The sequence below is a fragment of the Trachurus trachurus genome (genome assembly GCF_905171665.1).
Source record: "Trachurus trachurus genome assembly, chromosome: 22".
In the NCBI taxonomy this organism is placed as follows: Eukaryota; Metazoa; Chordata; class Actinopteri; order Carangiformes; family Carangidae; genus Trachurus; species Trachurus trachurus.
In genome coordinates, this window is record NC_139907.1 from 13,895,356 (window position 1) to 13,965,181 (window position 69,826).

The window sequence follows — 69,826 nt, forward strand, 5'->3', positions numbered from 1 at the left end:
TGTTAAATAAAGATAGAAAAAAAATATAATTAACAGCCCAAAACATTTAAAAATGTTTGAAATTTTTTTAAATATAAATGTTGCTGCACTGTTGCAAAGTGCAAAACAAATTATAAACTAATACAGATTGCAGTGAACTCTTAATACTGAAGCAGTACAGGCTCCTTAAGATGCGTGAGATAAAAATTAAATTAAAACTAGCTCCTTGATTTGCACATCTACATTGTGACCATTTGATTAATAATTCATCTCGGCTTCACTCTACCAGGTGTTAAATGGCACAAAACCAAATGCTACCTCAAGTGTGCAATGGCTGATTAAAATAAGTCCACAATTCTCCAAATCATTTCATGTTCAGTTGTTGAATTTAAATCCGTTTTTAAGAAAAATGTCAATCATTTGTTGGATTCTGCTTTTCATTTATACACTGCCTAATTTATATGATTACCAATTAATTACTTCTGAATTTGGACAGTACAAGCTATTTGAAGATGATACCGCAGGCGCAAAGGATCACCGGGATTAATCAATAAATAAATAAAAAAAATCACTGCAGCTCTAATTACCTTCTTTTTATGAGCTTATTACTTACTATTTTTGTGTTTGCTTAGGTGCGGCGGTGCGTGAGTGACCAGAAATACATCATTATTACTTAACTGTCTAACGAACATGAGGGAGAAAGTAAAACTGACACAGCCTCTGTCTAATTAGTGTATTTATGTAGCTGACACTTCAAGTCGAATGTCTTCAATCACTTTTGGATGGAGAATCCAATTCATGTACAGTATGTTCTCTGCCCACACTAGCTATTAGCTACCTCCGCTTGCCTAATTACTGTCATTCATCCTTTATCAATGAGAAGTGGTGGGAAGCAGCTGCTGCTGGGTGGCTGTGTTCTTATATGCATGCAAATATACATGTACATGTGCACACACATATATACACACACACACACACACACACACACACACACACACACACACACACACACACACACACACACACACACACACACACACACACACACACACACACACACACACACACACAAATAAACATGCAGACACTTCACAGAAAATGTCTCATACTTAAAAAAAACATGATGTGGAATTTTTTTCCCCCAATAATTTTGCATATTCTACCTTTCAAATTGGTCCTGTTCATCTGTGTTTGGTATTGCCACACATATGCCCACTTATGTGTTTTAAGCGTGTATGTGTGTGTGTGTTTCTTGTGGGGGAAGGGTTATGTGCAAGAATCTATTTGAGGCTGTCTCTTTGACACAGAGGTGATGGCATATTTTATTAGCTCCTGCTCAGGGACCGACAAGAATCTCACCCGAGAGCTCAGCTGTGACATTGTGGATCCTGAACTTCTTTGTTCCTTCTCATCCCTTCTCATCTGTCTTCCAATCCCGTTTCAGCTCCTTCAAATCATCCTGCTTCCATCGCTCCCCGCCCCAACACATCCTGCACCTTCCACCTTAATCCCTCTGTCATTCTTACTTCACATCTCTGCTGCCTCAATCATCCAATCCCTCACTCTGCTTGGGCCGTCTCGTTGCATCACCAACAACAGGTGCCTGTTATCGGGAAAATAATCCAGCTGTGCTGTGCCTTCTCCTGCTAACCGGCCTTCTCTCATGACAACTGGCTAATTAGGTGTCAGCACGGAAAATGAAAGGTAAACGGAGAGTAGATAAAACCATAAAGCTGTCAACTCTCTCACTTTTGGCAAGCGAGTAGGAGGAAGAGAAGAAAGGGAGATGAGGTAGATTAGCTATAGAGGTCAGTGAAAGAGTGAAGAGCACTGGAAGGATGATGAACGGATGCGGGATTGGGAGGACTGAAAGCTAGATAAATGTGGGAGAAAACGAGAGGATGAGAGAAGAATAGATATGCGCTGAGAGGCGTGGGAGGAAAGAAGGTGAGAAAGTGATGCGAGTAGCAAAGGCCACAGCTGCCGTTCCCTGTGGTCGCTATTAAAATGCTCCAGTCAGACCCCTTGTATGTACACACATGCATGAGAAAACACACACATACACACACAAAGGGCAGTTACACTTCCTGATCGATTGAGCCGTGCCCTGCTCTGACGTCTCAGCAGGCCTCAAGATGAATGAGCTGACCTACGAGGGGAAAGAGAAAGAATAGAGAAGAGGGAAAAGCAAACCTTTGGCTTTTAAATCTCACAGGTTTGTGTCACCTTGGTTACAGGATGGGATGGTACAGTGTGTTTGTCAAACCTTGGTGGCTGCTTTTTGTCACGTATCTGAGCGAGGGATGGATGTTGTCATACTTTCCTTTCACACACTCTATTGACACAGGTATTCACTCCACTGTCCTCTCGGAGGCTCTTCTAACACTATAACAGTATCATAGCGGTCCTGCCTGCGCTACTTTAAGGACAGTCATTTTTTACTTCTGCCAAGGACCTATGTCTTTCTGTTTGGTTGAGTGTAAGATTTCTCAAGAAAAAAAACAAGCAGGACTTTTTTTGGACTTACCTTACAAGACAACTTTTTTTCCCCGTTTAATTCCTCTTGGTATATTTTTTCCTCTTGGTATATTTTTGAGCACTTGAGTCATTAACAGTACTGAGATCTATGATTTATTTTAATTAAGTGCAGATCCAGACAATAACCTGGATCCTATGGATGTGTAGGATTGTTTGGCCATGGTGGAGGAATGCACTCTACTCACATTGGTGGTATGTCACCTTTTGAACATAAAATCAATTGACTCTTAAACTTTTCTTGTCACTGTGCTTTTTTTTGTCTGCAGGATGCAAATGTTGCACTTTTTTAAAAAGTTTGGACTGAAGAGTGTAAACCCTTCCCCAACTGTTTTTGTATAGTGGCGGTCTTGTTTTAGTGGACAAACCCTCATATGAAAACGTTGCCGTCATCTCCAACAAACAAACATGCAGGAGACTTGACTGCCATTGCCTGCCACAGCATTTATTTTGTGTGTGTGTGTCATTTGATGGCTTCTTGCTCTTTGTGATGGATGCATACGTGTGTTTCTGTGTGTGTATCTGGCGACTGTGTAAATGTGTGTCTTCACCTGAGGCATAGCCACAGATACATTTGAGCTGCTTCTGTTCAGACCAGCACGTGAGAACCATCCATCACCTCTCACCTGATGCTCAACCATCAGCTGGCCCCTCGCTGCCACTCAGACAAGGCAAGGCTCGCACAGAAGCCAAGAGAATGACTTGTGTTCACTGAAAAGGGCACATCGACTAATAATTGGAACTGTTCCCATTCAGAGCTTGAGGCTAATTAGCTGTGTATCACCAAAAGTGTGACCTCCATATTAATAGAGGATATTTCATTAACAGCTTTTCAGTCTACAGCAGGTAGATGACAACATACAACTCCCCCTCCATTGTCTTTTTCTTAGGTACAGTCAGGAAATGTTAACATAATGTAATCACTCTTACAAATATTCAATGACAATATTAATTATTTGTTAAGACAATTAGGAACAAGAGGATCCCATCAATCAATCTCATTAGCTTCTTTGTCAACTAGCCCATCTCTCCTCTCTGCATGGCATACAATATTTATTGCCATGATGCTCACTTAGCGTCACTGCTTATTTAAGTCATTGCACAGCTATGAAAATGCCTGCACAGATGACTTCCTATTACATTTCATATAGAACATATAAATGAGAATATTAGTCAGGGAGGTGATGACTGCGCTGTTTCATGAGAATGACTGTAATTTTCTATGCACAGCAATAATGCAATTCCTTGCTTAAGAGAACAGCAGGTACTGTGGCTGACAGTAATTCTCTAGCTGTAACTATCTCAATCCATCTCATATACACACACATACACATGCACACAAAGCACCTGTCTGCACACAGGGCCCTAAACCATCTTTGAAGCAGACCTGGGTCCAGAAAGTAATTGTGCTGCTTCTGAAATTAGGGTGTGCGCTTGGTCGTAACAGCAGCACACACTGCCGGGGGAGGGAAAATGGCTGTGAAGATAATATTCAGCATCCAACTAATCCAAGCTGCATGGTAAATGACAATTCATGCAAGAAACTACTGACAGGTGGATTCAGTCCAGCAAAACATTAGCATTTAAATATTCCCTTTTAGACTCTGAGACAAATAAAAAATGCCCTGTTTTGAATAATAATTTGTTTTTTCTACAAACAAAAATTCAACATTATACTTTTCACACATAAAAAAAAATCATTACCAGATTCTAAAAGTTGAACAATTGTTCTCAAGATGTTTACTTCATTGAACAGTCCGTTGTGTGTTTATGTGCTCTGGCTTTCCCTTTTTTCCCCCAGGTTGCACAAGTTGTACATCTACTGTATTGTGCCATAAGCCAGCTTGTGCTTTTTTTTAGTTATAAACAAAATGTACACATATGATTTATAGCAAGCATAACAAAAAGCTTCATTTCCACTATTCTCTCTTGTTGAATCAGGGGCTACAAGAGGCCTGTGGTTACTAGGCCAACCACTGAATAAGTAGTCTGAGTTGTTATGACACACTAACATGGGTCATTTGAGTTCAGATGTAAGTATGAGGAGCAGGGGGCTGGTTCAGCCGGTACTACATGGGCCTATTTTAGACAGATGCTCTCCTGTGCTATCTAAATGATCAACATTATCTAACATTATAGAGGACAAGGTGCTGTCTGCTAACGACACTGTTCAGCTTTTGGAGTCGTTTTTCCAGGCGGATGATTTCCTTTTAAACTTCACGCTGTACTGTATGTCGTGTGATGCACTGCATGCTAAGTATGTGACTTAGTGCAGCGGTGATGTGGTAACAGTGAGCACAGATGTTGTGAAGAGTTTTACAATAAAATCAACATATTAGTCTGAGGGTGCTAAGCATCCTCAAGCACCCCTGTACAAGTGAACCTGTTTTGATGCTCCAGATTTTAGACATGCTCAAAAAGGACAGGACAAAAAGACAAAATGCATCTGCACATATTTGCTTACACATTTTGCAAACTCATCTGTACACACACTTCCATGTACAGTCACCTCAAGGGAAAATCACTCAAACCACTGAAGAGCAACAGGAGGTGATTACTGTGGTCTAGCCGTACTCTCCTTGTACTCCAGTAATGGAGCCGGCCACAGTGATGCCTGTTGAGTTGATGTTTTAAGAGCTTTAATGGACTGGCAAGCCCCAGATGACAGCTGGGTCTCTGCTGCTCTACTCTAAAGATGTACTCAGTCTGCATACATAGATACTCTGTGACATTATTTAAGCCAATTAGGTAAATCTAGTATATATAAAAAAAAGGTACGTACCATATCAACCTATGGAAATGTGAGTTTTTGCATATTTATAGCCCTGCAAATTAGTGTGTCAGCAGATTAGTCACAAAGATGTAAGAGGGACAGTTTCACAGGGGCTTCTACCAAAGCTTACAGCACTAGTCTGGAGTGTTGATCCCTGCATGAGGAACACACAAACATGCATTTTAGAGTGTTTTAATGGACCCATTATTATGTTGCTGAAAGCTACAGTCACATTATTGCCAGAGTTGGAGACAGTTTAAATGCGACTTTACAAAGAAATGTTCTGAAAGAGCCATGGCTGGTGATTCAGTAGTCTATCTCTACAGTTTATGCTGTGTAGCTCTCCCAAAAGGATGCATTAGCTCAGATTCCTTTGTGTCTCCTCTAACTTCACAATCCACCTCCCTCAGTTCGTTTGACTTCTGAAAGTCTATTCTTTTCTTGTCTCCCTCATGTCCTGCTTCCCTTCTCCTTTACCATTCCCCTCTGTGCCCAAGCTGTGTGTAGTCTAATGTAGCAGATTCAGTATTGATGAGGTGGGTCGATCAGGAGAGCACCACCCTCCCCGTTATGTTACTGTAGGTCTTGAATAATCTATCTCTCATCCAGTATTCTGATACAAGCAATAAATGGCTGCGGTTTAAGATTCCTCCCACTTTACGACTGTTTTCTCCTGAGCAAAGAAGTCGAACTGTTGAGACTTTATTTATTTAATATTTGATCAACCGTTCTATTGCATTATGGGGCATGCAGCTGAAGTCAGGTAGTATTCTCACATTAGATTACACTGCTGGGAAATAAACCCGAATTACAGGTGCAGACATGTATTCACCTCCAAATAACTGTCTATATTGCATGTCCGTAGGCCTTTATGTATCTACCGTACTGTATGTGAATGAAGTATACGTTTGATGTAAAAAGCTGATGAAACAAAATATGGAAAGCAATCTTTATCTTTCTTTTGAGTCCTCTGACACTGTTACACAACCTTTGTATCTGGTGTCCATTGATATCATTTTGTGTCCATGCCTCTGCTGTTAAGAGTTTGGGGTTTAATCTCATCTTGCGGCCTCTGGAGACTTTACCACTGAAGTGTAGCACCTTGAGTATCAGCTCATCCTCGCAGAGGATTATGTGACTTTTGGTCTAACGTGGTGCAATATCGATATCATGGTTTGCTCTACATCTGCCTCGTCTGGAATTTAACTAGATATAAGACACACTGATGATTGTCTTTTCCCTCAGGGGCCCTAAACTGAGTTATATTTTTAATATTCCATTGAATTTATAAGCACTGTGACTTACAGTGTCTAAATTAAATGAAGTGGTCTGCCCTGGCACAACTGACACAGTGAAACTGATCTGGTAGAGGAGTAATTGCGGGAAATGAAAGTTGTGCTGTGTGTACTGTGTGTTGTTCATATAACACAAATGTAATTATTCAGACTCTGTACTGTACAAACACAGTCTGTGGCCTTTAAGGCAGCAATAGTCTGGTTGAACAACATTCAAACCAGAATTGACAATTACCCACAATGCCATCTTAGCTGCTCCCAAGGGATTTTGACAAAACTCGCGTTGACTTTTTAAAACACAGACACACAATTATTATATTGATTACAGTATCATAATGGCAGCCTGGTTGTTTGCTCATGCTTGTTAATCTGGCCACTAACGGTTTGTTTATGTTCCTTTTAATCCTTTGACAACAAGCCGGTGATGATGGTAATCAGCCTTAATTGTGAATTTGATGTGATTTTGAGTTTTTTCTCAGTTAGTGCAGAAAAGCTCAAAGCTCAAAGCCATACTCGAAAAACTCTGATTCTGATCTGTTATTGATTGGCTTGGAGCACTGCATGATTGTGTTGTGAGATATTTTCTGCAACGCGGTGATACACATAAGCATAAACACATACGCACAGCCACACCAAAGACAATGTTGTCAGATTAAATCATTCCCTTCCCTGCTAGGAAATGGAAAGGTAAACAGGGCTTATATAAATGTCCCAATGCACTCCAGTACTTGTTAGCACTTGTAAATAAGACAACAAAGAGATAAGCTCAAATAAATGCATGCTCTCAGCCCTCTTTTTGTCTCCATAAAACTATAGCCAGGCATGGAAAACATGCAGAGGACAGAGGCACAAAAAGCCAACGTGCTGCTTGCCAAATGCACACACACTCTTTACTGCATGCAGCCTGGCTAGAGGTCTCAGAGACAGGAGGAGTGTGATGATGGATGTGTTGTATCTACTTCCTCCAGACAGCTGGTCTGCAGCGTGGACAGAGGAACAGGGAAGGCCATCGGTCAACACACAATTTAGCCCCTATTTGTGTGTGTGCATGTGTGTGTGTGTGTGTACGCGCGTCAGTGCATATCCTGGCTGCTGTCCTGTCCCTGTCTCTTACCATGGTTCCTCTGTTGGAGGACTTCGAGCCTCATTCTCCCTTCCCATCTGCCCCAGCACTGCCTTTTCGTCCCTCGGCTTGCAGCACTGACAGGCGGAGTTGCCACAGTGATGGATGACTGTGCGCTTAGTTTCAGTGTCAGAGTCCTGCACCTCTGCTACCTGCCGTGTGGGTCCCTGTCAAAGACTTCCTGTCAGGTCAGCTATGCCCCTGTCCCCCTCCTCTTTTTTATCCCGCTCTTCATCTTCATCCTGCAGTTCTCCCATCTCTCCTTTATTTAGCATGCAACGGGGACCTATTTCAAAAGTTGGAGCGGAGTGTAAAATTTTTCCAGAAATAGGTTGTCAACCTGATAACTTCTGAAGAGCACCAGAACAAAGAGACGGATTATGCCACATATATGCTCTCTCACGTCACACAGAGCAACACTCTCATTCAAAACTAATCTCCAACAATCAGTTAGATTGCTTCAGTTTATTAAGGCTGTGTTTACATACAAAGCATGTTAATGAAGGCATTTTACTTAATGAGCTGCATGATGGGAAGTCACTGCTTCGTTCGGTGCCAGTCAGTTGTGCACAGCAGTGTGTGAATTTTTCAATTGTGTGCGTGATGGCCTGAATGCCCATTCATTTGTTGGCGTGTGGTCGTGTGCTCATTATACAGCTAGCTTCCTAAAGAGTGACCCCTGTTTTACGCCACGCATTTTAAATACCAGTCCTTTTGAAATGAGGTCCATAAGCAAGGCACTCATGAGCTTTGTCTGTGAATGTAATTAGCCAATTAGTCTGTTCTTTATTAGAGACCAGCAGCAGCCATGCGTCTCTGCTACCAGGGACTAGTTAGTGTGGTCTAATGAGCCTTTAGCTTCCAACCAGAAACCCTGTCAAGCATTATTAATAAAGAGGCTATTTGTGCAGGCCTTCCAGTTTAAACACCGTTAATACCAGAGAGCCACGCTTATTAAGATGTATTTTTGCAAAATCCATGAAAAAGGTTGTACTGTAGAACCAGATTTAAAGGTACTTTGTGTAAGAATGTGAAGCAATTGCAGGAGGAGGAGGTGCAGTCCAATAACCGGAGGGTTGGCGGTTCGAATCCCACTCTATCCCATCGCTGTCATTGTGTCCTTGCAAGACACCTTACCCACCTTGTCTTGTGTGTATTAATGTTTAGTGGTCGGAGGGGCCGTTTGGCACATTGGCAGCCACGCTTCTGTCATTCTGCCCCAGGGCAGCTGTGGCTACTGACATATTACCACACTGGTGTGAATGTGGTATGACTGAATAATGGTTTCTGTAAAAGTGCTATACAAATCCAAGCCATTATTATTATTATTATTATTATTATTTTTGGTATTATTATTATTTATTAATGAATGACTTGGGTTGGCTTTTTCAGGGACGGATAGGATGAGAGTCTTGTCTCAACTTTTCTCTTCCACTCAGCACAAACAATGTACACCACCATTTTAAAATGGGGACCGCTCACGTCAACAAACAACAAAAGAACAATTTTATTGAGGGAAGCTTGTTCAGTCAAATGTGAATGTGACTGACACGGGGGAGAAACTAGGGTCAGTATTGACTGATAATAATATCATACTTTATAGATCCTATCAAGACAACAAAAAAAGTCAACATCAGTCAAATCATAGTCTCACATAACCAGACCTATAATCAAATATATGAACTATAAACTATAAAGTTATAGTCAAACTGTAAACAATAGTTGTAACTTTAGCCACCTCATTTATCACCATGATGCCATTCAATCATGTTTAGTCTTATGTTGTCAGATTTGCCATTGAGACCGGTGGGCCAATAGACCATGAATAATCTATATTTTACAGTGCCTGTCAATCTTTTTAACAACTCTCTCAGTGTGCTTGTCATTCAGCAGTTAAGTTGAGGGCATCACACCACTGTCCCAATTAATCCCAAAAGTCAAACCATCATCTCTCTTTTCTGATCAATGCAGTGGACTCAAGTTATATTCTGCTGCTTTCTTTAAGGCCACTGGTGTCATTAATAACAAGGGTTTTGTTACCAACAAAGGGGGGAAACTGATTTCCATTGCAACTATCTCCACTATATAATGAGCAAAGATATGTTTTCTGCAACAACGCCTATGATTGTCCGCAGGCTGTTTTACAATTACATACATATTATATCACATTTTTCCCCACCGCTGTATTACACTATTAAACTGTCAGTGGGAACAAGAAAGAGTAAAGACATGTTGAATTACTTATCCTTTATATGGAAAATATATTATATAATAATATATAATATATTCAAGATTGAATTCTATGTGCAGTAGTATTGCACTGTAATCATAACAGACTTGATATGCTAACAAAAGCAATTTGTGACAGGTTAGTTTCAGAGTAATTGGTGTATGATTTCTGGGAGCCTTGAATTGATCAAAGAGGCACTGGGTGAATAAAGACACAGAAACTGCCTTCACCATGCTTGAAGATGTGCTTTGAAAAGGTTTTCAAAACGAGACCAAGCATGCATGAGTGTTACCATGTACTGGATTGGATGTTTACATGTGTTAGTAATCCAGCAAATATCAAGATATCTCTAGATATCTTATTCATCGTCAAATTAGGTAACACATGCTCACAGGCTTATCCATGTGCAAACAGGATAAGCAGGGGTTTAATACACCAGTTGAAAGACAGAATAACTGGGCATAGTGATACAACAATAACAAGGTAACTCATTTTAAGTATGATAAAGGGGCTTAGGTTAAAGGTTTCACATTTGAACACTGCAAAATGAACAGCTGAGATTTGGGAGTGTATGCTCTTCACAATAATATAGGATTATAAACTGTTGTAGTATGGATTTCTTACCACTAGTATAACAACACCGTGGTGTGTAGTGGATTAGGGATCCCTCTTGCTGAGTGAAGAGGAAATTTGTGCCGTCTTTGATTTGATGTTGGTTATATAGTATTTCCATTGAAATAAGTTGTGTTTTTGTTACTTTACACTGCCTGACTTTGATGTCTTCTCTCCACTGTGGTTAAGATGTTTCCCTGTCAGTCCAGTAAATAACTTTATCACTGCTGAATGCCTGAAATTGGTGCTTCGCTTGGACACCCATCCAAGAAGATGATTCACCCTGTATCAGGCCAACAGCCAATTCTTAACACGAATAAGAAAAAAAAGGGAAAAAGAAAAAAACACAAATAATAGTCAATGTCAGGAAGATTCACATTCTACACTTCCAGTATTTATACCCAGGAATGGATGGTTTGACAATATGTGCAGTGAGATGAGGGATGGATCAGAGGATTTGCTATAACATTGATATTGTGGTTGCCAGTGTATCTCTTTAATGTATGTGGTTATATTAGGCCTTTGGGGCCAGTGCTGTGAATCAATGAACAGGACTGCTTTGTGGCAATACTTGATATTTATGAGTTTTGGATCAATATACAAAAGTAATGTGATTTTCCAGGTGTTTAATTTCCTGGATTTTATCCAAAGAGTTTCTCAATTGATTTTGTCTTAAAAATTTACCATCTCATGACCTGTAGTGATATAAGATAACATGCTTTGACTTGAGTTGAGTGTTTCATCTTTATCACCTGACCTTCTATTTGGTGTCATTTGTTTTTAAAAGATATCTATCAAATATTATAACGGAGGAGTAAGCGGAGTAGGTATAGAAGAGACTGCAGTATGCTCAAACCTGAAATGCAGCTTCCACTGGATGCTGCAACCACTTGAGCTGTACCTGCATCATGGTACTACTACTGTATGGAAATCCTGCATAACAGCAGTCAAGACCCCAGCTTATCTCAGACACACAACTGTGTAAACCACCTGGGACTCTTTACAGTCTGAAATGTGACTGCTGCCTCTCATTCTCTCTCTCTCTCTCTCTCTCTAGCCTCCCCCCACAACACAGCGATGAGTGATGCTGTCTCTGCCTCGTCTTTGACTGGCAGAATAAACGCAGTTACCACAACAGCAATGCTGGGAGACAAACTACAAGCAACAACAGAGGTAGACAGACACACCACAACTGTGACAGTGTACGGCGGGAGAGATAAAGCTGTGACAGTGTTTGCAGAGATAGGTGTGTGAGCCCAGTGATGATAACAGAGTTAGGAGGCAGATACACAAGCACGATACTACGAGAGAGGATTCACATGAATATGAAAGTACGGGAGCAGGTCTGGGCGGGGAACGCTTTGAAAGGGGATAGCGACAGTGTGAAAGGTTGACTTGGAATATAATCATAACTAGAGCTTGTGTATTAGTGTGCTTCTGTTCCGAGGCTGTTATTAGCGGGAGAAAGTGGAATAGTAAAAGAGATCTATAGAGGCACAGGCAGACAACATTCAAATGGTGTTTAGAGCACAGAGAGATATGCTATTAGAAGACCCAGCCACTCAGGAAAACAAAATTAGCATTAAAGAAACCTTTTAAGTCCCACCTTGCTCTTTGCTGCCTGTAATTAACACAAGAAAGAGAGATTGAGACAAAAAGGTAGAGGAGGAAATGAGTAAACTGAGGTAGAGGGGGGTTGAGGGAGGAGGGGTGGCGAGCAGGAGTGAAAAGCAAACAGGAGCGAAAGATGGAGATAAAACACTGGAGGCAAAGCACGGCGCGAGCAGAAGGAAATTTGCACATGAACAGTAAAGCATGCCAGAAAACGGAGCAAAGATGGAACGACTAAAAGAAACAAACAAAAATGTCAGGATCGAAAGGGAAGCGGTGTGAAGCAGCATAAACAGAAAGATAAAGAAAGACTGACAGGCCAAAAGGGAGACTGCAGAAATGCATATAGCGTCACACTGATATTGTCATTCTGTGCAGCAGCCCAGCACCAATGCGCTGATTATGAGAGCATCATTTGAGACTGACAACCTTGTTGCGATAGTACAGCATGCCAAACACATTCCCAGCCCCCACCTTCCCCTCTCTGTGTTCTCCTCCTGAGCTCACACAATAGCCGTCTGATGAAGACTGAATGATTGGAGGAGGAAGGGAGTGAAACGTGAAAGAATAACAGAAAACACACACACACACACATACAGACTTGGAAAGGCTCATGATGGGGAGAGTGCAAGAAAAGGCAAAAAACAAAAAAACAAAAAGAAAAAAAAACTGAGACAGAGGAAATAGTGGAGAGGAGGTGTGGAGAACATGGACTCAATGCAGCTGCAATTAAGGGAGCGATTTGGTGCCAGGGAATATGCTAATTCCTCCTTTGTGTGAGCAGTTGATTGGCCATTGCGCCGCACACCAGGCAGCGAGGGAAGGGGAAGCAGTGGGCTTGGACGCCTCTGTCTGGCACGGCGTCCATCACAGGCCTAATTTAGCTACGCCATCACAGTTGGCAGCATCAGAGTAAAAAAGATACACTTGTGTCAGATGTCTCTCCCTGCGTCATTATGTACGTACATCTAAGGGATGTTGGGGAAAGAGGTGCTAGCTCAATTAGCAAGCTCAGGAGATGGAGAGTGGAACAAAGGTACTCATTAATAGTCACGTATGACCTTTATATATGAGCTGAGCCTCAATCCACCAAAGACCAGTAATAATTTTGGACCTGAGGGATGCTGGGAGTACTGAAGGAGCTCAGGCTACATAGGAGGAAACTGACGCTACTGTATTATATCCACTGTGGATTTTTTAGTTTTAGTAAGACTGAATCAACCTGTATAATAAGTTGCATTTACAACCAGAGATCCTCACTATGCATTTGTCCATATGAAGAAGGAATAAATCAGATGGAGTTACAGCAAGATTGATACATTTTAAAGGTAACTGCTGCTGCTTTTATCACTGCAATAGAGCAGCTTACTGCTGTGTTGCATTTTACAAACATCACATGCACTCAATGTGGAATTTGAAATAAGCATGACCAGGCTTATATGCCTCGTGAGTCATGGTCCATAATGTTGCTGAGACATGTGTTGTCATTCAACATATTGCCTTTGCAGCGTCACATACAATTAGACACTTTTTTTTCTTTTTTGAGGCAAAGCATGACAGCATAGCGAAGGCAGCCTGTCAGCTCAGTGTAGCTGGTGATTATCACACACGTTGCCATGATATTGCACAGCATGCACTTGAACATTGGAGGGATAGGGAAAGTGAGTTGCTATCACTTTATGCTGATCAAGCAGTCCTAATGTAGCTCTTTATCCTCGTCTCCCCGCTGTCAGATATAACAACATATTTAAACAGTTGAAATGCCTTTAAAAAAAAGTGCATTTTTAAAGAGAGTTGCTTAGTTGCAATCCATAACTAATCAATTATGCAAGGAGCACAAGAAAAAACACATTATAGAGTTGCAGATAATTGCTAAAACACAATCTTGCCACAACATAGGATGGATGAGGTCTGGAGGAGTGATCAGAGGCACTCTCCATAATTTGGTAAACAGTAGGCCGTACAGTATACTCACTGAGCACTTTATTAGGAACCCCATACTAATACTGTTTAGGGCCTCCCTTTTGCTCTCAAGCATACATACTCTTAGTCCTCATATGATGTTGGAAACATTCATTTGAAAGTCTTGTCCTTGTTGACATGGCAGCAACACATAATTTCTGCAGAGGTGTCAGCTGCATATCCATGCTGCCAATCTCCTGCCTTAATAGATACATAGATAAATAGATAGACAGACAGATAGTTCAGCAACTTTATTTTGAGAGGCGGCAGCTTTCCAGCCCACAGTGCCAAGAAAACATTCTCCAGACCATTACACCACCACCACCAGACCGGACTGTTGACGTGAGGCAGGTTGGGTCCATGGATTTATGCTGTTTATGCCAAATTCGTAACCTTACCATCTGTGTACCACAGTAGAAACTGAAGTTCATCAGAACAGTGTGTATATTCATGTCTGTTTCACCTTAGCTTTACCCTCAACACATTACTTATTGTAATTATTCTCTTGCTTTGTCTAATCATTTGGTTTAAAGGGATTTGAATTAATTTCCTTTCTGAAGCGCTTTGCATTCTCTAGGACTAAATAATCAGCATGCAATGAACATTTACACAAGTCCTTATATCAATAAGGGACCGGACTAAATATTCTTATCAGAGGCACTAATTCAACAACACCAGAAACTACAGCCTCAAACCGTGACTGTAACTGAATCAGCTGCTTTCTGAAACTGTTGAAACTAAAACTAAAAATAAAACTGAGAGACAAAGCAATAGGGAGTACCTCTCACCCTGAAGAAGACAATGTACTGTAAGTGTCGAAACGCGTTGGTCTATCCCTGTTTAAATAAAGGATTTTTATATTATTCAGAGTGCCTCGGACTGCCCTTTTGGCTTCAGCCAGCTCCCTGTTTTTTCGAAAAATAAAACTGTTGTGTTAATTTGTGCATCAGTCAGTTATGCTTTTAATTAAGTAGAACTTAATTCACTGACTTTCACAAGTCAGTGAATTCCTTTACATTCAGACGTTAAGGTGTTGCTACTGCCATAATCCAGGATCCATTTTAATCACAACATAAGCTCATATATATATATTTGAGAGTCTCGAGTCTCTCTCTCTCTCTCTCTCTCTCTCCCTCTCTCTCTCTCTCTCTCTCTCTCTCTCTCTCTCTCTCTCTCTCTCCCTCTCTCTCTCTCTCTCTCTCTCTCTCTCTCTCTCTCTCTCTCTCTCTCTCTCTCTCTCTCTCTCTCTCTCTCTCACACACACACACACACCCAAACACACACCACTCTCTCTGCTCTTTCTATTTCTCCCTCTTTCTCTGTCGGGTGGAGCCACCACCATCTGGTCCCCAGAAGAAGGAGGCACAGCAGTGCTCTCACGATGTACACCCACTCACTGGACCACCACACACACACACACACACACGCACACACACACACACACACGAACAAACATACACATCTTTACTCCAAGGCAAAAGCCAAGTTCCTGCAGTAACACCTACGTGAACACATACACACGCCAACACACATGCTGGCACCAATAGGAGCATTCACAAGCACACATACAGGGACATGCTGACTTTACCACCCACACTTTCTACAAGGTGCGGTCCATCTGCTCACTCCTCTCTCCATGGATTTAGATGGCAGAGTCCAATATGTGATACAATTCACCAGCTTGCTTTAAATGACAGTCCCAGTTGTTACAGGTGCCCTTAGTGCCCATAGAAACCAAGAGATGGCAAGATTACTGGCCAATTGTAATCTATATAAGCTACATCTTGTCATGTCTGTGGGTGAGTATTTCTCCAGCAAAATGTCTTGCAGTCCATATCTGTGCATACATATTCAGTGTAAGGGATTGCTATTAAAAAAAATCTAGACTCTGAGCTCATGTTAGAAACTGATCGATACCTTAGACTTTTATTAAATATTTATATTATCAGCATATCGGCCTCCCGTCAAATTGGTTCTACAAATCAAAAAGAAAATACAAACTACGCATGCACACTAGAGGGGGTAAATACAGATATTCACTGGAAATAGGCAGGCGGTGTTTAAGGTCCAAAAAATGCCCTGAGGCGTGTTAGAAAACATACGACATACAAAGATCCATGAATAAAATATATTGCTCCACTCTAAACAGGACCTGGGGCATAGATGGTAACATCTAGACCACTGTAAACATCAGTGAGACATGTATACCAATAAAGAAAACTTGGATGAAGGATTGTCACATGCATGAACATGCAAGATTGTGTGTGCACAGGCAAGAAAAATAAATTCCCAAAGCAATTTAATTGCAACACTCAAACCAAAGTGAAGCTGAATGCCAACCGAAAGCAGACTACAGAGGAGATCAGCCTACGGTTCAGAGCCCTGAGCGCTCAGGTTGCTTGCTGCAGCTTAAAACATCACTGATGGCTGTTTCACCCTCTGACTCACTAAATTAACTCCAAATCCATTTACCAGCGTTGCAGCTTAAGCCCTCCAGTTTGGTCTTGGTCTTCAGCGGTTTCTTCTAATTGAGTTTCTAGTAATTACCACAAGGCTAATGCATTGTAAGTGCCTTCTAAATCAGGGGTAAAGATTTTGTTTCAGACTACAAGTGCACACATCGTATGCATCGGGATGTAAGAGAAGCTTTGGGATGTATGTGTTAAAAAAAAAACATGGATCCATAGTGGCTCAAGCCCCAAAGTGAGGATGAGAGTTTGTCATATGTCCTTGAACCCTCCCAGCAACACCCCCTTTCCCCTTAATCCGTGACTTTGATTCAGAGTGCCAAGCAGAGGTAACCTTGCTGACATGCTGCACAGGGCCCTTTGATCTGTGCTGGCAAATTTGACAACAACGAGTGGGCTAACGCTGGTTGGCTAAATACACTTGAAGCAGAACAAATTAGCTGGTTACCTTGTGTTGCCCATTTCTTGATAGCATTTTAACCAAAGTCACATTTAGTAACACCATCACTAACGCTGAGTATTTTTTACCCAATATAGTATACCCGATAAAAAATACTTCTCATCAAAATATATTAAAATACAACAATACATGGCAAATTGAAATAAACAGTGTCTCACAAAATGAAAAAAAAAAAAAAACGGTATCATGGGGGTCCCTATAAAAACAAGTCGTTAACAAAACATTCCTAAAAGAAATGGAGCCGGGAACTTGTTCTTTGGTCCACCCATTCCTGGGACATTTGAGCCTTGTCTGGTGAAGGCACAGCCTATCTGCATCACTAACACAACAACAATAACAACAACAACATAATACATAAACACTAATGTTCGGTGAAATCCACCCGAACACTTGCCTGTTGAAAAAAACAGGGATGGGAGAAGGGAAACATACTAAATGACGTCAGTGTGCAGACTGAAGCCAAGGACGCATGCAACTCAGACAGCAGCAACACAATGAAAATCATGTGACAATAATTGCATGGGCCAAAATCGCCCGACGTTAGTGTTCTAGGGTTAAGTAAGAGAAATAAAAAAGGGGAGACTTTGTAAAAAAAAAAAAAAAAAAAAAAACGATGAGACTGTGTGTGGAGCTCTACAGGGTTTTCATTATCTTGATACTTTTTTAACTTTGTTCTAGTGAGAGGGAGCATGCAGGAGATGCTAGTAAACACAGCTCTCCCTTTACCATCATGAAGTTGCTTGGGACCTTCCCTCTCTCTGAAGACTGCTTTAATTAGGCTTTAATTGCCTTATTAGCGCTGGCTATCGATGGAGGAGGTAAGGCAGAGAGAGAAAATGGTCAGGGAAAGAAGAGAGCTGAAGAGGAGGAGGGATAACAGGGCAAATAAACAAAGTTAGGTAAAAAAGCAAAGGACTACTACTATCCACACACACAAACACACATGCAAACACACACGAATGCATGCATGCAGAAAACACGCGCACACACACACACACACACAAGGAGTGCGTAGCTGCAGGTGAAAGTGAGACCATCTCCCACAGAGAGAGAGTTGTCAGGCGATGTAAAACACGAATGATAAGACGCCGCACAGATACACGAGTACTCCTTCAAGAACAAGAACAGGCTCGGTGGTGCGCCCAGGCAATTGACCCATTCACCCTGACCTCGGTGCGGCGGGGGAGACGGACCAGGCAGAGAGAGCTGGGAGGGAAAGGAGGGGCAACAAGCAGTGATGAATGAGAGGGATATAGAAGAGAAGGAGATGAGCAGGTGCAGAGGGAGTTGCAGAGGCAGGACAGAGAAGAGGAGGCTAAAGAGTCAGAAGGCCCAAGTAAATATTCTTCAGAGGACGTTCGCCTCACACTCTGGGTCTCTGCAGCATCCCTCCGTGCTGGGGGCCAGACTAGTCACTCAAAAGAAAAGTAAAAAAAATAAAAAAAAATTAGCATATGATATTCATATGATTATCATTGTGATTTTTTATGTAATTATATGTCTGCTTTGTTGATGTAAACATTTTAAAACTAATTAGCAAGGAGGCATTCAAGTCTGGGATTTACAATTTCTCTGTCTGCATCACATACCTGCGTCTCATACCCTACCTTTTAAAATTCATAGCCTGGACCTGGGTTGCTAGCTAATTTCATTTTCAATTTGTATTTTGTTGACAGTGATCTTGTGAACATCATAGCTGGCATTTGTTATTTTCATTAGCCTGTGGCTAGTAATATCCATCTCAACTTTCATTCCTCTGAGACACAGAACAAAGAACTTTAAAGGTGTGAAAATTAGTCGAACACACAACACAACACAACATAACACAGAAATAAAACTAACATCTGCTATACAGGCCCCAGCAAGAATAATGACTGACATTTTTTTATCACTCCTGTAGGCTTTGCCAATCCATCTGTTGCTATATCAAACTCTACCTAGTGAAGTGATACTATAAAAGGATGCCAGTGGGAGTGAAGCTTTCACATACAGTAGGAGCATCTGCAGAGGCAATACAGCAAGTTACCTTTCCACTGTAATATCTCCTCTTCATCTGCCACCCACTGCACACACTCACATGGACACAGGACACACTTCATAGCTGCAGGCTGGGAAAGAGAGCTGTTGTTTGTGTTAGTGTTGATTTGCTTGCGTCTTCGCCGTAAGTATTCTCCCATGTACATGCCAATGTAATTGCACCCCTTTGCACTGTAAGTGTGCAAAACACATGTGCTTGTACCTGCATGTGTATGTGTGAGTGTGCGGGTGAATCAATCCATCAGGGAAACGGAGGAGTGTTTCTTCCTCTCCTGCACGTCGTTCCCCAGCCTCATTAGAACCCATTCAGTCAATCAAGCATGAATCCCTAACACAATAACATGCAAAGTGCTTTGTCTGGGTGTAATTGGCCTTGCCAGAGCTGTTTTTCTCAAACGGTTAGCTTCACTCGCCTCTCTCAGGCCGCAGCCAGGAGCCCTGTCCAAGAAATGCAGCTGGCTAGAGGAGGATGGAAGGATGAAAAGAATGGGAAAAGGAAAAAGGGGAAAGATAAGGAAGGAAAGATTAAGTAGAGCAAGACAGAGGCCAAAATGGACTATTAGCCTCCTCTGTGGGTTCATTTTAGAAATATAAAGTATTTATAAAATCATTTAGGCTATTTTTCACAAGGTTATGCTCTTATCTTTTTGCGCGCAATAGGCCAATGAGTGTGGATCAGTGTGTTTGTGTGTCCACATGCATGTTGGTGTGTGTGTCCATGCATCAGCACTGTGTGCGGTCATCCAGAACTCCTGTCTGTCACAATCACACATGTTCTCCATTACCATGACAAACCAGTTGACATCCCATTTCCCCGCACACACACGCACAAATACGCACACACACTCTTACTCAGGCACATAAACACTCAGTAAATGCAAGGGGGCTACACATATGCGCACAGACAGAACGGCATGATGGGAGATGGATAACACACAGGCACAGAAACATGGCCCCGTGTGTATCCCCATAGGAGGGACTGTTTGTTCGCTATGATGGGTGACACGGCTGGCTGACATTCTCCATCTCTCCATACCAACCCAGCAGCCAATCTACTGAAATTGTGCGGTGACATTGTTGATTAAGCAGACATTCAGTGTACGGGATGTGCGTTGTTACTGTGTGATGGGTTCACTGGTGCAGGGACAAGCAGTCTCAGTGCGAGTTGTGTGGTTACGTTTGGACGTTGTGTGTGTGTGTTACATGTTGATTTCAAGGACATGTGACCTCATTTGTCAAAGGAATAGAGTTGACTTTGAACCAGAGCTTTGCATGATTTAAGCCAGGCCACAGAGCCTCAAACCGCTGAGATAATCATCAGCAGTCAAGTGCTGCCATCTAGTGTTGTTAAAAAACAACTTCAGCTCACACAAAGTCCAGTCAGAAATGATAAACTGCTTAAAATGTTGGGGTAACTTTTACTGGGAAAACTATATTTCAGATGTAGATTTGGTGAAAAGCTGCAGCTTACAATAAACTTAAATTATTGAGGCAGTTTTTAATTGACACAGCAGGTTCACTTGTGCTTTTTATTTCTCTGACAAAATCCAGATTCATGAATTCATCCTCCTCCCGTGCTTCCTGTGTCTCCCTCCGACTCTTCCCTGGATCTCTCGGCCTCCCTCAGATCAATAGCTTTGTTTGTTCTAGCAACACCTCCCAGTGTTTTCACTTGTCCCTCTCTGCTGGAAGTGAATTGGACGATCTATCCTGAGCTGTGGTTATGCTGTGAATCAAAAAAGCCAAATTAAATTGCCTAATTGGTTTCCTTGGGAAGGGTAAAACAGATTTAAATTGATTACCAGTAATGGCCTTTTGTGGAACCACATTGGCTTCTGCTGTTTGAGGAGGATTTAGCAAAACCAATTAATTTGCCTCACCTCTGTTGCACCCTCCCTCTGCCTCCCTTTGTCTCTGTCTGGGAGCTTTTTCATCATTTGGTTTTTCCACTTTCTGAAGCCCTCCATCACACTCTCAAAAATAAAAGGATGATGATAAAAACGTCACTGGATAACAATCATTCAGGCCTAATTGGCTGAATACTGTCACACTGTGTTGCTGATAAAATGGCAGAGATGTTTTTTTTTCTTTCAGGTCTACTATTAGGAGACTCACCTGACAAAAGATAATTTAAATCTCCCTTTCAATTATGTTGGCCGTGCCTGTTTGCCTCTGCACAGCAGCTCACTCTGCTGCTGCAGCTGAGGGCGGAAAAACTAAGATGTCAAGGTCACATTTTGTCACACAAGCTGATTAAATCCTTAATACCACCCCCCACCCCCCCTTTCTGTATCCCTGGCTCGGTGTTTCTCCACCTCCCATCAAATATTATCACAACCAGACCTAATGTGACATTTAGAATGGGCAAATTACAAGCACTTAATGTGATTTCATTAATTACATTGGGGGGCAACTATTGTGAATGATTAAAACAGATGTCACCCACCTCATGGAGGACGGAGAACAATTATTTTCTCACCGGTGACTTTTATTACCAAAGTTTTTTTTCCCCCACCACATTATGAAATAAACCAGATAATGAACGCAGCATTGTCTATTGCTGTGTTTTGTGACTAAGCAAAGTTAGTGATGTGCTGAACTTTTGTTTTCCTCTTCATTGTGTGCAAGAAAATTAAATATATATGGCAGAATAGCTCATGACAAATTAACAAAAATGTAAATGTTTTTTTTTCTTACTTTGTGGTGTACAGATGAATGAGGCAACCGTCCTTTCCCCTCAAGGTTCAATGTAAGATGTAAGAGTAATGACTTAAGTACTGCTGTTTAGCTGGATTACACGCAAAGGCCTTATAAGCATTGCAAATTACAGTTGAAAGAAGGCTGGATTCTATTATGGGATTACTTTACACACATTTAATGTTGGTATGTGTAAATCTGTATTAACCAGAGTTAGTTGTTGCTCTGGAAACAATGCGAGGGCACCTTGATGAGTGACGTAAATCTGTGTCCTCAGCGGTGTTTCTGAAAACAAAGTCACACTGATGTAATATTTTAACAAGACAATATAAAATAATAACCATCTTCTTTAACAAAGTACACATCAGGGCCAAACAGGGAGACAAGGAGGCAGGTTTTACATTTGAAAAAGGCGTTTTTTTGTTTATCCAAAAGATGAGAAATAACAAAGCAGAGCTTGAATATAAACAAAACTAAACTGGAGGTCAACAAAACAGAAGTGACGGCAAAGCACAGTAAACTGAGCTGCAACAGAAATAAACTGACCTTGAAGGCACAAAACGGGTGAGGAAAACACATCAACTAAAATAAATACAAATCGAGACAAAGTGATAGGAAAAGTCAAATTAAAGTAAAGATGTGAGCGTGGCACATCAGATAAACAGCGCCGTCTCATTCACAGAGCATTATGTTTCCTTGTCATTGCTTGTGACTCATTGCCACACTCCTGGAACATATTGTAGATGGTAAAGCTTTTTATTATTCTATGAGTGGTTTTGCAAGATGAGGGTAGAAAATACATTTCTGACATTTCTCCCTCTCTGTTGTGCCATAATCACAGTTTATGTGGGAAACCGATTGTCAAGGATTGGGGCAGATCAAATGTCAGGATGGGATGATGTGATGAGAGGATGATCTTGAAAGCACAAGACAGTCTGTAAAATATGTTGCCGGTAATGGAGGTCAAAATACCTACCGCTGAGATATTTCTCTAAAATCCATATTGGCTTTTTTACCACATCAGACAAGAGTTTCACCACAAAAGTGTGTAATTTCAGACTCTCCCTGGCTCTGTCATTGCGTTTCACTGAGTATTCACATTTTCCAGCCAGATCTCCTTTCACTTTTACATCTTCTTTGTCTGTGTGGGCCTACCTGCGTATGAAGAATGAGTCTGAGATAACCTTTTACAAACCACAGAATGCTAAAGCAAGTAAAACTGTATCTGGGAAGATGAGACAGATTCTATCCATTTGAATAAAAGCTACAAAGACAGCAGAAAAACCAAAGAAGAGATAATGTTTCACCGAGAGAAATTTTCCACTTCTGAAACTCACTGCCCAACTCTTTCATCTGTGGCCGGAGGTTTATGCAGCCACCAGTACCAGTGGCAGCCTCGGAGTCTAAACATCAGACATTTTCAACGATAAACATTGTTGTTTTTAGTGAATAATTTATCTTAATCAAAACGTGTTTATGCATAGAGGTCAGATTCAACATTGATTTGTTTTTAAAAAAGTTCCTACAAAATTGATGCGCAGCACACACATCTGAAAAACTATTGATGAACTGTAATTGTGAGGTCAAAAACCATTTTTATATAATTTTACACAGAGCATAATATATTATCAGACCCACAGAGGTTGACTGAGAGCAAAGAGTTTAGTCAATTAAAAATTTGCTTTGTGTGGACTGGGATTATTAAAGAGGTTGAAATTTGTACATAAAAGATGTACGTTTTGTAAATGAATCAGCGGTGGAAGGCAATCAAATGACCTTTGACCTTTTACCAACCTTTTCCTTAAAATGCTATAATATGCTTGCACCAGCTCCGAGAGTGATCCTGTATATTTGCATGTAACTGTAGCAACACACGCAACGTATTAATACATCTACATTATATTGGTCTGAAAGCAACAAAGTGTACATGAATATTAATACATATAATTCACTGGGAAATGTAGCCTTACTAATTGAATAAAGCATGTAGGACCAAAAATTAGGTTGAGAAAAGTTAAAATGTTCAGACTCACTAAAACCTTGAACCAACAAGTGGAAGTAGCATATTAAGAGACATAAACACACTGCACAGCCTAAATTATTCCTATGTATTAACAGAGCCACAATAAGATAAATGTGGATGACAAAAACCAACAAAATCTCAAACAAATGAATTTTTCTGAATGACGTTTATTTCTCCATGTAAAACATTTTCTTTACATTTATATACAATCATCAAAAATATTTTTATATCTAAAGTGCACAAGGGTAAAGAGAGACTCAGATTAGGCCCCATGCACCCACTCCCACTGAACAATAATAGAACATTTTGTTCCATAACTCAGTTTCTTTATGAAATCAAAGTAAATTATAAATCATGTTCTCCTCCTCACTGAGGAAAGTCCTGGACCTGGGAATCAAACAAGCATGAACAACAACCAGTTAGTGGACAGCAAACACACAGACATGCATGCAGTGCAAACACACTTGCAGTAGTTTGCTCTCACCTCACTCAGACCAGGGGGTAGCTGGCTGCAGTGGCAATGCCACACTGGTTGTGTTTGTCCCTGGCCATCCTGATGTATCCTTTGTCTCCCCATGTTAGACCCCAGCTGCAGAGACACAGACATTAATAGCTAAATTCTGCTGCAGTGTTTAAAACACAGTCACCACAGAAGCTACAGCAGCATTTAGAGGAAATATCTGTCAAATAAATGCAGTTCTGTTATTGTAATGACTGATAATGACATGACTTAAGAAGCTGACAACATCCTGACTGAGTTTCACTTCATCTTGACAGCTATAAATAAGATGCTCTAACTCACTGGCTAGCTCACTATCTCAGCTGTGACACTCCTTACTGACTGTTAGCAGGAGACGGGCAACATCATTTAAACTCTATGGCTCTTCACCTGTTCTTGACCAGCCAGTAGTCCTTGCCATTGTCAGTGCCGTATCCCACAGCCAGCACACCATGGTCCAACTCAGAGCTGCTGCAATCAGGCTCATCATACACTCCTACAAATACACACACAGATGAGACAGGCCCATGGATAGGACGACATCAATTTTTAGTATTTCTAATTTGTTCTCGTGTTGGATTAGGGTATGATGATGATGGCAGAAGCACTGTAGTCTTTAAGCCCGTTTACCTGATTCGTAGAGCTGGAAAGACGAATGAGAAGCATCAATGCCCACAGACACAGGTCCGATGGTGGCCACAGCCTCCTTCAGGGCACCTTCATCACCTTGTTTCACATCGACGTAGCCTGTGCATTTGGCCCCAACATTCTCAGGTTTGTAGCGGCACTGTCCATCCTGTACAGAAAGAATATATTGTCATTTGCTAAATGATTAACCAAGTCATATACTCCTAACAGATCTCTGCTACCTAACTCTGACTGAGGCATAAGTTCATAATATGATTCTGTAACCTTTACACTGAAAGTCTGCTTGGGAACAGCTGTATAATACATTTTGTCCACAAGATGGCAGCATCGTACAGCTCTCAGATATACGACTAGGTTTTTACACTTCACACTACTTGCTCCAACTACTTTATAGCATGATATGACAAATGCGGTTGCTTCATTAAAAAGATTATGACTAAGATCCACGCTGAGTCATGTGTAAAAACGTCTTTTTACCTCAGCCTCGTAAGGGTAGGAGGCCTCTGTGTCAATTCCTCCGTTGGCTTGGATGTACTTGAAGGCGTCGTCCATCAAGCCTCCCATGCAGCCCATGTTACCATAGTCACCAGAGCAGTCAACCAGCTGCTGCTCACTCAGGGACACCAGTTTTCCTGTCTTCCTGAAGTTCTGACCCTCCAGAGAGCCAGTCTGGAAGAGAGAGAAGTCAATTTGTTACCAGGAAACACTAGATTAAGGTGTATAAAGTCTGCTTTACTGACACAGTGGGTGATGTTTTACATACTGTGCTGAAGGCCCAGCAAGAACCACACTGCTTCTGATCCTTGATATCAGTGACATATCCCTTGTCCCTCCAGTCAACGGTGTCTGGCAGATCATTGCCTGCGGGCAGCCGGAGGAAGGCAGACCCCTGGCGAGGCACAGATGCGTTGAAGGAGCGCAGGCAGCCCTGAGCAATCAGCCGCTTGTACTCCTCATTGTCCTGGTGAGGAGGGAGAGAATTTAGAGTTTGTTAACCACAGTGCCAATCACTCTGGTTGCGTTTAGTCATTGCATTATTTCAACAAGTGGTTAAAGTTAATTGTTGGCACAAACAGACACTTTTTTTTCCTGGTACCTACCAAATCAGCAAAGTAGGTCATGCCAAGGCGGTAGGACTTGATGCCCTCATCGGCCATGATATTGTGCACAAGCACCAGTCTGCGGTTGTTGAGCCATATTTCCTTGCGTTGAGCCTCCTCTGATGGAGAGTGGTAGGACCTTCCTGTCAGTCGGGAAATAAAGAATCAGAGAATATTGATCAGTGAAAGATTATGAATCAGAAAAATACTAGTGAAGAGATTTGCTTTTATTAGTTGTGTGGTTACATGTAAATTGAGGCACACTAGACAAGATCTTTATACACAACCACAAAGCATCGAGATAAGGACTCCAAGGCCACAAGAAAACAGTCAGACATCAATCTCCACTGTCTCACCAAACTTAAGTTTCCAGGCGTGGAACTCCAGGTCCTCCAGGGAAACGCTGGCACAGCTGGCCACGGCCAGAACAGCAGCAGCAACCAACAACAGCTTCATCCTGACAGACACACAAACAGCAAAGGCAAAGAGATCCGTCGTGACTCTCTGGAAACCGTGCACACTGTGACTGAAATCTTTCACTTCAGCTTTGTTTCAGAAACATTTTCTGCCCCGACATCAACTGTCACATGTTCACTACCACAGCATCAGCTTTGTTTCCCCGCTTTCTTTGAATCTCTGTCTCATCCCTCCCACAAACTCTTTCATCTTGACGAGTCTCCTTTTCTACTGTGCATATATGCACCTGCAAAACAGGAAGTGTGTCTGCACATCTGTTTCTCTGTGTAGTGTGTGTGTGTGTGTGTGTGTGTGTGTGTGTGTGTGTGTGTGTGTGTGTGTGTGTGTGTGTGTGTGTCTCTTTTTTGCAGCTGCTTACCTGAGCCTGTATCGATGTGAAAGACAAGCTGAAGGTGATGAAGGGCTGTACCAGAGAGCCATTCTTATATAGATATCTGCGGTTATGACCTGCAGTATGTCCAGTCATGTGTCTGTCAGCAGCTCATAAAGTCACAGAGAGACACAGCGAAAGTCAATCATTGAAATGAGAATTATGAGAAGTTCTCATGACACCATTCTTTTGGGAAACCTATTTTTTCCAGTGTCAGCAAAACGAGCAACAAAAGCATCCTGAATTACTGTTTGTAAACCGCTGAATTTATGAGGACACAGTTACTCAGCAGTTTGTTGCTCACACGGCCACTTAAAGAAGGAACACAGACTGTGTGTTTCTGAGCGTGATGCCTTCATGTGAAGAAACAAAACAAAAACCGCTGTTGGGATTTTGTATTTCTTCCACTAATGTAGTTCCAGTCACACAGTGAGGGTGATTCCTCTGGAAAAACAACACCATAACATGCATCTGCAAAACTTCACCCACCTGTTGCAGTTGAAACCTTACTGTCTAAATCATGGCAAACTGGAAAATATGTAAAAAGGTGAATAGGGTGTTTTTATTTCTCGGAAATGGCGGCAGTGCTCATTCTAACACCTACTCATTGAAAGTTTGTCCGAGCAGTTCACCTTAATGATCAAGTACAAGAAGTTTTTCCCTCATAAGAAGACATCTTCACATCGGACTAAATTATAATTGACTTTGTTTAATTGGAAAAGGGAACAAACAGGTTCCCACACAGAGGTTGAGCATTGGCAAATCTTTGCAATGCTCCGACATTCAAGTTCACATTTCTGATACATCAAACCATTTCTTATATTTTATATCAGCTCATTTGTGATTCACTGTTTCCATTGACTGTTATTTAAGACTTCCTTTCAGTCTCCGTGCACACATCCTGTTTCCAACTTGCCTGTAAAAGTCTGTTGGTTTGTTCTGCACACATTTCTCAGACATGTTTGTCAGGTATGCAAATGTTATTTAGCATTAAAACAAAGGAGAGGGAGACTATACAGTATATGAACAAGCAGAATCCAGAACTGGGAAATACTCATCAGGGAGGGAAGAATTGATTTTTCAGAAATACTTTAATTAACGTTGCATCTGAAAATAATTCTTCAAACTCTTTTTACATAATATTTGTCAGAGAAAGGCATTCCACTCATTTCCATAGCGTCCCGTTGTAACTGCTGTTTGTCTGTCTCTCTGCTTAAAGTGTCCTTATCCTGTTATGTCTCTGTCTGTCTGCCTGTCACAAGGCTGTCGTGTCATTTCGACACTTCAAACCATAAAGACATGAGTTAAAACTGAGAGCTAAGCTTAATCTTTACAGATGTCATTGAACTCTTCCCAGCCTGCTTCATGTACCTGCCTCTTTGTTAGTGTCCTGCCTGCCACTGAAAAACAAAAGCAGGTCATACATGTGATTAAAAAGTAAGTCCATCAGAAATATGGTCTTGCTGATATTATTATATGTTACAAATTGGATTGTTGTGAGACATAATCAGCATTTTTCAGTTGTAACTGGTGGGACTAATTAATTTACTGTACAGTGGTTCCCTCTCTGGGAGTCAGGCCCCTCTGAGTTCTGCTGCACAAATTTGTGTCAAGAGTGGTTCTCTCTGTACTGAGTAATAACTTCATATGAGGTATAATAGTAGCATAAAGTGTGATATGTTATATGTGCGTGCATGAGATAGTATGGTAGCAGTAATGTACCTTTAAACCTGTGTTGTACAATTCAATTTACCTTCCACATCTGCAGTTGGCCACATGATGCTCTCTTAGTAGCTGATTCTGAATGTGTGTGTGTGTGTGTGTGTGTGTGTGTGTGTGTGTGTGAGGACTCATACAGAACGAGAAGACATGACAAACCTAAAATCATGTGCATGCAACTTTATGCACACATAAAGTTGTTTAATAAACCATTTACAGCAACAATCAGGTGACTGGATAGAGTCACAAGTCAGAACAATGCAAGCGTAGGAAAACTTCCTAAGTTCATAGATCAAGGTTTGCATGTAGCTACATATGTTTGTGCAGATGTCTTTGAGAAAAAACATGAGGTAAATCATGTTTGTAAATATGGAGCATAAGTGCATGTGTATGAGCTGGGAAGTCATTTGATTATGCAAACGTAAAACAGAAACTAAAAAAAAAAACCCTATGTGATTTCCATTACCACTTCCATATTGCTAACCACATGTTTTGGTTGCGTGTCAGGATGTTTTATTTGTCTCTTTCAACTTGCACATGACAGTTATAGCTTTGGAAATTAAATTACACATTAACTATTTGAAATGTAAGACAAAAGAACAAAGTTGTGTAAGACATCTGAAATTAAATGGCGTAAACAAGCCTTTGTTTACTTTATTTAGTCAGTAAATAGGTTGTAAATATGTTAGAATGATTTTTTATTTATTTAGAGAAGCTGTATGAACAGTTTGTGGTTTAAACACTGTTCAAGTCACAGGACCTTGTAATGATCAGACAAATGCTTCTGAATCTGCATACTGTGTCATGTGACTTTGACTGGCAGTCACATGACACACTGTCTATTTGAGGATTTATGTTGGTCAGCTGGGGAGTTTGTCTCATACTGTAAGTGTTGATTCAGTGCACTCTACAAAAGAAAGCTGCAAGAATCATCTGTTCTCAGTAAATGCCTGGTAATATTGTGGACTGATGATTCTCACTTCCCTGTATTGACATCTTTCCCAAAGATAGTACTGGGACTCAGGGAGGGTTTTCCAAAACAGCTTTTGGTCTCATGTTCCCCTCACTGCACTTATGAATAAAACATTTTTATAAAGCCTTTTTTGGCAAAGCCCCCAACTTCCACAAAGTGACATGCACATCTCCAAAACGTCACTTACGAGACTCATTCAGTACATGCGAATTGTTTGTACTACTGTATGGCTTATTGTTGCTTTGTGTGACCCACTATTGTAACTATTATTATACCCATATCATAATGTATATATGTTTGGATATGTACCTCATGTAGTAAGTCATAATATAATCAGATTTAATTTCAAAATAGGTATATGTCATTCAAGTGCTACTATAAAAGCACCATATAAATATATGTTGATTTTTTGCTGAGTGACAATAAAGTAATTTTGGGAAAACCTATTTTAACGGGACTTTGCAGTGTTATAAAGACACCAGGAGAGGGCAGCAATTCCATGCTTATGCAGTTCACTGGTAACCACAGCTCCCATACATTTCATAATGTCAGTAATTAAATAATAATCTTCTGTACTTGTTCAGCTGCTTCATCTGCTAATTAATTCAACAAGCAGAATCAGCCAATTATATGTCGCGCCAGCATCCACAGTGACTACATTTGCATAGCAGCAGGTTTTCTGAACACAAACTGTTACAGTATTATGGTTATCATGACTAATATTAATCGCTATGTAGAGTCTTTTGACAACTAAGTAACATAATGTGACAATATCTGTGGTGCATACTAACTATGTAAATCATGGAAGATCTCATGTGCAAAGGAAACCCTAAGGCCCAGTGACAATACGAGTGTGAAAAGGCCGTAAGATGCTTGGCATGAGAAACTGAGAGGAACGCTATCCCTGGTAAACTCTTCTAATTTCATTACTCTACATGTTTCCTCAGCTTAGAGCCAATCACATAGTTGGCTGCTCTCTAGCAGGGGTCACACATAACAGCCACTAAATTGTGACAGTGGCCCAGACTGGCATACCTTAACACATAATCTGATTATCAGATCAATAACACAGCAACATTTGGTGCATAGCTGGAATGGCTCGCTTCTTCTCTTGTTACACATTGCTGGCATTCACCACTCGTTCCCACTTTATAGGTGACAAGGTGTGAATGCAAGCAGGAATTCAAATGGAAGGCCTTTTAAATAAGTGCAGTCACACACAGCGTATCCTTGATCACATCTGGCCGTGCTACTGTCTCTGGGATTCATACAGCCACCAAAATATCAGCAGGCGCTGTATCAGGGTGGAAACTCAGAGACCGATTCTGCTAGGCATTCTGCTTAATATTAAGGCACCGTTATTAAAGCTAAAATCAATATTCATCCTCTCTCTGTGCACTGTTTCTAGGTAAACACTTAACAGATGTGACAGTGTACCATAAAAATATTTATTGACATCACAATCTTCTTGGACACAAAAATGAGAAATGACACACACAAAAAAAGAAACATCCCCAAAAAAAACATTTAGAAAGTCCACATTCAAAATATCTAAGAATGACAGAGAATTAAAGAAGTAAAATGGAACAACATCATCAAATTGAATGAACACAATCTGTGAGTCTGTTCAGTGCAAACAAGTTCTCGTTTAACTGAACCAATCTTTGATATGTTCTTGAGAGATGATTTTTATTCCCCACAAAAGGCTCCTTCATAAACAGATGAGAAACTGCATCAACAACACATGGTATGGTCATCTCCATCACTTCTGCCTTTAGAAAACACAATTAACTGAACCACAATAATGATTTCAGAACACTGGCCTAACCAAACATTTTAGAAATGCACATAAACACCAATAAATAGAAACACTTTATTTCAGAGAGCAAAATTATATAATAACAATCCAAAAAAAAAAGGCATCATGATGACAGTCACAAAGCATAAACCGCCATAATTGCTGCTCCTGTTTATCGCTGCATGTTGCATTTGTGAAATGCAGATAAGTGGATGATGACAACCACTGTACCAACAAAGAGCATGAGACAGAGATAACCAGGGACTTTGGAGGGAATCCCTGCTCGCCGCTATTTATCCCTCTGTCCCTCCATTCATCCCGCTTTCTCTCTGTCCTTTGCAAAAGTCTGTTGTGATCCTGTCTTTCTCAGTCCAAACAGGTCACACTGTGGCTCACACCTTGCCAAGGTCTGTGCTGCACCGGCAGCGGCAGGAGAGAGAGAGCGAGCGAGCGAGCGAGCAGAGGAGAGATGAGAAAGAGAGAACAACGGCACCGACGATGAGCGGTGGCACTCTCTCTTTCCCTCTCTTTCTCTCTCTTTCTCTCCCTCTCTTTCTGCTTTATCTCCATGGTGCACACACGTCAACCTGGAGCAAGGCTGTATACTGGCAGGGTAGGCCAGGAGCAGAGAGAAGGGGGGTGGATAGGAGGAGGGGAGGCGAGAGGAGGGGGGGATAAAGGGACACGCTGCTTCAATAGCGGAGCAGGTCCAGGGACTAATTGGATCTGGTAATGGCTGGTCAATGTGACTGAAGGGCTCGTTAGAACCAGTACAGCTCCTTGCCTTTCTTGTGCTGCTGGAGGCCTGAGAAAAAAGGACAAAGAAACAATGAGGAGGACTATGGCAAACAACAGAACACAGGTTGTCATGGAGCTTAGTTTTGCCAAACATCCTGTTTTAGAGGGGGGAGAAGAGGCTTTCTGTGATGATTATGATGTATTGTGTGTGTGTGCGTGTGTGTCTGTAACCGGGTACGTAGGACTGTCTGCGTATGCATCTATGAACACGCAAGTGTAGCCTGTCACGGGTTAAACGTTGATGCAGATGTGTTTGCAAGAGTGTGTGTGTGTGAATTTGAGAGCAGGTTATGTTTTCCTCAATATCTGATGAAATAATTATATATATAATATATTCACAATCAAGAGTGTGTGGGTTAAATGTTAAAGTTAAAGTTAATCGACAGAAAAAACTAGTAAATCTATACAGGAGGATTTCAGTTGAACTTTTCCTGTACAAGTGCAATATAGAAAATGAGAGAATGTGTTCTCTGTCATCCAGGTCATGGTTGTCATTTAGTGCTTAAATTGGAGGGAACTGACTTTCTTTTTGAAAAGAAAAGAAGTCAGTTGCCTTCAACTCCAGCACTTAACAGCAATAGAAAAATATACATTTATCAATGTAATTTTACTTAAACTCTTTGGCTTTTACATAATACAGCATGAGAGTTGTGTGGTCTCTGTTTGTCTTTTATTATTTTTTTTATTATTTTTATAGTGTTTTATCTGATCTTCTTAGTGTTTTTATATGCTTTTAATGTACTGTATGTTAACTTTAACTTTATTCATTTCACTGTTTGTGTATCTGTTGTGCAACACTTTGGTAACCTTGTTGTTTTTAAAAACGTGCTATACAAATAAAAGTGGATTGAATTGGATTGGTTTAGCCTTAAATAATCTGAACATGTCTGCACTGGATCTTTGCACGTTTTTGATTTGATTACACACTGCTTGTAAACTGTAGATAAAGGTACACTTGTAGGCACAATTTGCAAAAGCTTGACATGGTTGAGTTGTTACCTGCGTCCATGTTGAGTGCCAGCGTCTGGCTGACGTCTCCTGTAGGAAGCAGGCTGGGCCAGGAGGCGGTGGGTTCCAGCTTGCTAACTTCATAGTGGCTTGGCAAAGTAGGGAGATGAGGTGGCCTCACCGTGGGCATCAGCAGGGGCCCGTAGTGAGGCTCCAAAGCTGAGGGAGAATACAGTTCGTGGAGAGGCCGTGGTGGCCCGTAGGCCTGGGCCTGGGGGTATCCCCAGCTCTCTGGGTGGGGATGGGAGTGAGGATGAGCGTGTGGATGAGGATGAGCGTGTGGATGAGGCAGGCCTGGGTGTAGCCCTGACGCGTATGGGTCCATGGAATAGGAAGGTGCCCCTGTCTCACAGTGGGAGCGGCTTTGAGGCGAGGAGTAGTTACTGTCCCAGAAGGATGGGGGGAAGCTTCGTCGGCTGCTAGGTGATGGGGTATCTAATGGGGGGGAGGGAGAGAAAGGTATAGGGTAAACAGTGATGAAATTTTGGCCAAGTTGTGAACTGTTGCACAACTGCGCAGTGCTTCACTGGATTAATATAGACAAACTGAACGGCTGGAGCCGTGCAAGACGAGCAACCTGTGCTAAAATGTAGATGTCACTCACATGACTGCTACACCCTCTGGCCCAGATATCTTCCCCATTGGGTCATACTGTCACACAGCCCTAGCCCCAACAAGACACAGAAATAAACACAACAACGTCCTCGCAGAGAGAGAGAGAGAGAGAGAGAGAGTGACCGAGAGAAAGGTAGAAAGAGGCGTCCCTATATACCTAGAATTCTATATAAGGCAGACGCTCTGACCTGGAGGCAGTCCAAGGCTCACAGAGCCTTAAATCACTTACTGTGGTGACATCTCTCACTCTCATGTCAGCCCAGCACTTCTGAAAGTCTCACAACATAGTCATGCACACACACACACACACACACACACACTGAGACACACAACCCTGGCTCTGTGCAAGCACCCGCTGCCGCCACCACCCCTCTCTTCTGTCTCCTGCACCCCCACCTGTTGTTTTCACTGCCCTCCTCCCCCCTCCTCGCCCTTGACAGAATGTCAGGGAGCTATTATATGATTTTAGAAGTATACTTTTATATTTAGATATTCCTCTGAAAAAAGACACCATGCGGCACCCCGAGAGCTAGTGTTTCCCTCTGCCCCTATCACACAGACTGCAGCATATATAAATCTGACCAGCAGGCAGGCAACTGACTGAGCAGCCATTGTGGGGCAAGAGCTGGAGCGAGTGTCAGAATGGCAGCCGCAGAGACGTTTGAAGGGGATACGCCGGCGAGGCTGTGCGCTTACGGCCATGTATAAACATAGCATCTGTTGTGAGGCAGAAAGTGCATGTTAGTGCCGAAATGAAGACGTCCGACTGAACAAGGAGAGAGACTAACAGCGACAGCACAGAGAGGGAAAGAGCAGAGGATACAGGCCCTACATGGATATCCAAGGGACATCTGCAGGCTGCTGGGGAAAATGGACTTAAAAGTCCTCAAGATTTGCAGATCAATTCTTTTTTTCTTTCTTTCTTTTTTTTTATTGCATTGCGGTGCAATCATAATGAAAGTTAAAACAGAACTAAAAAAAAAAGTATAAAAGTCCAATAATGTTAAGCATTATTTGCAGCCTTTCAAAGAGTTAATTGTGAAATTGTGTACCGGTTTTGCCAGAAAGAAATTTTCCAAAAGCTTAATTATAATCCACAATAGGTGATGGATCCCTGCAGTCTCTGTATGAATGCCTTATCTAACTTAACCACACTCAGGAGTGTATATGCTCTCTCTTGCCTTTCCTTAAAACTTCACGCCTCTTAAGTTCCTTTTGATTGCCTGCAGCTCCTGACTGTCGTGACCTCTGAACCCTGTGCCCTGACCTTGCTGGGGACAACAGCTCCAACAAGCAGCCCCTCTGTCCCGTCACCTGATAACATCACCTGTCTGACACTCTGCTGTGCTCTGCAGAACTGTCAGCGCACCCAGTGTGGTCTCAAAGGCGAGCGCAAGATGCCACACAGACAACTGTGGTGCCCTCCCATAAATACATGGACATTTTGAAAGTGCAGGGATGTAGTGGAAGAGAAAACCACCTAACTTCAGTTTACCTTACTTTTTGTTAGTGAGTCATAACTAGTCTTAACTGCGATCATATTCAGATGGATTACTTGATTTGTTCTATGAAAAAGGAAATGATACAGCAATGATTGTTTTCTTGATTGTCCAACATCACAGGGTTTACTCAAATGTGTGTTTATCATGACATCACTCCATGTGACTACTGTAACCAGAACAAACAAAGTATCTCGGTAAATGTCTCAATTGGACTTAATGGACACCACACTGCAATGAAATTATGGGCAGGAAAGCTCTTTCAATATCCAAGATGACGCCAAGTTTGCATGGACAGGTGTGCACTTTTTGTTTGTACAAAGGAGTCCTTTACTAACGGAAAGTGTGGTATACCTGTGCCCTGTTGGTCTGGCGGCCTCCGTTTGCCCTCTCCATCCATGTAGGAGCTCAGGGCCCTGGAGAAGTGTTCATCCACCACACTGCTGATGTCTCCCTGGTAATAGGTGAAGAGGACACATCGAGAAGTCAGGTATTCTGCCTCAGGGGCCTCCTGCTTGTCCTTGGGGCCCTCCTCTGGTCTGGAGGCCGCCGGCGTGTAGGATGAAGAGGAAGAGCTAGATGAAGATGAGGAGGAAGCTGATCCTCCGTTGCCTGGGCCCCCAGACATCCCCTCGGGACCCCTGGGAGTGTCCATAAAATCCCGGCAGTGAGGAGAAGTGGTGCTCAGACCTGTGGGAGTCTGTCATGGTAGGAGGGGGGGTGGAGGGGTAGATGGGGGGGGGGGGAGGGGGGAGCAGGGAGAGGGTTAAGACAGGTGTTGCTGAGGACACTTCTGGAGCTCTCTGTGGGACATTTTGACATAATGTTTTTCTTTGTGTGTGGCATCACTGGCATGTGTGTGTGCGTGCGTGTGCGTATGTGTGCGTGTGTTAAATTAGGAGTTTTGACGGTGCTAAAGACTTCTGTGCTCGATAAGACAAACTGACAGCATCACTGCACATACACATATTCGTAAAACAATAATTAAGTTTTAAAAAAATACAAACATTAAAAAAAAAAAAAATCCTCGCAGCCCCCTTTTGCTTTTACGCATAAACTTGCCAAACATTGTTCATCAGCGACCGCCATCGCCCCGCTTACACTGACAGTAAGGGGGACTATCCCGGGATCATTAGAAAATATTGATCACTTCCTACCTGTAAGCTACTGATAAAAGCAGGAGCAGTCGGTGCGTACGGTGCGTAATGTCCATAGGCTGGGTACATAACATCCAAACAGCTCATGGTAAATGAGCGGTGTCTTCACTGTTCTGTGGAAACCGACCTTGCTGAGAGAAAGAGCGACAACATCCCGTTTTTTCTTCTTCTTCTTTTCCCTCCTTCGGTTGGTCGCTGATCAGCGTGAAAAAGCCCGAGCCAGACTCGACATAGTCACCACAGAAAGAGCGCACCTCTCCTCTGCTCCGTGCGTGCGCCACAGCAGCTGCGGCAGCAAAATGTGGTGAGGTTTATGGAGCAAGCATGAGGGTGTCCTGTCCTGTACATCTCTGTGTCAACCCCTCCCACCTTTACCAGCCCTCCACTCCCCCCAACATCACCATCAACAGCACTCCCACTACCACCACCACACAAATCACATCTAGAGATTACTGCTTGCACGCATGCAATGTCTTTGATATTAAAAATCAATCAGCTAACATTCAGAGTGCATGTATGTCAAAAGTAGAGGTGTAAATGAGATCAAAGTGAGGGCTGCAAAATTTCCATTGAAATATAAAACACTGGCAGAGGAGCTGGGACTAATTATGTCTTAAATAAATAAATAAGGGTTAACTAGAATGCCATCCAGTTACAAGAATAGATTAGGATGAAGTCATTGAGCTTTATAATCATCCACACGACAATGACACAGTACACATGTGATACAGTGACTTTTTATTTCTTTCCATGTCCTGTGGATACTTGAAAACTTTGTGCTCAGTCCAAGCTGAAAGAGTATCCACGGTCTTAAAACAGCCATCGGTTGCCAAGTAAACCTTCAAGTCATCTGAAGTATTTAGTGTGTTCCCATAATGACACGTAGGTGTCAACTATAGGTTGCATACACTGGTCATACCAACATAGAGGAGAAAGGGACTCTGCACAAATCTATGACAAATTATCACCTATCAGCAGTGCAAACAAAAAGATATTTTCACACACACACACAAACATGCCCAATGACAATAGCAAACACCACAAGAGCACAGGAGTCATTCTGCATTCATGTACACAAAGACACTTTTGAAAAACTCTCCCTGATAAGCATTAACCCACGTGTCAGCTACATTCTTCACAAAGTGTAGCCATTTCTCCAATTTTAAGGATTTACAGGTGCCTGGTGTTTGGGCATGCCAGTCTTTTTGACAGGCACTTCAGAATGCCTGTGAGAATAGTGTGGAAAATTTGCAGAATTCCATGGACTAGTGTCAGATGAGGTGGAATGTCTCTGATGTATGCTAGTGGACAAGCTCCTCTGGAAGTTACATCGTCCCGGTGCTGCGTTCTCTAGATGGAGAACATGACCAACCAACGTCTCGCTATGCATACATCATGCATAGTATGAATAACTAGTGTCAGGTTATTGGCTTGCTAATGAATCGAACACGCTCTTAAAAAACCGTGATGCATCATGTTGGTTCTCACTTTGGCTGTTCTATTCTTACGTCACTGTAAATACAATAAGCATAAAATAAACAGGTGTAATATTGTATATTGTGTGGTATTATATTGCATATTGTCTTCAGAAAAGCATTAACACAGTATCAGTTCTGAAAACAAATTAAGTATTAAGTTGTTTTTTTTTCTAAATTTGTAAATCCACTTTTCAAACAACATTAATAGGAGACTAATCCTACTTCACTCCGTTGTCGCCACTGCATTATGTGCAGTATGGGCCACCAGATCCACATACATGCGGGGTATTGCAGGACAGCACTGGAGTCAGGGTGAAAGAGAGTGATGCAATGCTAGAAAGCTCACTGTTACACCAGCGTGATCAACAGCTGCAGCTGACGGAAGGGTAGAGAGGCCACTATTAGTATTAATGGCCATGACTAAATTTCTCTCTGTCTCCCCCTCCCACTTGTCTTCCCTAGTGATACACACACCTTTTCTCTATTTAATCACCCTATGTACCCTGGAACGGCCAACCGCTACTGTCATTTCTGTTAGAGTATATGTGTGTGCTAGTGAGTGTGTGTGTGCGCACACAGCATGCTGCAACACTTGTCATCGAGTGACCAAACTAGGAAGAGGGCAGGAGAGAGAACCAGCTAGCAGAAACGTGTCAGTGATCCCAAAGTTGAAAACGAAGTCAGTTGGTGGATCCGTGTTTGTCAGTGATACGGGACTGTGCATGCTAATATCTGTGCATGTAAAGAACAGTATGTGCAAGAGTCTACAGTTGCTCTTGTGTATGTGTGTTGGTGTGCAAGTTTGTGTGGAGGTGTCTGTGTGGCTACATTTACGTGTATATGCTGAAAATAAACACAGGTTACATCACTCCTTGTGACCCCGCAGCACATCGAGGCCCTGCCCCTTTTAAAAGAGGTCTGACCGGACAAAGTCTCTTATTGGCTGAGATGTTGCAGGGCCAGTTGAGGTAGTAATGGCAACCTAGTTTTATTTAGACCACTATTCACATTGCAACACCACCATTAATAGTTTATACTCTTATGCTAGAAATACCTGCGGGTACTCTACATTAAGGAAGTAACTGCATACATACGTATACTTTTATATACCATCGCTAGAAAAGTTGATTATTACAGAAAGGTTTATCATAATATAAATGCAAATGCAATCACTAAGCTTATGGTGGTGGTGGTCTGTAAAGTGAGATATGAACCTGAAACTATAGAAGCTACCTCCTGAAACAACAAGGCCTTTATTAAGGTCTCAGTCTGGCTTGGTCCCAAGGGGGTCGGACCTCAGGATTCCACTGTTGTTTGTGTGTGTGTGTGTGTGTGTGTGTGCGTGTGTGCGTGCATGCGTGTGTGCATATGTGCAAGACAGAGATGTACAGCTGCCCCATTGTCCAGCTCTGCACACAAACTCATCTCAGCTGTTCAAAATCATCACTGAGTGTCATCAGAAAGACACACACACACACACACACACACACACACACACACACACACACACACACACACACACACACACACACACACAGAAGGAGACACATATGGACAGGTCTGGCTCATTCATCCTTCTACACAAATGTTGGTGATAAATCCTCTGTGATAGAATGTGCAACTGTGCAGCTATTTTCTTCCTAAAACAACTCCCTTATTGTCCACACAGACCACCAAGACCCCAGGAATCTACAGGCTCAAGTTTGGAAGTCACTTAAAAATAAATGAGGACTTCATACTTGTTGAAGCCCATTCATTAGCAAGCATGCACACTTTACATTACTGCCAGCAATTTTCACACAGTTTTACATAGATTGATGGGCCTGTTTTCAATGTCATCATTTCAGTTCATGGCAACACGGTTTGGAAACCAACTTGCAGCTATATGAAACCTGGTTGACATCAGAAAACATTTTTGTTACATTAACAGTTTTAATGTTGCTGAAAACATTTCCCAACTATAGAGCGTTTCGCTAAGATAATTATTCACCTCGGTGCCTTGCTGTTCTGTTGCATTACAACTAATTCAACTGAATATTTCTCTCTGTAAATGACTAAATAAAACTGTTGCAAGTGCATATACATACATACATATACACTCTGCTATAAAGTTCCTAATTAAGATCCGTTCCCATCAATTAGGAGTCGAATACTTAGTTGATTAGATCCTCTCTGGTCAAATTAATATAAGATTACATTTGTACTCTTGCCATCACCCTGAGAACACCACTCTCACAGTTAAGTACGGTGATGGCTGCATCATGCTGTGGAGATGTTCTTCACCAGGGACTAGAAAGATGAATGGTAAATCTATGATTTTAGACTGGGATGGAGGCCTACCCTCAGGCAGGACAGTGACCCTTAACATACAGCTAAAGCTACACTACAGTGGTAAAATGGGAAACATTTGAATGTCTTTAAATTGCCTATTGAATCAAGTCTTCAGCTAAGAAGCTGTGGCATAATTGTAGACAACTTGAAGGCAGTGGAATAACTTGGGTTTGAAGAATGGTTTAAAAAAAATCCCACTGAATGTGTTATGCTATACAAACACATCATAAGAGAAAGGAATAAATAGGATTCAGGATTTATGTTGTTTTATTGTTGTGTTTTGTTATAATTATAGTTTATGTTACAATACAAAATAGGCACCTTGTGAGTGGTAGGCATGTTGTGTGAATCAAATTGTAACCTGCCCTGAAACAGAATTATAGAGCATTGCAGACAACTTTCTATTTTCTTCAATCTATTCTAAAAATACATGAAAATCAACTGCAGAATATTGCCAAATAATATCAAAATGTAGTTGTTTTGTCAAAGTATGCAGATTTTTCATTATTTCAATATTGCCTAGTCCTAACTGACCATTTTATGTTGATTGCCCATGATGTTGGGTAACTCAATTCTTAGATGTGATTCTTACAATGCTAGCTCCTTAGAAATCAGGGCAAACATTCCCATCAAACTAAAACCTTTAAGCACGGTCAGAACACTGGCTTGGTCTTGCTTTGACTGCACTAAAATTCCTGTCCAGGCAAATTTGTCATAAAATGGAGCTGTACACCTCAGACACCCTCAAAACCCACCTCTTCACCATGGTACTTCCCCATCAGTCTTACTGTAGCTCTATCTGTCGCTCAGCCTTTCCTTTGTCTGTTTAGTGTTTCCTCCCTTCTCTCCCTTAATCTGTTTCTTTAACCCCACCCCCCAAACCTCCGCTGATGTTCATGTAAACCGCCTTGGGTATTTTGAAAGGCGCTATATAAATACAAGTTATTATTATTATTCATATATGAGTGATACGAGGAAGTATCGAATCATACACACATACACAGGTAAACACACACTAACTTCTGAAATGAACAGAATGTGAATTAACAGCATCCTTGGAGAGGCTGACAAGTGCCACATTCCTAACATCCTATTACCAAGCATACCCTGCCACCACACTGCCGCTGGGTCACTGGAGTTATGCACACACAATCACAAATCCACACACTCACTCGCATATATACAATCACACATTTAAAGCCAAAGGAACGCATACAAACACACAGAAGATGCACACAAAAACACCAATCTGGGCATGCGGGATTGTCACCTTCCTGTCTGACATTCCTGCTCCGGTGTGCCAGAGAGGGCTGCAGTTAGAAGGGCACTATGGGTGGCAGCAGATGGAGGGGGAGAGATGAGGAGGGTGGACGGAGGGCAGAATCACAAATTTGGCATGTCACATGGTCAAACAGGGAAGATTTACGACTGATCGGGTTCCACATCGGCTGCATGGTGTTGTGGCTTCAGAATGCCAGGTATGGGAGTGAGATCAGACTCCGGCTTTAGTTTGTACACCCTTTCTGGCAACTGCAGCCAGTGTGACTGGCTGAAGATGGCAGTGTTATTGGTGGTTGGCGTGGGGAACGTGGTGGTCATTGTCTGGTCCGTTACATCTTCGCAGCTGTATAGATTTACATACCTCTGATGAATTCGGGCGTAACACAATCAGTGGGAATGTGAACCTGATACACATTTGGAGAAAAAGAAAACAAGAAGCGATGAGAAAATAGATTGGCCAATAAAACAGAAATGCAGCTGGTCAAAGAGATTCATGAAACTGCTACAAATTAATGCTGTAAAATACTGATCCTCTTTTATTTCTCTCATTTTATTTCTCCCTCTACAGTCAGGCTCCATGATTTACTCACCGGTGACATCATGGAGACCACAGCTATTTTTATTGGATGGTAAACGGCCAGCTCTTCTCCATGCTATGCCACCTGTCCAATCCACACCAGTCAACAAGCCCCTGGGAAAAAAAAGTCAAGCACCCAAAAATGATTGAGAGTTGAAAGGTGGAATATGATACACACATGCCATGCTACTGTCCTAGGCATGTTTCACAAGTCAAATGTCTTGTCACTGCTACTGGTTTGCTTTCCCTATTTGTCTGTTATTCATTACAGCCAATTGTGTATCCTCTAATTCAGCCGTCAGATGCATTCTGCAGTCCTAGCATCACTCAGCATGCTTTTGCATGTGAATTTTAAATAAAATATCTCCGTCTGATGAGGCTTTGCGATCTATGCTACATTAAGCTACCTTGCCCCCACCCCCACCCCTTCTCTCTTCCAGGGTTTTGATGTGTGTGTGTGACTCCAAGGGTGGGGTTATTCCTGGCCCTATGTCGTGTGCTCTAAGGTGCAATCCAGTCACATGCCATCTGACCAACCCTTACCCCTGAAAAATGATAAGTACAGTAGCTTGACCTGAAGTGGTCATCGTATAACCACACTGCCGTGCATAACGTCAACTCATAGCAATGAACTTGCAGGCTACGAGGTAAAGAATAACTGAAGATAATAATATATATCAGATGTTTGAAGAACTGGTTGAAAAATATGAGAACATAAAGTGTTGATTTTCATAAAATTGAGGCAATCATAAAATTGTTGCTGTGCTTAAAAACGTAATTGTCTGCTTACAGAACCACAAACACCTTTAAATCTAAAGTGAATGAGAGTCACAGAGTCTAATTGATTCTATTTTGATAAGCGTGAGAATATTCCTAATTAGTGTCAGAGTCAACAGAGCTAAGACAGTCACCAAGAAGAGTACTTCAAGTATTGAGGGGGTCTTTTATGTGTATAAGTGAGTGGATAGTATGGACAGATGATGTGCAATTATAACCTTACAGAGGCAACACAGTAGGCTACTGCCTCGGATCACACATTCACAACAGCTGCAAGGGCTCCACCCTGTGGCAGGGGCAGGTTAATGCAAATTCCTTCTTTTCAGTGGATTCCTCAAAGCTGTGCGTTATTATGTGAAAAAACGCTTGTGGATGAGGAATGTTGAAAAAGGAAGTCGCCTTAATAAAACAAATCCATTTTTATGTGCAAATGTCATAAAATCACGTTGTTCGTTATTTTTATACTGTAAGATTATTCAGCTATATTGAACTAGGCTATAGAAATAATTTACAGCATCTGTTCACTTGTGATTTGCCTCAATGATGCAAGTGCAACAGGAAGGAGGATGTCATTGGATCTACAAAGATCTTATAAGGCTGCTCATGCAGGTTACTGTATTAATATACAGGAGAATATAAAGTAACTGAAGAGGATTGCTATTCTGATTTCAAGGAATATATTTAGATCTTTGGCCTTGATGAGTTTAACTTAAGTGCACTGATGAAGAGTTAAGGGCTATTTGAGTGGAAGTATCAGATGGGACTGTTTGTGCCCTTTCACATTGTTATTCTGGTAAATATAAGTAGGCTAATTTTAATTATTGGAATGACTGAAATAATAATAGGCCTATTTAGCCTACATTTTAACTAGAAAGTCATTTTTTACCCCACAAATTGCACATGATCCTACAACTTTGTATCACCACTCTTCCTGGGGCTCCCATTGGGATCTTATCAAAGCTACAAAAGGGATATTGTCTCTTTTTTTCTTGCTTTTGTCGAGTTGAGTGATACTTTACCCCAGTTTTATGATGGGTTAGGGTTAGCCTACCCTAAATTACCAATAAGATTTCAAATGTAGGCTATAGAGGCTATCAGCCTAGACTAACGCTACGTAGCTTCTTTCTCCAATAACACTCAGTTGATGTGGTAATTACTAAATTAATTAACTATATATTTTACAAATTGTATTAGTTGTAGCCTATTAATTTATTTTGTGTTAAAACATTAAATATCTGAGTGGGTAACCATTGACTTACAGTGGGTTATGCCTGGCTCCTCCGCGCCACTTGGGGGCGCCTGTCCGCTGTAAATAAATGCCATCGTGGGTTGACGAGGCCGCCCAGCCATGTTGAGGAGTCTGTCAAGCAAACTGCAGCCCGCCATTGTGTAGAAACCAGGCTCTGTAGAGAGATAGGGGCGCTTGGCTGAAACTCTTCAATAGCTAGACAAATTCTACACCCTGCCGCTTTTATTTAGGCGTAAATACAGTTACACAGGCGCCGGGGGGGAAAGACATGTCAGCCAGCAGCCTTCTTGAACAGGTAAAGAGAGGTATTTTCTGAACAATTTACGAGGGCCAAATTTCTCAGCATCGCGACGGCTAGCGAGGATAGCTTAGCTCAGAGGCAGCGGCTGTGGCTCAGTAGTGCAGTAGGCCTGACCACCTGCTAAAGGAACTGACTGCTGAAAATATATCTCTTCATCTATTTTTTCCCCTTCCTCTCTTCTCATAAATCAAACCTTCATGAATCACCTGGACCCAATCCAGAGACCGAAAGGCCAAGCTAATAAAGGTAAGCCCCGAAATATTGTCTTTACACTTATCGACTCAGGTTGAGTGAATGCGGATCTTTTTTTTTTTTTTTCCTTTTTTTACGTGCGGTGCGCTTTGGAAAATCTTGCGTGCGCGGATGCGATAGCTTGTCTCTTTAGCGTCTTGAGGGAAAAAAAACAGGGCCCGTGTATGCAAGTCGTTAATATTTTCGCTCTAAATTTCCACCTTAAATATAATTTACAAAACGACACATTGTTTCATTAAGACGTCCTCGGCCCCCCACCCCCAAACTCGTCATCCGCGAGTTTCCTTTGCTTCCCAGAAATGACACTTGTAAGGTTCCCACAGTTAGCATTAGCCACGAGCTAACGACGTTAAATGGCAACATGACACAAATCAGCATCATTTTCCCTTGGTTGTTCTTGGGATGCTTTTTTTATACGTAGCCGCTGACAAGTGCGATAATACACTTGTTAAGCCCCAGTCTGACGGTGTGAAACATTTTTGCAGTGTTTTATGTCTTTACAGGTGACATCCAAGCACGCTGACCCACTCGGCTAGCGTTAGCCAGGTCCGTCACGGTGAACGGACTGTTGGCGCTCGTTAACATGGAGACGCTGCGCACTGCACGCAGCTAACCACAGAGCTAACATGCTAACGCTTAGCTGGTGGTTGCTAAGTTAACCCAAAATGACACGTCTTCCGACATGCTTTTTCCTCTTGTTGCCAAAAACCGGGGCCTCACATGTTTCCAGTCAGACTGTACTCTTAAATGACAATAATGTACACAACCGTGTGGTTTAATTCAACCTTTTCCCCTCCAAGTCGTAACGCGCTTTCAAAGAATCCCGTGTCATCCAAAACAGTACCGCAGCTAGCTCTGTAGCAGAAAACACTTAGGAAGTTGTGAAAACAAACCGCGGCCATGGTGCCTTTTTTGTGATCAGATTCATTAAATGAGCTCTGGAAGGATCACTTATGGTGCAACATGAACTAATTTTAATCTGTTAGAAGGAATCTGATTTCCCATGTAATCACTTCCATGTGTACTTATTCTTCAAAGTGCCGAATCATGCGTGTTTTCTCATTTTCTTTTTTAATCATTGTACAAATCTATGCTGTGTCTGAAGCTAATTTAGTAGTTTCGATATGTGTTGTCACAGTTTAGTGGCTTGTCCTGTGAGACTCATAAATAATTACAGGGAGTGGTTTGTGTTATGTAACAAGTGGTTATGATGCTGATGTAAAATGACCATGTAATGTATTGTATCTCCTTACTTGGATCTCTGGAGTGACAAACTTGTGCATTTTGTTAACATTGCCGTTGTTGCTCTTTCTTTTTAGTGCAAAACGGAGCTGTGACCCAAAAGGATACTTTGAATGACGATGAGTTTGAGCCTTACCTGAATACTCAGGCCAGACAGGTAAGCTGTTTGAGAGGTGGCTGTTCCTTTCACGACTGAAATACCCTAAAGTTAGATTTTTGTTTGTGGTTAAATCATTACTCATAATTCATGTTTCACCAGCAATTGTGGTCAGTTGCAGAGTTAATGGATAAAATCAGCAGCTCTGTAAACTGGATCACATTAGTTGACTTCGTGTGAAGTGCACAACGATGGCAGATTTTTGCAGTCGTCTTTTGTGAATGACATTTAAATGATTGAAATATGTGGTCTAGTTGGCTTACTGTTTAAATACCTTGATTGATCCACATGCAGACTTTGTAAGTGTGCATCCTTAATATGGACATATACATGTTACCTACAAGACAAGGTATTTTTTGCACATCATTTTTGAGGTGTTGGATTATCCATGCTTCATGTAAACTGATTATGGTGTGTACATGTACTACCTACCTACCAAATAACCTACTATTTGAACATCCCCAACATGAATTTAACTTGTGTGAAGAGACACAGTTTGTTAAACCACATAGATTTGTTGACTGGTTTCAGAACTTCTCTTCTCTGATTTTAAAACAATTGATGTTAATTGCAGATCAGTTCTTTGAAGACATTTATTGGAATCGCCTTTTTTTCCCCTTGCAAAACCCTTGTATTTACATACTTGTAGACTTACTGGTTTCATTGGCCTTGAGACCAGCTTATGTATGCATGCATATCCTTGCTATTTGCATGAATCAGGGATGTAAGAAGGCCAAGTATTGTAGCTGCATTGGAAGCATTCATTTATCTTATTCTCAGTGGCCTTGGATTTTATTTCTCTTTGCAGTGTGGTAACGGAGTTCCCCTTGTGTAGTAACAGAGACACTGCCTGTTAAGTGGGCTGTAGAGGAAAAGAATGGAGCCTGTATTTTCCTCCACTCAAAAGAATGCACAGTCTTTTTTTGTCCAAGAGACTATAAATCAGCAAACAGCAACATACTTTTATGCTGTGCATTTACAGATGTCATAGTGGGAGAGGGGGAGGGACATTTGTTATTGTTATTGTTCATGCTTCATTATTGTGGTTTATTTTTGGTATAATAACAATAATTCAATAACTTTGCTCGTCTTTTATCTTGGTCTGACTTGTTGGATCTACAAGAACAAGGTATACACAAGCTTATGTTAATAATTAACGTTATTGTTAATATTTGTTGTATCTAGGAACTGTTTTGTTTTTTTAACATCCTGTCACTAAAACATAATCTTTCTCTGTTTAGAGCAATGCCTATACGGCCATGTCGGACTCGTACATGCCCAGCTACTACAGCCCCTCCATAGGATTTTCCTACTCCCTGAATGAGGCAGCATGGTCCACAGGTGGGGACCCTCCTATGCCTTACCTGGCCTCCTATGGACAGCTGAGCAATGGGGAGCCCCACTACCTCCCGGACGCTATGTTTGGCCAGCCTGGCCCCCTGGGGAGCAACCCTTTCCTGGGCCAGCACGGCTTCAACTTCTTCCCGAGTGGTATCGACTTCTCAGCTTGGGGCAATAACAGCTCTCAGGGACAGTCGGGGACACCGCAGAGCTCTGGCTACAGCAGCAGCTATGCCTATGCTCCCAGCTCCCTTGGGGGTGCAATGATCGATGGACAGTCCCCGTTTGCACCTGCTGCCAATGAGCCACTCAACAAGGCACCTGGTATGAACAGCCTTGACCAAGGCATGGCAGGGCTTAAGATCAGTGGTGCTGCTCCTGGTGGTAACGGGGACATGGCTCCTAAGGTGGTTGGCTCTGGCTTGCCTGGTGGGGGTCCCCTCGGCCCTGTATCATCTGTAGGACCTCCCAGCATGCCCCCTGTCTCAATTGCCCCTGCCAAGCCCGCCTCCTGGGCCGACATTGCCAGCAAGCCAGCCAAGCCTCAACCCAAGCTGAAAACCAAGGGTGGCATGGCTGGTGCCAATTTGCCTCCTCCGCCCATTAAACACAACATGGACATCGGCACTTGGGACAACAAGGGTACCATGCCTAAAGCCGCCACCCCTCAGCAGGTGCCCTCTATTCCCAGCAATGGGCAGCCGCCCAACCAGGCTTCACCCCAGCCTGGAGCTACTGCTGCAGGGAACCCGCAAATGCCCCTTAGCAATGGACAGCTGGTACCGCCCGTTCCTCAGATGGGGCAGCATCAGCTACCACCCGGTGGGCAGCCAGGTATGGCTCCGATGCCCCAGCCTCCCCTCTCCCAGGGTCCTCCTCCTCCCCAAAGCCAACAGCAGCAACCTTCTCAACCTACTCGTTGGGTCCCTCCACGGAACCGGGCCAATGGGTTTGGGGACGCCAGTGGGAGTGGCGCCGGCCAGTCGCCTCCCACCTCTTCCGGTGTGGGAGTCGTACCTGGGGTCCCCTCTGAGCCTCACCCAGTCTTGGAGAAGTTGCGTATGGTCAACAACTATAACCCCAAGGACTTTGACTGGAATCCCAAGCAGGGCCGGGTGTTTATCATCAAGAGCTACTCCGAGGATGACATCCACCGCTCGATCAAGTACAACATCTGGTGCAGCACAGAGCATGGGAACAAGAGGCTCGATGCTGCCTATCGTTCATTGGGTGGCAAAGGGCCTCTTTACCTTCTGTTCAGTGTCAATGGGAGTGGTCACTTCTGTGGTGTGGCAGAGATGCGCTCACCCGTGGACTACAACACGTCTGCAGGCGTGTGGTCACAGGACAAGTGGAAGGGTCGTTTTGATGTGCGCTGGATCTTTGTTAAGGACGTTCCCAACAGTCAGCTGAGGCACATTCGACTGGAGAACAACGAAAACAAGCCAGTGACCAACTCTCGGGACACACAGGAGGTACCACTGGACAAGGCCAGGCAGGTGCTTAAGATCATCGCTGGATATAAGCACACCACTTCAATCTTCGATGACTTTTCTCACTACGAGAAGCGTCAGGAGGAGGAAGAGTGTGTGAAAAAGGTAACCTAGTCGCTGTTGAATAAAGTGATAAAAGATGAATGAAAAAAGTGCTTGGCTTTAATTTATGTTATGTTGTAAAGGGTGCAGTATATATGGAGTCAGTATGGATGTTGGTTGTGCATGTGCGACATTGCTTTCTGCTATTCGGAGGGATAGAAGAACATCTCAAGGATTTACAGCCGGATTTGGAGCTAATCTTCAATATGATTGTACACGGTGTGATAATTGCATATTTTATTATTTCTCAACAGTTTTTCTCTGTGGTGTTATGACTTGGTTGTTATCATGTGTCATGTCCTGCTTGAAAATAGAAAAACAGAATAATACATGCAGAAGAATGAGCTTTAGAAATTATTTTTACTACATGCCATCCACTAAAATTACTCTGATAATGTTATCATACAGACACAAGAGCTCACCATAAGTGATTATATTGTGGTTTTAGTTATCTTTTCTCTATCTACAACAATATACTCAGTATTGCAACTCCCCGAAGCTATGTGAAATGTTTGGTTTATTTTTAAAATCCATGTCTTAACACATGTGAAATCTGCTTAATTCATATTGTTTTGAATCCATCAGCATAAGGAGCAAAAATGGGAGAGCAAATGTGTGTTATAGCTCCAAAGATAATCCTTGTTAGCATTCATTTAATTTTGAAAAGGGTGCTGTTTAATTCTCAAGCTTTGATGTCTTGCATAGCTGTATTGCACATTTTGTGAAATTCTTATGTTGCTAAGGGAAATCACACAAACACAGAAGCTTGTTAAGTTTTTTTAGTAATCTTTTGGCCTGCTTGCTATTAGATACAGAGAAGCTTCTTTTTTTTCTCTGGACATACAACAGTTATATTCTGGAGCTTAGAAACCTTAATATATACCTTACTCTGTATTTAAGTCAAAGGAAATGTGCTGCCTAGTATTAAAGTGTCAAGATACATGAGCTGGTCAGTGTGCTATTTTAAAATGGCACACTGTACTGAAGTTTATTACATATTGGGAATGATGCTTTATTTGCTGCCTGCTTTCTCATTTTGTCAGCAAACAAGCTAGATATCCTAGATGTACACTAGTGTACCAAATATAAGTGAGCAGTAGTCATGAACAGTTCCTAAACAGCAATGTACAATTACTTTGCAGGCTGTATACCTCAGTGTTCTTATTAGGTTTTTAATAGTGTGATTTTGTGTCAAGAGACCACGTTATTGACAGCAGAGAAACTGCTTGTTGCATAGTGATGGATGTGATAGATGAGCTGTCGGTATATGAAACTTGAAATGGCTGAATTTTTATCCAGGACATTTATTGTCAGTTTGAGTTGTACTTGGCAGCTGAAGTTTAATAATGTGTTGATGTATAATGTCAAAGTTGGGTCTCAACAGTTTGTTTGCTTCTATAATGTGGTGTCTGTAGGCAGAGTTGTAATCTACATTTTAGCTTTTTAACAAGACTCGGGTGTGATTAATACAACTTTTGTCAATCCTCTGCTGTCCTAAAATCTAAAATGAGCATAGTTATTTGTTTTTGAAATGTGACATTGTTTCAGTTACGCTCAGTTTTCACTCCTCTGTGTGACAGGTGGAGGTCCAAGGCAGTGAGCCATATCCCAGCAACCCAAGCAACAGGACTCATTACAGGCTTCAGGTAACTTGCTTCATCTGTTGCAATATGCAGAAGCAGTATGCATGTTGGTTTAACACTTGGTGGAGACAGCTTGAAAATCTTTCACATGGTCCCTGGTGACTTAGAGTTTAATTTGTTAAAGTTGGTTGTTTGACGTCATGAGCTGTTGTATGTATGACCAGAAGTCGAGCATATACAACTGCTTTATATTTTGAGGATGTGTACCATATATAGGCATATGATTGTCATTTATAGTCACTTTTCCACTGGCCCAAACCCACCAAGACTTGCAGGTGCAAAAGAGTAGAATCTGCATTCACACTGCAGCAAATACAGGTATTTTAGATATCAATATGGTTATAGATGCCTACGATACGCAGGAGATTTTTTGCTTCCTTTCCTGCTGCAATATCTTCCACAGCACAGATGTTAACCGACTCGTCACCTTCCCATCACTGCTTCTAAACCACAGATGTGTGCGCGTCTGTCAAGTTTAAACAAAGGCAAACTCATCTTAAGATTTAAAGTTGGATTGTAATAGCACGTTTACCCATGTTTACTAAAACTCTGTATATTCCTCAATGCACAGGATGAATCAAGGCAAAATGCCAGTATCCACCACCGTTGAACTGCTTTGTCTTGCTTTTGTACTTACTCTAAGGATGAGTTTAAAACATTGAGGTGGTGGTGGACCACAGACTCCCTTCAACATGGAAATTTACACCACAGGGAGCACTTACGCTTACACTGCCAGCTCTCCCTTTTACAGACGTTGCTCTGGCGCTGTAACTGCCTGTGCTGCTGGTTTAAAAGAGGAACAATAATGTTCCCCATATCCATGTTCATAGTTATTTTACAGAACAAAAACGGAATAAAAGTGCAACACTCTACGCTTTCGACGGGTTGAATAAAAAGGGCTTATGTCTGCGCCGTCTGTTTATGGCTGGGCAGGAGTTGTCTTGGTAATAGCTTGCAATGAATGAATTTGGAGATGCTGTGGGTATCTGGGTCAACTATGATTTACAAAAGACAAATATTTTGTGTGTAAATTGCTGTCTCTCTTCTTGTGTTCTAGGAGCGCCAAGGACGAGTCAAGTAACAGTCAGTGCTTTGGTCAAAAGACTGCAATGGCCCCCCCTCAAGCCCTGTCCACCCCATTACATCATTAAATCCAGATCTCTTAAGAAATTCTAATAGGGGTGAAGAATTAACCAAGGACAAAAAAAACTAAATGAAGACTTTCTTGATTTCTTTTGACTTTAAAGACTTACTTCGAACTTGTAGTAAAAAGAAAAGGAAACGATTATTCATAGGACTACAACTAAATGCATAGCATCCTTAGGTGAAATCTTTTTTGCCCCATCCCCATTCCACTACATATGCTTTTTTCCCCCCTGTATGCTGCTTTTTTCCTTTTTTAAAATGAAAGGATCCTCTGTTTTTATGGTTCAAGAGCAAGTCTTTAATTCTCTCACAAACACACAAATCCGATAGAAATTTGTAGTGTTGGCTTATAATAGTGTCCCAAAGTCAAGAATGGGCAGTTTGTCTCATTTTCTTTGTAAACCTCCCCCTCGTCCCCCCCACCCTGTCTTCTAAGGATGCTCAACTCTTCAACCAGGACCCAGTGGAGTTTTCTCCTCAGTGGATTTTCATCGTAGGCGGGTGTCAGCTGCGCTCACTCCAGAATCTGTTATGTACATGCTTGCCATGTTTTTTGGTTAAGAGGACTGCAGATGTTCAGAAGGCCCTCTATTTTGTTTTTGCATGTGTCGGACGGAGTGTGTGTCATGTGTGTGTGTGGGGGGGGGGGGAGGAAGGGTCTGGAGGTTCTGGTAGAGAAAGAGTAGGGAAAGGGGTCAAGAGTTTGAAAGCAGAAGAAATGTTAAGTTGATGAGCCTTGCTTGGTGTATAATTTTATGGTCTAAAAAAAATGGGGCCCTCTGTTAACAGTCTTCGTTGGATTTATTTACATTCTTTTTTGTTATCTTGGACAAGTTAATTCATCTTTGCTATGGGCTGCTTTCTTGTTTCTTTCTTTTTTTTTCTCCCCCCCCTCCCACGTTTTCTAAAGACAGTGATGCGAGTGGCTTTGCCCCCACTCTTTCTATTAATCAGTTCAAAGTAATAAATGTGGTATATTCAGCAGAACTGGTGTGCATTCCCCTTGTTTGACTCTGTAAAGCAAGTTTTTGTCATGCAGTAAGTCTGTGCATTCTTTTCATCTGTTTTTTTTTCTTTTTTCCTGATGGGTATACGAATGAATGTTTTTCTGCTAACCTTCATACTCAACCCGTCCACCCCTCCCATGCTGACTTCCAGTTATCACCACTGTACCCTGCATTTCTCCCCCACCCCACCCCTTCCCCTCTACTTTCTGAACCTGCCTTGTTCTCCACACTCTCACCTTCCTGTTTCTGACTGCTCAGCCAACCATACATACTAAAATATCACAAGCAGCTTCCACCATTTTCAGAATGTCATTGTTGGTGAGTAAAAAAACAAAAAAAAAAACAAGACAAAAAAAACGCAAGGTCCTCTTTCAGAACTACTGGCTTTTATTTGTGGCATAATAAAGATGCTCCACAAAGTCATGTGTGGGTTTTCCTCATCATTAGTTATGCGTTTCCTGCTGTAACTTGCGTGGGTGGCCTGTTGTACTTGTTTACTCATGTTGTATCATTTTCCTCACAGCAGGAGGAGCACTGCACCTGTTGGCATGCTCTAAATGAGTAAAACCTTTTTCATTTTTTTTCTTTTCGCCATGTTGTATTTAATTTATTTTGTGTTGTAGCCCTCTGCAGTGTGTACAAGTTTTCGTCTGAAAGGCTATAAGGCGTCTGAGCCAAACGTGAGCATGAAAGGTAAGCGCTGATGTTACTGTGGCGTTGTTTACCCTGTGTCGCTCACCTGCGTGTGGAGATCCGCCATCTTCTTTCTCGGCCGTTCTGATCAACGCGGCGGCCACAAGAGGGCGACACAGTATTATTTATGGCTGTTCATTTTCCATTTTCACCAGAGCACAGTCCTCTTCCTCGATTGGGTTCACGGGTCTCCGCAATAAACATGGGCCCATTACAGTCGGTCTAAATATGGATATTTCATTTTAGTTTTTAGTTGCAGCCTTTCTTTTGCTTTTGAAACACTGCATCTATCACCGACTATAAAACAGCAGTAGGCTACACAAAATAACTAATGTTTAGTGTTCTATATGTTGTCCTGTATCTCTGAGTTGCTGCAATAATAGAATCAATAGAAAATTCAAATTGGCCTCAGCTACAATTACAACATAGACCAAAATGAGCAGCCTCCTTCTATAGCTCACGTTATTATTTGTATATCTTAGAGTAGCCTACCTAGCCTACTCAAGATGACTAAACATTTCTATAGTAGCCTAATAAATCACAATAAATTTGATCTACACACACACACAAAATGAGACCCAGCTGTTCATTTATGCCAAACATTTTCAGATTAGACCACAGCCTGTGAGTTTGGTTATGATTTATAACCCCAGTAGCCTATAATGTAGGCCTACCCTCCTGACTCAGAACACAACATGCAGTGCAGATGAAGCACTGTTCACATTATTAAAAAAAAAAAAAGTCTATATCTGTTCACAATAACCACACTTTAGACCGATGGCATCAATAACAGATTTACAATAATTATAGTCATTTACAGAAGGAGTCAAACTAAGGAACATTTCTAATTTGCAAAACTGGGAAACAAACTGAGAGAAGCATCAGTCCTCTTCTTGGGACTGAAGGGCAGCTTCTGAGGAGGAGAGGACCGACGTGCATTTGTGTGTGTGTGTGTGTGTGTGTGTCCGTGTGTGTGTTTGAGTGTGTTTGAGTGTCGGGTGTCGAGAGGGGGGTTGACGGCACGTGTCGTGTCTGCGTTGTGGGTGCGTGGCAAACACGCTGCCTCGAGGGGATCTCCTGTGACCCTTATCCGCGGGTCTCCGGGGACGCCTTTTAGCCCCTCCTGGGATGCAAATGAAAGGCCATAAAAAAAAGAAGAGAGGCAGATACAGCCACCAAGACGATGGAGGAGAAGAAAGGGAAATGGGACCGTGGGGAGAAAGTGGAGGAGGTGGGGGGTGGGGGGTGTTGGGGTGGAGAAGGCGAAGAGGAAGAGTGAGGGGAGGAGGTCAGCACTCACATCTTAGGACGCATGAAGCTAAATGGATGGATGGAGGAGATGGAGAAACAAAAATAAGTTTCCATGCAGTGGTGAGAGGAGGAATGCCTCACTTTTATCATGACTGTTTTCCAGTGTGTGTGTGTGTGTGTGTGTGTGTGTGTGCGCGCGCGTGTGTTTTCATGTGCAGAACACTCCATTAACTAAATACATAAGAGGCACTCGAATTATCCGCAGTCTCCCTTCTCTGAATTTAATCTTAATTCAGACAAAAAAAGCCTATATATTCATTGAATGTCCAATAATAATTACATGGCCATCTTTTTTCTTTTTCTTTTTTTTGCATCGACTCTGCAATTACAAAGGCTACTCCTTGGTTAAACTCTGTGACCCCGCATTGTATATGGCATAATATTTCAAATATTGCTTGATAGGAACTATTGTTCAAGCAGAGAGCCTCGCAGTAAACGTGTTGTGTCTGTGGGTTCATATTGCACTGCAAGGTCATGGTTCTGCTTTATTTTCCCTCATTACCATGAGGCATCCATCTCTTTCTTCCATTAGTGACGCTTCACCATGTCGCCAACCCGACCTCTATTTACATGACTAAATTAGATTTCTTCTCTCTTTTCGTGCGTTTTGTTTCGAATCGAAAAGCCAGCCTATAATATTCAAAGGAGGGAAACAGTAGCCTACTGAAGCCAGAAGAAAATCAAATAATAATAGATCAGGACTGCTTTATTTTATATATTAAAAATCATGCTCATGGACTAGTTGCCAGTTTCAGACATTTTATATCACATTTAACAAATTATTTATTTAAAATTAGATGTTGAAATAAGTTTTTTTTTTTTTTTTAATGAACATGTAAAATAAAACCTCACCTCCCAGTGGCCTGCAATTTTACATCTGTGTCAGCTTTATTTTTGCATTATAAGTGAATGGAGAAAAAAAATGCAGGCCATTTAGGAATTACACTGTCATGGTGATGAATGTTTATATCATGCTAGAGGATCTATATGTGGTCACCTGCTCTCCATCGCCAGGGGTCCTGCACTGTTGACATATTGAGCATTGCCCCCTCATTTCTTCTAGTGTCTCAATTCTATTGAGGGTTTGGAAAATGCATAATGTGTAGACAGGGGCAGGGGCCTGAAAACACAGTTGATGACCTCTGTCTCAACATATGTGGCACACTTGCCCTCTGCACGCTCTAATTGTGTGGAGATGACAGGCAATAATTAAATGTCACCCAGTGGTATATAAAAATATCAAGAAGCATTCAGGTCTAATATAGATGCAGGATGTGTAGTAGCGGGGGAGAAAAAAAAAATCCAATTTGCATTTGTGTGTTCTATATACGTAATGTCAGTCATGCAACCAAGGGTTTTTCAACTGCTTAGCTATGATGCATGGATGCATTTTGTGGTTTACTTTGAAAAATGTCAAGTCTTATTTTGACAATACTAAAACATGAAAGAAAAAGAATTAAACAAAGTAAAATAGATGGTGAAGAACCCCTACGAAAATCCACATTGTCTTGCTTTCTTTCCTTCTTTCTTTTTTTTTTTTGCGTATTCCGCCTCCGTCATTTGAGATGTAGGTCAACTTACATCTCCATCGCCTACAGCAATTTACAGCTGGAATCATTTGATGCAGCTCTGTGATTATAGGAGTAGAAATGAAGCTCATTATTTAAATGATTTGATGTGCTGTGGGCCTTTTTTTACTTTGAAAAGAAACACTAGACAGTACAAATAGAAATGCAGTCCATGAAATGACTTCTTTATTCAGAACAAAAACACAAAGGCAAAGTGATATTGAAAACTACCATCTTAACACGCAAATCTGTATTTGCAGACTATGGATGGTCATGGGAATGAGAGAAATCAGCATGCGCGAGGATGATTCGGGAGCTTGTTGCCTTTTATCGTAGGCCTACTGGCAGAAGTGAGTAAAAACAATAATTTATCTACAGTGCAGCACATGATACTCTTATAGCATTCTCACCCTGTTTTTCCATCTTCCTCTCACATAGGGCAAGTGTGCGCTCAAGCGTGAACACACAGACCTTTGAAGTGGCCCTCTGTCACCACATGGCAAATCCCCCTGGTGTGATCCCTCTGTCCATTTGGCCACAGGACCGACACTGGTAGGCTGCCTACGGCTCTGTCTGTTCTGACATTATGGAAACCAGTATATTAGTCCGACCGGTGCCCAGAGATTCTGGCGTGTTTCTCCGTATATGTTTCCTGTATGTCTTAATGATACCTACCCTAGATTAACTGACCTGTGCTCCTGTCTCGGGTCATTAGTCTGTCACTTCTTTACCTGATGCCTCTCCTCCTGCTTCCCCGCGACTATTAATGTCACTGCTTGTTAATCTCAGAGGAATTTACAGTGAAGATTCCGCCTGTGTAGTTGTCAGTGCCACTCTCCTGTCCTGTAAGGCGGCTTTATGCTGGTCTCTCAGGTGAGCGGAGACTGTGGCTTCTCTCTTGGCATTCACCGCGTGCCTTAATTGTATTGAAATTAAATCAAGGTCCACTGTGAACACAAAGAGCTCAAACCCAAACTTCCAAAAGCGTTCCCGGGTCCTTTTCATGTCTTGTTCTCCCCTGTCACTTACCCTCCTTTTAGCAACACTTTCTCTTCTCAATTTGCTAATCACTTAAAGGTGCTTAAAGGTTTTTTCAGTTTTTTTTTTCTTCTTTTTTTTTTTTAAATATCAGTCCCATGCCTGTTTGACTTTCTCATTCCTCTTTCCTCACCTGTGATCTCTCCTCCCTGTAGGCTCAGAGGCGGCTATGCGGTCATTTCACATGTCAAAGTACATTGCATGCTAATCCCACACCAACATGCATTCTCCCTTTTGCGATGGAAACAGGTTTTCTATACAGACAAATACAGGAAAAATAAGAAAACATACATGATACAAACCAATGACATTGTGATTCCTCTGACTGAACAGCCCAGGACTGTGTTAATGCATGCATGTGTTTGTGGATGTGCAAGAAAGGGTTTCCAGCAACAAAATATGAACAAAGAAGAAGAAGGAAAAAAAATACATGTAGTGATCATCAAAGAAGCATTCGCACCATTAAAGCATTCTCAGTATATACACATACTACAGCACATCATTAAAAAGCACCACAGAGAGAGGAGAGTACAGAGATACAGGGAGTGAGATAGAGCGAGAGCGAGCACAGCTACCTTTGTTGCACCATAAAGAGAGCAGCAGCCCAGCTACCTGATTGCTGCCATTCCTGCAGACCATCTTCCCCTCAGAGCAAAACAAAGGATGACGACTAGATATTTATGAGTACACACAGCGATGCGCCGCTACGCCTTATCCTCACCATAGCACTGCCTCCGCTGCTCCTGGTTAAGAGCTTGGTACGGTTTAACCAGACCAAGCAGTTCTTCATTACAGTTGGTAAAGCTGTGTCGGACTCGTTACCCCCCCCACCCTCTACATTACCCTCCCTCCCTCCCTCCTACTCTCCATCTCTTCTCTGCTGTTCTCTCTCTCTCTCTGTGCACTCTGCGCATGTAACTATAGCCATGTACAGACTGTAAAACAGAATCTAAATAGTCCTCATCCTCGGATTAATAACTACATACACAAATACATGATTTAACAAAGGTTAAATACTAATATATAAGAAAAGGCAAAAAAAAAAATCAAATAAGGAGAATTTAGCTTCTTTGCCGCTGTGCAAGACTCTCAGGTCCAGAAAAAACTGCACCTATTACAATTATAATCCCTTTTTTAAAACTCTTGAACAATGCGCTTAATTCCTTTCTATATATGTCTATACAACACTAATGTAGCACAAGCAGAATAAGGTTTGCTCAAATCAAATATATCCTTCCTCTCTAAAGACGAGGCAAAAAATAGCAGAGGAGCTGCAGAGTATTTCCTCCTTCAGGTCCTTGGTCCTGGTTTTGTTATTGTTGTTGCTGTAGTTGTAGCTGTGACTGCGCAGCTCCATCCTGTGAAGGTCCTTGTGGGTTGGGAAGATCAGGGGAGCAGGCAAAGTGGGGATGGTGGGATGGCGGACAAGGGGTCTGAAGGGACGGGAGGCAGGCAGGTGTCACGCATGCAGTCAGGGGAAAGAGGAGAGAGGGTAGCAGGAACAAAAAAAAAAAACTAAATTCTACCCAGTCACCATCATTAGAAAAAATCCATTTGGATCTGCTCAAGACAAAACCAAAAATGAAGACAAAAAAGCCCAAGATGTAAAATATACATATATAAGCCAGGAAGGTATATATGTATAAGGATCCAAGGGAGAAGGAGGAGAAGGAGAGAGATAAGGGATGGACGGACGAGGAGGAACAGGCAACTGGCTCACACACAGACACACTGCGCCGAGGCGAAGGCACGGGCTTCAATTTATGCTTTCTGGTCGACACCACCCCCCACCTCACACACACACACACTTGCACACGCACACACACACACACACATGCAGACGCACACACACACAGAGCGTCCCGCCCCTATCTGCCCCTGTCCCTGTCCTGTCCCGTACTGGATGCGTGGCCCAGCTGATCAGTGCAGAGGGATTAGCCATCGTGGCCAGCTGGCAGGGATTACACAGGCAAAGTGGGGGAGGTGTGTGTGTGGGGGGGTAGGGGTGGGAATGGGAGGGGGGACGAGGGGTGAGGAGGGTAGGCCTAATGCTGAGGTGATGGTGGTGGGGGGGATGGGAGGCCCTGTCTTGTCCTGCACACACACACACACACATACACACACACACACACACAGATGTGCTTGCAGAAACTCACACATCCGCTCACATATACAGCACTTACACATACACATTTCATGCAGATGCACATTATGGATCATGCACCAGCGCCCGAACACAATACGGAAACGCTTACAAGTATGACTTTGCGGCGAATGCACGCCGGGCTGCAGCGGCGCAGACTGCAGCGGGAGCCAGCCAGTAATGCATGCAGTGCATCCCCTCAATGGGCGAGCCGCCGCGGCGACGGACAATGTTGATAAATGTATGTAAATGTGCATGAGGCATCGGGGATGGATAGTGGTGGAGGAGGAGGAGGAGGAGGGGAGGGGAGGGGTGGGGGGGGGCGAGAGAAAGAGAGAAAGGGAGGGAACTCCATGGGAGAGCGGGGCGAGGGCTGACAATGCAAGGCTTTGACCCTTGACCCCTCTCCGCTCCATCATCCGCGGCCATCAGCTGATCCCGGGAAATGGACAGCCGCAGTAAAAGAAAAAAAAAAGAAAAAAGGGAAAAAAAATCCTCTCTCACTCCATCTGAAACACACACACACACACACACACACACACACACACACACACACACACACACACACACACACACACACACACACACACACACACACACACACACACACACACTTATCCACTAACACACACACACTCATCCACTAAGAGCACTGACTCTACCAGGGCCCACCTCAATTCTTTTTTTTTTCCTTCAGTCCTTTTCCATCTCCCGCTCCCTCCAGCCTTCCATTGCTCTTTCCCATCTCATGCCTCACTTCAGCACTTAGCTCATCCCGATATCCCCACTCCTAACCTCCCTCATTATTTTGAAATGTGTCGACATCTACAATTGTCATATCCATGCAGGAAGAGATCCATTTTGAATGAGTATATTTTTTCATGTTTTCCATGTTTTGACTGATTCCATTGTGCTTAAAAATTTACGCTCACACTGGCTGCCACTCTTGGTTTTGCTTTTTTTTTTCCATCTTAGACCTGTGTCACAGTGCTGTCACATTTTATATCCAGGGCTACATGTAGAGGTTAGGACAGGAATATTTTTTAAATCTAATAAAATTCTTCACTAAAAAATAAAATACATTAAAGTGTGTTAAAAACAATGGTATCACTGACTGAACACAAAAACAGATTTTAGGATGAAGTGCCACTGTTTAGATGATTGCACCACTGTCTTCTCTGTTTAATACAGATTGATTTATTTTAGAATAATTTATTTATTTAGTTTATTTTATCTGTCATATTGCAGTTACAAGCAACATTTGGGCCGGTAGTGAAATATTTGTTAGGTATTACCAAAACCATGTAGGCTACATGGCTGCATGTCTGCCCGGTAGCAATCTGACACACATTTATTTCACACCCTTTGATCTCCATTTTTATAAAACCATAAAATATCTATTTCAATATCATGCAGGATTACTTACCTTGAAATGTCCTGGAACTTGATATATGATTTTTCATGGAAAATATGATCTGTCACTAAATCTGCATAAACTGCCATGCACACAGGGATAATTCAGAGGCATGTTCAGTTAGTATTAGTCGCGTCAAGTGTTATTTTGTGAACAGCTAAATGTCAAAAGTTTTTGCAGACTGTCAACAGCAGTTTTAGCTACAGTATATTTAAGACAGAGACACGGCTCCGTCCTAACACTCGCAAACTCATGAGTACACATGCAAACAGGACACAGATGCACACACACACACACACACAGGCAGACACAGAATGATTTCTGTAAAATCAAAGAGACATTTTGTAGGGCCTTGCAGGCTTAAAACTGCAACAGTGCTTTATAGTCAATGTATAGTATCATGGTCGACATCTGACAAATAGTTTGGATTTGTTTATTTAAATGCACAGTAACATTGCAGCAGAGATTTGGTGTTGAACGGTGAAGGCAGCTTGGCCTTTTATTTGTCAGGAATGGAGGGTAGATTTTTGTGAGTGAAGGTGGTTTAAATAGAAGCTCGAACAAAAACAAAAATTTCATATGGCTTATTTTGTTTTCGTGAAATATACTCTGTAATTTGTGAGAATTTGTTTTTTGTTTTTTTGGGGGGGGAGGCTGAAACTGTATTATTTATAGGCATAAATTACATGCCATAAATTTCACGCATACTGTACTGTGTGCATTTAATGTGTTTGGGTTTAGGCATGTTTACCCCTGTGCATGTTGGCACAAAGAGAGGAAGGAGATTTGTGACTGCATTTTGATGTCCTACCACCCTGTCCTCCATTTTAAAAGCATGTACATGTGAGAATGAGAGCGGGCAAAACAGGCGAGCAACCCCACCAGCAGACAGCAAGGAAGATCACAGAGAGGCAAGTAAAAAAATAAATAAAAACGTGATCATACAGCGAAATACAAGGGGAAGACACAAGCAGTTATACAAAGAGACAAGCTGGCAGAGAGACAGACAGGCAGGAAGACAGGGAGACAGGCCGAGACAAATAGACAGTACTCGTCCCTAGTTTGGTAATCTGATGGAGAGATTAGCAAGCAGGCAGCATTTGGGTCGGATTATCGAGTCATTAGAAAAGACTGGTGCTCCAGAGCCTCTCTCATGTGTTAATGTGGCTTTACAGATCCTCAGCGCAGTCTGCGCAGATAGTCTAGTTTGTGTTCAGAGTATATACTGTAGACAGTCTTTCAATATGTAAATAAGGCCACATATACATAAACCTAATTCTCCACAGATTGATTTGTTTCTATGAAAATAAGTATAAAATACGTGCCATGCGAAATACAATAATCTTTGTGACTGACGTTCTCATTTTTTGAATTCAGTGAAATTTTCAATTTGATTTTCCTGTTTTAATAATAAAATAGATTTAAAAATATATATATTTTAAAATATTTTGTCAAAGGAACTACCACATTGCAGTGGCAGAGAAGTGTTTCTTGCAGAGGTGAGAACAGTATCACAGAAATGTTCCTCGAACGTGAGTGAAACTAATCGATATGAATCTAATTTTGTTTTTGCATCATCTGAATCACTGTGTCATATTTATTCCAGCAGAAATTCTCAAATTCTATTTCTACTTTTTATCTAAAAAAATTTTTGCAATTCATAACCCAATCATCAAAATGTTTATGTGTTTTACATATTTTTATGTAAAACATCACTTAGCATTTTTATTGATGCCTGTTTTTTCTCTCTCCTCCCACAAAATAAGTTCATCCAAGTTTTCAGCACTGACACAAATTCTGGCCTAGAGGCAGGTGAACGCGCAGACAAATGAAGAATTCTCTGAGCAAATGCATCAGCACTATGTCGAACTGTATAGCCAGATAAGCTGTAGCATTTAGCACAGTAGGTCAGTGGAGAATACAGGGGTATATGGCCTTTATGCACTTGCAAATCATACAGCTGTGATGTTCAGTGATGACGGGATTTAAACAGGATCAGGAGGAAGCCATAGAGCTTATGTGTGTGTGTGGGTGTGTGTGCAGGGGAATACATGCTTTTACAGTAGGTTATGTGGATTTTAGGTATTTACTTTGTAAATATCAGCGGCTATACTCACAGCTCAAATGTGTATGTGTGTGTAAGTGTGTGTGTGTGCATAGTTGTGTCAGTGGTGGGGGTTGCTTGGTAGTTCATTGACAGCCGATCAATGCTGCTGACACTCTCTGTGTCAGATGTGCTGATATGGTCCAGTGACCGCAATATCAGTTTCAATTTCACTAGAGTGGGCAATGGAGCCTCTCATAAGTGTGTGTGTGTGTGTGTGTGTGTGTGTGTGGTGTGTGTGGTCTAATATTTTCTAAATAGAAAAAAAAATCTACGTGTACATGATCATGTATCAGCAAGAGGACACTGACCAAGCAGTTCTTGAATGAGTCTCAAAGGCTTGTAACTTCACTTCCAGGTCGAACATGTGCACATTCAATCACCCTCTCTCTCTCTCACACACACACACACATGCAAACACACACTATCTGATCTGTGTTCCCAAAAACCTTCCCTTTTGCTGCTGCCTCTGCATACACCATGCCCCAGTTCCCCACCCCCATCCCTTTTTGTCAAATAAATTGCTATGTGACCTACTTCCCATTTTGCACCATTTCTCTCATGTTCAGATATTATTGTTTGAACATGAGTGATTTGCTTTGGGGCATACAGTATCAAAGAAAACACGGTGTAGATAATATGGGGAATAGTGTACTGTAAAGTGTAATGAATGAATGTTTTTTTTTTTTTTTTTTTAAATATGGTAACGTTCATTTCACGTTGACATTTTTTTTTTTTTTAATCATGATTTGGTTGTTGCATCGTAGCTGCTTCTATTACTGTGTGGGCAACACGTTATGAGTGGGTTTTTTTTTTTAAGGCTGGCTTTTGTTTTTAAAATTGCCCTTGTATGATTTGTAATTAAAATACATGGTTCACGTATTTTCTGATTAACACATACAATAATACTCACAGCCCTCATAATAACAGGATGTCTTTGTGATGGTCATAGACTGGGGAAATAAGGTAAATCAATTTTGCAGCCTAGTTAAGCAGAAAGCACAGTGGTAATTTTCAGTAATAAGCATGGCTAATTCATTGGACCACATTGCATTTATAACCCAGTTAGGTCTGCACTAGTTGGCATCTAGTATTCTATTTGGACTTGAGGTGCATTTTTAAAAAAGCTCCTCATGATGAAGGGGATCTTATAGCACAGCTCTCTGGATCCCAGGTATCAAATGTAGACAGATTATACAAGTGTTTGCAGTGCGGTGGGAACTTTTGTTTTATATTACTGTACATTTATTACATGTTATTTCATGTGTTACACAACTTTTACAATTTTATTTCAGTTCATGTGTTTAGTCACAATCTGCCCATGTCCACACACACACAAATCTAATCTCCTTCACAAACTGCACAAGGATTATCACTTTTCTCAATGTTTCTCACATTTCATGTTCATTATTTTGAGATATGTACACTTTATTGAATCAGGATAGCAGAGCGTGTGAAAGTTTGTGTGTTAGTGCGTACATGCATTATGTGTGTGTGCCAGTGTGCGTCTACCAAATCCGAGGCTCCATCCTGCCTTTTCCCAGCCATGCAGAGGTGGCACCGGAGACCACACTGACCCTGATTTATTGGGATCAGAATCCACATGACAGCAATTAATTTGCATCCATTAACTACATCGCTCGCTCTCTCTTTCCTGCTCTCTGTGGACATTTTGCACTCTCGCACAATCACTTTGAACGTTCTTCGTTTCTTCCCTCACTCCCCGACTTTTTCCTCTCTCAGCATGTTCGAACCGCTCTCTCTCTTTTAATCAGTCACCCTCGCTCTACCAGTCACTCCTGCATCTTGCTGCTTGTTTTGTTCAAACCACTGGGATTCTATATTCCTAATCCATGACGAAGCCCTTCAGAGTCCTATCTGACTGCTACTGAAACTATAATGTCCTGAAGTTCACATTACGTGTGATCGTGTGTGTGTGTGTGTGTGTGACTTGGAGGCATGAGGAACCCCCGGCTGGCTGAGAATCATATGAATGAACCCTATAAATAATCATTATATTACATGTACTCAAATTTTTTTAATAAGCGAACAGACTATCTGTGTAATCGGAACAAATTAAATACTGCTCAACAAATTGGCTGCCTATGATTACACAAGGAATTTGACATTAACATTTTAACGGATCCTTCATCCTCCTCCATGGATCCTCCATGTCGGTTTCTCATTAAAGCATCCAACTCATGCAGGTTCTCATGCTCAAGGGTCTTTCTCTCTGCCCCTCATGATAAGACACTTTATTGCTGGCCTACATCTCTTGCCGCCTCCCTACCTCTCAGTCTCCATTCTACTAGTTTCCGTCTGCCAAGTGCTTTTTCCTGGCTTTTCAACTCCAGAAAGGAGACTTTGCTGCAGGGAGAATTTGCCATTTATTTTCAGAGACAAAAAAATGAAAAGGGGCTTTAGCACTTTGTATCTATTCCCCCTTTTGTGTCTACATTCTCTACGCATCTTTGCTCTTTGCACCATTGTGGCGTCTCTTCATCCAGCTCGGGCCTCCATGCCTCCACTCTGTCCTCGGGGTGAAGAGGACCGGGAGAGCACGGCTGGCTAAATGCACCGGGGGTTGGATGATTGGGACAGAAGAGCGGGAGGATGAATTCTTTTGACTCTCATCTAAAGCCCTCGTCCAGATGAATTGAACAATCTATCACGGGCATGCACAAAAGATGCACAGATGCTATTACTGCAAGTCCTCGCACTGTAGGCACGCTTTCTGCGTATAGTCATGTATTACTACGCACCCATGTGCACACATACGCGAGCGAGTGTTTCATTTTAGCAGAGTGCATGTGCAAAATTTAACAGTGCCTAATTCTAAAATTATTCCAAAGAGAAAGACAATGCGAGAATCCTTTGCTCGCATCTCTTCACCAGCATAGCTTGGGGACAGGTTCTACCGGTATCTGTTTAAGGATTGGCTGAGGATGTGGTGCGGGAGGAAAAGTTGCAGTTGGCAGCAGGCGGGAAGACACTGCAAAGGGAGCGGGGGTTCACAATAAAGGATTTTAAACCAAAGCCTCTTTGGTAAAGAGGAGGGAGGGAGGGAGGAAAGAATGGTGCTGTGGGGGAGGCGGATAGATACAGGATGACACAAGGTCCAGATTAACCCTAATCTCAGGCCTGGTGGTTTAGGTGAGGCTGAGGGACTGTAGGAAGCTGTCCCGTGCCAGGTGGTCATGAGGAGGTTAAAACTGGGAAAGGGTGGGGGGCACTGGGAGGATGAGGATGGGACAGGGTGTTGCTAGGGAAGACAGAGAAAGAGAGAGAGAGAGAGGAGAAAGACATGACAGTGGAATGAGGTATTTCCGTATCACATCTTCCAGCGCGCTTTTATTTGGGTAGAAGTAAAACCGAAAATCCAAAATGAGTGACCAAAAACAGAAATGGAGAAGATGTTTGGGGGGATATGGAGTGGGGGGTTGCACAGCTAGCAGAACAGCAGGCACTGTGACGGTGGCTGCAGGGTGATTGGGTGGTTGGTGCATGGTGACAGTGGCACATGCCCCGGTGCATGGGATTAGAGGGACAGTCAGTAATCTGCTGTTTAGGCTGTATGTAGGGCAAGAGTGGCTTAGCCTAGCCACTCTTAGCACGGGTCGAGCGCTACAGCAAGAGGGAGAGGAAGTGGACTGGCATTACATAGCCACACTCAGATTCCTATTCTGCATTTATCTCTCTCTCTCTCTTTCCCCTTCCTTTACTTGTCTCATGCATATAGCAGGCTCTAATATCAAGCACTCTACCTGCTTTTCTGAATGCAACAACTAAAAATAATTAGCGTGAGAGGGGATTGCATTAAAAACAAAAGACACATTGGATACAACCTGCTGTCAGTGCAAACACTGAACTCAAGTGCAATTTTTAGGTGCTTGACTTGGGTCTGCTTTCTAGCAAAATTAGACAAAATTGTGTATTATGAGCAGTTGGAGCACAATTACGGTCATGTAATTTCCCCAGCTACAAAAACTCTTTGCGTGCTGGGTTCAGCCAGTTTAGGAACAAACATCCAACAGAGATCTAATACAATAAAGTCTGAAGGGTGCAGGTAAAGATTCAAGACAAAGAAAGACTTCATGTAGAGCAGAGCTTCTCCTCCTACTCACGATAAATATTAAAAAGGGGCTATTAAATTTAAAATCCAGTCCCTAACAATCCCTGCAATGCTGTCTGAAGCCCCTCAGTCGCAGGCACTCTTGAGATTTACAACATAAGCACCACTTACTCTACAAACATCTTTCAATGAACCAAAATCACCGGGCAAATTAATAAATCTAATTATTTGAACCACTGAAATAACAAATCCAGAACTCACAATAAAATGACATGCTACATGGCTCCAAAGAGATACTACAAATTGGCAAACTGTCTCCTCAGAAAGCTGAGGCACATCCCAAGCGAGTAGAGACTCAGTGACCGTCAAATGAGAAGAACACACAAAAAGACAAGGCTGCCCAAACAGGAGTGCGTACAGTTTGTAATCACTGTTGAGCAGGGGGGAAGGTTTGAGACAGAGATGCACTTCCTCCTTCACTGTGGGAAGAATATCCTTTATTGAAATTCACATTCATCTGTCATGGCTGAGAATCTTTATGAATAATAGGGTTTATTATTACACGTCAGCATCTTCTCTACAGTGTTTCATGTTTTGTGTCCACTTGTTGTACTCTTCCATGATTAAAAGATTCTCTCCATTCTCCAATGAGCCAAGTGATTTATGTCAAGTGAAGTCAAGCATGGGCCAGCGGATGAATCAAAATTTGTCAAGTTGGCTTTTCCCACTCAGGTCTATGAATTGATACAGCTTGGTTTTGAACATGAATCCCCGGAGAGCGCCACATTGCTTTTAACTGACTGTAGCTTCAGCCGAGCAATCAAACCCTTTGTTTTTTCACACCATCCCACAATCCCACCTGCTTCGGCGAGACGATGGAGGACCCTTTGAAAACAACGAGGCGGCATGATTTATTATTCTAATTAGGCGAAGTGAGACTTTAGCAAAGCCACAATTACACTAAATCGCCAAAACAGTTTTCTGGTTGGCTGGCTCCCGTTCTGTTCAGATGTTAATCAGAGGCAGCTATTGAGTGGCGGTGCAAACTGCTTGTGAGTCACACTATTGCTGGGTAATATCTTCCACGAACACACAAACAATCAAACAAATGCTAGAGTGCTATATTGAATTACAAATAAGCATTTTGGCTTATTAAATAAAATTGTATAAAACAGTCTTAACCAGGTAACACACAGCTTTCCAACTGCCTCTGAGTCAAATGCAGGGCTTAAGGTGGCACGATACCCAGTTCAAATCTACTGAGGTGGTTAATTCCAGGTCATTTCATAATCTCTTTGATACTCTCTCACATCTGCACATCTCTTTGCTCTCACTCACTGACAATCAAACAGCTGCAAGCTGGCACACTCACTAAATCCTCCGGTGCAACACACAAACCACACACGCGAACATATGCAATCACCCACCGTACACACACGCGCACACACACTACATACACGAGTGCCCATTAGAGAGCAACACACACAATGGTGCACACAGACTCATGTACACATGCACAAAACACTTACATATGCAAGTGTACACACGCACACTTCTACTCAAACTGCTACCGCACTCATGCAAAAAAAAAGAAGGTTTTATTCACCACCAATATCCCTCTGAATTAAAAGTAGATCTTTCCTCCATCACAGCATAGAGCAGAGAGTGGTGGAAATGCTAAATGTATTGATCATTTCTAGGAGGTAGACGCGCATATACATTCACAGATGCAGACACGCACACACCAGGGGGAAATTACAGTAACACACATTTTGTGAGATCTCTTCACGTATGTGGTTTCCATCCACCCCTGTGGCTCTCATCACCTTCCCGTCCCCTCCTCCCCTCTCCCCCTTTCCTCTTCCCACATCTCCACACACCCCAAAAACACCCCAATCATCCTGCATCAACAGGCATGTGAACCCAGTCTTCAGTTCATCTCTTTCCCCCTCTCTCTCTCTCTCTCTCTCTCTCTCTCTCTCTCTCTCTCTCTCTCTCTCTCTCTCTCTCTCTCTGCCTGCTCTATTTTCATCTATGTGCTTCCACTCTCCTGGCTTTCGGGTAATTACCTGGCATTTGCATTGCAAAGTCCCCTGTGCCGCCCTCAGCTCCTCCGCAGGTGATTGAGCTTCATTTCCCCAGCAGATAAGAGAGAGAGAGAGGAAAGGGGGATTGCAGCAGGGTGTGATGTTATTCTGGCTTAGAGGATATAGGAACAATGCCCTGAATTCTTGTTACCAGTAGATTGGTTGCTTCATGGCATCCACAAGAAGTTCCCACACTTAAATCATCCTCATTACGATCACATCACTTGCAGGACAAATTGTGGTGAAATGAAACCAGAGAGCAGTGAAACCACCTCTGTAGGTGACCTGACCAGTGCACGTGCGGGACCTTTTCTTTATTTGACAGGTTACACTGGAGAATCAGACAGGAAATGTAAGGGCAACGCAAGAGGTGGACAACGTCAACCAAGGACACCGCAGTGGTGTATGTGTGTGTGTGTGAGTGTCCTCAACCAGGTCACTGTGATTTCACACGCTCTGTGACTCCTGTCTGGAGCTGCAATCAGTGTTTTGCAACCAATTCATCATTGTTTGGTTCATAACACGTCAGAATTCGGTGGAGAAGCGTGCATCA

The 69,826-nt window shown here is 42.1% G+C and overlaps 3 protein-coding genes across 4 annotated transcripts; 1 reads left to right on the top strand and 2 right to left on the bottom strand.

Moving 5' to 3' along the window:
- Positions 1-24,055: 24,055 nt before the first annotated feature.
- Positions 24,056-26,919, bottom strand: ctsl.1 (cathepsin L.1). Its single transcript, XM_083998971.1, has 9 exons — positions 26,888-26,919; positions 26,409-26,509; positions 26,053-26,195; positions 25,716-25,913; positions 25,430-25,621; positions 24,935-25,100; positions 24,695-24,800; positions 24,290-24,394; positions 24,056-24,192 (listed from the first exon to the last, which is right to left on the bottom strand). Exons 2-8 carry the CDS (start codon positions 26,506-26,508, stop codon positions 24,295-24,297), a joined length of 1,005 nt encoding a protein of 334 aa, XP_083855097.1. The 5' UTR covers position 26,509; positions 26,888-26,919; the 3' UTR covers positions 24,056-24,192; positions 24,290-24,294.
- A 4,145-nt stretch (positions 26,920-31,064) lies between these two features.
- Positions 31,065-36,791, bottom strand: vgll2b (vestigial-like family member 2b). 2 transcript variants are annotated; one of them, XM_083998931.1, is made up of 4 exons: positions 36,467-36,791; positions 35,664-36,009; positions 33,187-33,630; positions 31,065-32,194 (listed from the first exon to the last, which is right to left on the bottom strand). In XM_083998931.1, the coding sequence occupies exons 1-4, from the start codon at positions 36,551-36,553 to the stop codon at positions 32,151-32,153; spliced, it is 921 nt and encodes a 306-aa protein (XP_083855057.1). In that variant the 5' UTR covers positions 36,554-36,791; the 3' UTR covers positions 31,065-32,150. The 2 variants fall into 2 exon arrangements, with proteins under 2 accessions (XP_083855057.1, XP_083855058.1); XM_083998932.1 differs by having other exon boundaries at positions 36,594-36,790.
- Positions 36,792-44,271: 7,480 nt separating this feature from the next.
- ythdf2 (YTH N6-methyladenosine RNA binding protein F2) lies at positions 44,272-53,425 on the top strand. The gene is made up of 6 exons (XM_083998887.1): positions 44,272-44,454; positions 44,682-44,706; positions 46,032-46,111; positions 47,353-49,050; positions 50,628-50,693; positions 51,748-53,425. Exons 1-6 carry the CDS (start codon positions 44,428-44,430, stop codon positions 51,769-51,771), a joined length of 1,920 nt encoding a protein of 639 aa, XP_083855013.1. The 5' UTR covers positions 44,272-44,427; the 3' UTR covers positions 51,772-53,425.
- The last annotated feature ends 16,401 nt before the right edge of the window (positions 53,426-69,826 follow it).

Excerpts from the sequence above, each read along its gene's own strand:
- ythdf2 (XM_083998887.1), top strand. The coding sequence starts at position 44,428 with ATGTCAGCCAGCAGCCTTCTTGAACAG. Across the intron at positions 44,707-46,031 it reads GAAAGGCCAAGCTAATAAAG|TGCAAAACGGAGCTGTGACC; the intron begins GTAAGCCCCGAA and ends CTTTCTTTTTAG. Across the intron at positions 50,694-51,747 it reads GGACTCATTACAGGCTTCAG|GAGCGCCAAGGACGAGTCAA; the intron begins GTAACTTGCTTC and ends CTTGTGTTCTAG.
- vgll2b (XM_083998931.1), bottom strand. The coding sequence starts at position 36,553 with ATGAGCTGTTTGGATGTTATGTACCCAGCCTATGGACATTACGCACCG. Across the intron at positions 36,010-36,466 it reads CTTTTATCAGTAGCTTACAG|ACTCCCACAGGTCTGAGCAC; the intron begins GTAGGAAGTGAT and ends CTACCATGACAG. Across the intron at positions 32,195-33,186 it reads GGCACTCAACATGGACGCAG|GCCTCCAGCAGCACAAGAAA; the intron begins GTAACAACTCAA and ends CTTTTTTCTCAG.
- ctsl.1 (XM_083998971.1), bottom strand. The coding sequence starts at position 26,508 with ATGAAGCTGTTGTTGGTTGCTGCTGCTGTTCTGGCCGTGGCCAGCTGT. Across the intron at positions 26,196-26,408 it reads CGCCTGGAAACTTAAGTTTG|GAAGGTCCTACCACTCTCCA; the intron begins GTGAGACAGTGG and ends CCCGACTGACAG. Across the intron at positions 25,622-25,715 it reads CTTGCTGGGCCTTCAGCACA|ACTGGCTCTCTGGAGGGTCA; the intron begins GTATGTAAAACA and ends TCTCTCTTCCAG.